Below are 72089 nucleotides of genomic sequence, written 5' to 3'. Positions count from 1 at the left end.
ATTCCGCTTCAGAAGTGAGTGACGTCGCTGTGTCCATATATGGACAGTGTAGTCACTCACTTCTCCTGTAGCGGAATCCCCAATCCCCGGCCGGGGATTGGGGATTCCGACTCCTACTGGGAGCAAAAAAAGACCCTCCTCCTCCTCACATGCACTCTGCACTGTGAGGAGGAGAGAGAGCGCGAGCGACGAAATACATGGCCATCACTCGGGACACATTCCGGTGATGGCCGTGTATTACCCGGCCCCATAGACTTCTATGGGGGCCGGGTAAATGGCCGAAAATAGGGCATGTCCCATTTTTTGATGGCCAGGTTTCCCGGGCCGTCAAAAAATCGGTCGTGTCAATAGCCCCATTAGGGGTCTATTGTTCCTACTGCAGCCGCTTGACGCCCAATTTATGAACGGCCGTCACCCGGCCGGGAAACCCTGTCGTGTGAATAAGGGCTAATAGTTTGGGTCGTCAGTGCCTATCAGTCTTTCCTTTACTTTTACTACTTTTTGGATCCACTCCTGTTTGGCTAAATAAAAACTGCATTTGCGATTCCAGCCTAAATGCATCAACGATTAAACTTTAGATAAAAAGTACATCAATTGTGCATAGTTCTTAGAACGTTTTTTCACGTCGGGGCTTCAATTTCCAGAGAGCATGTGCGCCTGTCAGAGCTCCGCAGTCCAGCGGCGAGGAATCTAGCGGGCTCACTAGTATGAGGGTTCTAGGTCTCTATAGCCCGTCACGCAATGTATCACGTACACAGAACAGTGGCTGCCCCACAACCCGGAGCTGCAGCCGGTTCTCCCAAGCAATGACGCATTCTGTAACTCCACCTGTTTGTGCTTTTACACCCGATTTCAATGACATCCACTTTAATACTCCGCCCCGGGTGCGGTCCCTTTAAGGCTGTCTCAGCCCTCGGGCGTCATCACGTGATTGGTTCTTTGTCCACACATTCGGGCGAGGAAAGCAGTTCCGCAATAAAGCGAAGGCTGAATGAGAAAACAAAAGGAGAGAAGTAGCGCCCCGTGAAGGGCGTGGCGCCAGATGAGGAGAAAGGGGAGTGACGACGCATTTTGAGAGAGGTAAAAGGAAACGCCCATTGGACGTCCGCACATTAGACACACGTTACCGTCACTGTCTGCCCGGTAAATAATACCTAGCGCAGCCAACCAGAGCCGCCCAATATCACAGCTGTTACTCTGTCAGGAATGGCATCTGGTGTAACCGCTCACAGAATTGCTCTGACACAAACCCCGCCTATGTGACAGATTATTCTCGATGACAGATTCACTTCGTTGTACGGGGACCAGCTGCAATGAATATAGTGCCACACTGCCATTGTTAGATAGGTATTTAGAAGAGGACTTCCATTTTAGTGAAGCAAATAGTACATAACTTAATAACCAGAATAAAATGTGCTTAGTCCTAGTACAATTCTAGAGTAACAGAAGCCATTAAAAACACTAATTACAATATTCTGAGGTAAATTATTGTACAAGCTGTGGTAAACTCTAGAAATGCTGAACTGTTCTGTGCCAAACAGTCATTTCAGAAAATTCACTTACTAGTATGGGAAAATAAATTAATTCATTTACTACAGCTTTCTGAGGAAGCCACGTGGTCTGCCAATTATTATAAATAATAGCCGACCTTTGTGACTACTTGGAAAAAGTCAAGTTGGCGGTACATAAGGTGGCACAATGCTTTCCTAGTGCAGCTGCCACTTTGTTTGTTTGTTTGTGGGTCGGACCTCTGCAACGTTTCGGTCCTCCAGGACATTTTCCACAAGGTATCTCTGTTATGTATGTACAGTGTGACCAGCTATGTGGCGGGAGAGCGGCTCACGTACATACGTAACACAGATACCTCTTAAAGGGTACCTGTCCCCAGAATTTCATCTATTGAACTTTACTTATCCCTCACTGGCCGCTGCTATGAAAAGTTCATTGCCGTTATCTCCTATCCTAAACGCCTCCTCCGACTAAATAACGGTCTGCAAATATTTTGCGCCTTTTATCGTAATAATCCGGTGTCCCTTTGTGCGCAAACGCCAGAAGAGGACATCAATCCACAAGCGTGTGATTTTGCGTGCTGGGGGATGGTGAGGAGCTGTCAATCAAAAGTAAGGAGGCGGGGTAAACCCGGAAAGACTTGAGGAATGACTCTTATGGCTGATTCAGACGAACGTTGCGTTTTTGCGCGCGCAAAAACCACTTGATAGCTCCGTGTGTCATCCGTGTATGATGCGCGGCTGCGTGATTTTCGCGCAGCCGCCATCATAGAGATGAGTCTAGTCGACGTCTCACTGTCCAGGGTGCTGAAAGAGTTAACTGATCGGCAGTCACTCTTTCAGCACCCTCGACAGTGAATGGCGAACACAATATCGAGAAACCTGTTAAAAAAAAAAAGAAAAAGTTCGTACTTACCGAGAACTTCCCTCCCGGCCGTTGCCTTGGTGACGCGTCCTTGGTGACGCGCCTCTCGACATCGGGCCCCACCTCCCTGGATGACGCAGCAGTCCATGTGACCGCTGCAGCCTGTGCTTGGCCTGTGATTAGCTGGAGCTGTCACTTGGACTGAATTGTCATCCCGGAGGTCAGACTGGAGGAAGAAGCCGGGAGTTCTCGGTAAGTCAGAACTTCTTTTTTTTTTTACACGTTCAAGTATATTGGGATCGGAAGTCACTGTCCAGGGTGCTGAAACAGTTTAACGCTTTCAGCACCCTGGACAGTGACTATCTCCTGACGTCGTGTAACGGAAATTTTTTTGCCGTGTTCGGCCAAAACTAGTTTGGTTGGCCGGGTTCGCTCATCTCAAAGACACTCCGTTTGGATGTTTGGAAACCGAAAAGCACGTGGTGCTTTTCTGTTTACATTCATCCTTTTGACAGCTGGTGCGCGAAACAGTCGGTTCGCACGGAAGTGCTTCCGTTCGACCTGCGTGGTTTTCACGCACCCATTGACTTCAATGGGTGCGTGATGCGCGAAATACACGGAGATATTGAGCATGTCGCGCTTTTTGCGCAGCGGACAAACGCTGCGCAAAAAGCACGGACTGTCTGTACTGCCCCATAGACTTGTATTGGTCTGTGCGTGGCGCGTGAAAACCACGCGACCCGCACGGACCCAATACACGTTCGTGTGAATCTCCCCTTAGGCTGGGTTCACACGAGCATGTTGCGTCCGTAATGGACGGAACGTATTTCGGCCGGAAGACCCGGACCGAACACTGCAGGGAGCCGGGCTCCTAGCATCATAGTTATGTACGACACTAGGAGTCCCTGCCTTGCTGCGGGACAACTGTCCCATACTGTAATCATGTTTTCAGTACGAGACAGTAGTTCCACCGAGAGGATAAATATATAAACATATATAAAAATGTATAATAAAGCATGGACAACACTGAATTGCGTTGATTTTTGAGTATTGTGTAATTATTTGTACTTGGTCGCAGTGTTGACATGTCATACTCCACACGTGACCATGGCAGCCAATCACTGGCCGAATCGGTGACGTGCCATATATACTGACCCCACCACTAGTGGCTGCTTATGCTTTGTTCATATTGCCATTGGAGGCTCTGTTGGTAGTTCAGTCACACTTGATGGCAAGAGAAGCGCTAGTTTTGCCGTCAGGATGGGACTAAAACAGACCCCATTGTAAGTCCTAATACAGTCCAGGACATGGATATGTGTGCACAATGCCCCCATTGTACATAGCTGGGTCTTATACATACTATTTATACTTTGATTTTGTATTGGAGACGGAGTGCATGGAGACATGAAACGTTTTGGTATGGCAGCATGGCCCCAACATATCTGTATGTTTTTGATCAGAGATGGTAAGCTCTAGTTTAGCAAGAACTGATGAATAACACTAATAATAGTGAATGCATTTTGCTTCCAGTTCTTTTCAGCATGGATTTCTCCTCTCATCATATTCGACTCCTGCAGCAGTTGGATGAACAGAGAAAGAAAGACCTGTTTTGTGACTGTCACATCATGGTAGAAGGCCAGATGTTCAAGGCTCATAGAAATATCCTGTTTGTCAGCAGTGGATACTTCAAAATGCTGCTGTCCCAAAGCTGCAAGGACGTAAGCAAGCCGACAACCGCCACCTTTGATGTTTTTTCTGCTGACACGTTCACTGCCATACTAGATTTTGTGTATTCTGGTAAATTACCCCTGTCTGGGCAGAATGTCATTGAAGTGATGTCAGCAGCTAGTTATTTACAAATGACTGACGTCATCAGCGTATGCAAGATGTTTATCAAATCATCTCTGGACATCAGTGAAAAGGATGTATACTCTAGCACGTCAACCAGAGACAAAAGGCATCTCCCAGGTCGCCATGGTGTTTGCAATGTGAGCTGGGGAATAGGCAGCTATCCATCAAATGAGACACAGGATGAGATTTCTGAATGCATAAAAAATGAGCATTACTGGAATTCATATAGTAGCCAAACTAGGTCTAATGGGCCACACTGTAATGAAATGGACAAGGCTGTAGCAACTACAGTCCTAGATAGACAGGATATCCCCCAGCTGCCCAGTTCAACTTGCTCTCCTGACAACTTGGACGGCTTTAATTCAGAAGCTAATGATACTATCTGTGACCCAGACATGTCTAATGGTAGATACCTAACTGAAGGGACTGAAGCCATTTTGAATTACTCAACAGTGAGTCATCACAAAGAAAGAAGGAGATCGTCATATAAAAAACGAGCAACCAGAGCTGACCAGATCTATGCCACAATGCCAACTGTTATGGGTGATAAAGGAGGCTGGGAAGGAGGTGAGCTTGGGTACAGACAGTGACCGTTACTCAATTATTTCCACTTTGTTTGGTTAAAGAACTTCAGGCAACAATTAAAATCAGAAATGTGTGCCCCACCTTTACCCGCATCACCCAATACCCTCGTTCATCAGGGAAAAATTAAAGTGCAACGGTCAACAGATTGAGTCCTTGATGTTAGGCATTTATTAGATGCCCTAAGGCTGGGTTCACACGACCATGTTCGGTCCGTAATGGACGGAACGTATTTCGGCCGCAAGTCCCGGACCGAACACAGTGCAGGGAGCCGGGCTCCTAGCATCATAGTTATGTACGACGCTAGGAGTCCCTGCCTCGCTGCCGGACAACTGTCCTGTAATGAAAAGATGAATACAGTACGGGACAGTTGTCCGGCAGCGAGGCAAGGACTCCTAGCGTCGTACATAACTATGATGCTAGGAGCCCGGCTCCCTGCAGTGTGTTCGGTCCGGGACTTGCGGCCGAAATACGTTCCGTCCTTTACGGACCGAACATGCTCGCGTGAATCCAGCCTGATAAAGGCCCCCAGGTCTGCCATCTTTGTACCCTGGCAGGGCTTAATAGGAGATTGTCAGAAACACGATATAATGCAATACATTAGAATTGCAGTATTCCGTGCAAGCAATTCAACTATCGCAATTTCAAATCCCCCACGGGGACTAATCGCAAGTTAAAAAAAATAAATCAAATAAAGTTTTGTTTTTTTATGTACAAAAAAATGTCAAAGTTAAAAAAGATACCTTTTCCTATTTCTCCCCTAAAGCAATGTAAAAAAATAAACATAAGTGGTATCGCTACGTCCGTAAAAGTCAGAACTATTAAATTATAACATTTAAACCGCATGATGAATGCCGTAAAAACAAATATGTGAATGCCAGAATCGCTGTTTTTTGGTCACCTCATGTCCCACAAAAAATGAAAACAAGCGATCAAAAAGTCTAGTGTACCCTAAAATAGTACCAATAAAAACGACTGCTCATGCCGCAAAAAATAAGTAAAAAATAAATAACCCTCACCGTATAATCGAGGGAAAACGTAATAAAAAGTCATGACCAAAACTATTTTTTATTTTTTTTAACAATTCGTTTTTTTTTGTAACCGTAGTAAAACATAAAAAAATGATATAAATTTGATATTGCCGTAATCATATTGACCTACATAATAAAGTTGTCGTTTTTACAGCACAGTGAAGGCCGTAAAAACGAAACCCCCCCAAAAAAAATAAAAAAATATGGCTTTTAAAAGGTGGGGAGGAAAAAGCGAAAATTAAAATTAAAAAAATGGCTGTGGCGGGAAGGGGTTAATATTGAAAAATAAACATATACTAATCCTGTAGGAGATCCAATGTCTGCTGCTCAAACTCATAGCTGTCTGAAAACAATACTGTTGTGTTGATGTGTTTTCCACATTGACCTACAGAGCTGTTGGATGACGAGGTCAGTATTGACAATGTCTCGATTTGCAGCATTCGCAGACCGTCACCTTTATAGAAGATGTAATCGAAGCATTATACACTTCCCATTAAAATCAGTGGCCTCACTATGATGCTGCTAGTTTAGATCTATAGACCCACAGTCGTGCTGGGATTTGGCCCATAATACAGATGGAAAAACACACCCCTATTACACATGTGAGAAACTGGCCTAACTTTTAAAAGAAAAAATATATATTTTTGGCCAGATATCTTATCCATTTTAGACGAGACTAGAAACAATGGGTTTGGATCCAGCACAGAAGATTTGATAAAATGGAAGAAAAATTTCCGAGTTTAATGGGCCAGTACGTTTGGCAAGTTAAAATCAGGAATGAGGAGCACAGCGTGACATCCTGATAGTGTAAGGAAAAAAGTGATAGTGGTAAATGAAAAGCCTACGCGTTTCAGACGCTGCGAGCGTCCTTAATCATGGCTGAAGCCATGCTGAAGCCATGATTAAGGACGCTCGCAGCGTCTGAAACGCGTAGGCTTTTCATTTACCACTATCACTTTTTTCCTTACACTATCAGGATGTCACGCTGTGCTCCTCATTCCTGATTTTAACTTGCCAAACGTACTGGCCCATTAAACGCGGAAATTTTTCTTCCATTTTATCAAATCTTCTGTGCTGGACCCAAACCCATTGTTTCTAGTCTCGTCTATCTACTGTGTGCCGACACGAGGATCCGTGCACGATCATCCCGAAAAACCACATTTGCAACGAAGGTGAGCTGGAGGTGTTTCTCTTTCTACATCTTATCCATTTTCATATTTTCCTTACAGATGTTATACCAAGCATGCGTTTCAAATGCCCGTTCTGTTCACACATGGTTAAGAGAAAGGCAGATCTGAAGCGCCATTTGCGATGCCATACAGGGGAGCGTCCGTACCCTTGCAAGACTTGTGGGAAAAGGTTTACCAGACTGGAGCATGTCCGCAATCATTTCCGAACGGTATGTTTTTTTCAGTTAGCATGAATTATTGCAGAATATCAAAAAGATGACAGTAGAACTAGTACAAAGTTTTATAGGTACAATGTATTAATCCTTATTGCCGGCTTTGAAGGTTTTAAAATCTTATAAAGTTATTAACCATTTGAGTTAACTAATACACAGGTTCACACACAACTGTCATAGCACATTGTGGTCATTTACCATCGGATATATATTTTATTTTTTATAAACGGAGCTTGAAACTGCCCTTGATTTAAAGCTGCATTGAGTGACTGGTATCACCAGAGTAAGCAGGTCACAGTTCTTCTTCGCAAACGCTACATAAATGCTGAGAAACAAAATAATCCTCTAATGTGGCTCCATGTGCAGATGGTTGCATTTGGCTACATGCATCTACTCTTTTCATTGTCAATTGCCATCTTATAACTGGTTTCTGGTGTGCTAAAGGGGATGAAACATAAGCTGGTTGTCTACCTTCTATCAATAGATCCTTAAAAACTGATTTAGGCCCTGTTCACACACAGTTTTTTTGCAGATAGAAAAATCTGCCACAAAATTCCTTCAGGAATTTTGAGTCAGATTTTGACCTGCCTGCAAATTCTTGCTGCGACTTTTGCTGCGTTTTTTTACCTGCAACCATTGAGCACCGTGGGCAAAAAAAGCAGCAAAAAATGCTTTCTCTGCCTCCCATTGATTTCAATGGGAGCTCAAAGGCGGAACTGCGGCAAGAAAGAGCATGCCGCTTTTTTTTTTTTACCACGAGAGGCTAACAAAAACTGGCTGGAGGCCATGTCTGGTAATTCTCCCAACGCTCTGGTGAAGGAACTGCGGAAATAAGTGACGGCACAGCGTGATCTCGCGAGATCACACTGTGCGGTGACTAAAGCTGGACATGATTGAAGAGAAGTGTATGACGCCGATTGGTCAGCGTCATACACTTTTCTTTACAACGCCCACTTGGTTAAAGTAAAAAAAAAAACGTTCAGTTGGGCTTTTACTAAAAATTTGCATAAGTGTTAAAATGCTCATAACTTTGTCACTAATAAACGTTTTTTTTTAAAAAAAAAACAACAGTAGTTATCTACAACTATTAGATTAGGTAGGAGATAGGGAAGTATGAAACTGGTGACCGAGCCTGTTTAAAGAGGATCTGTCACTAGTTTAGTAATGCCCAAACTCCTAGATAATCTAATAGATGCAGTCACACTGATCATGCTATGGAAAATTGTGTCCCAAAAAGTTTATTATTTTAGAAGTTATGAGCATTTTTCTAAATATGCAAATGAGGCTATACTAGACAAGTGGCTATACTAGGCAAGTGTCCAAAGCCATATATCCGGCTTTGGACAACCTACAACAGTGGTTCTGGTGACCTATGAAAAACTAGATTCTAATTTTTCATATGGCACCAGTATCGCAGTTCTAGCTGTGAAACAAGCGGAGGTATGACCAGTTGAAAACACAGGCGAGAATAGAAGCTGTATACTATATGATCACTGTGTGTTGGTGGGCTGGAAAGAGAAAAACTGCATGATGCGGATTTGACAGCGTTATACAGAAAATATTACACTGCCCAGAGAGAAAAGAAAAAGAGTATCCTTCCATTTGGCAAGTATAGCCAATATTAATCAATAAACTTTTTTTTTTTTTTTTTTTTAATCACACTGTAGTTATCAGCATCCTAGCGCCTATTAGATTAGTTAGGAGATTAATAAACTAGTGACAGATCCTCTTTAATCAAAACGCTGCTCTGTGTACAGTTCTATGTTTGTGACCCCTCAAATTCTCAGTAAAGTAGCTATTATTGCTGTGGAAATCAGAAGTATTTCTATAGTATTGCAAAAAAATAATGTATTTAGTGTTTTTCTCTACAATTGCAAAACAGACTATAATTAGGGCATTTAATGCTTTGAAGCACATTTGACATTTTCTTTTATTGACAGATTCACGAGGCTGGGAAACTTATATGCAGAAGGTGCAAGCGTCCAGTGACAGATGAATCAGGCCAGGTGGTCCAGGAGGGGACGAGGCGATTTCGGTTGTGTAGTGAATGTGTGACGGAAGTCGGAGTCAACAGTTTTTCTATGGAGTTAGATGAATATGATGACCACCCTATAATCTCGTCAGGTGATGAGGAGAAAGAGCCACCTTGGACTTTCCATGGAGAAAGAAGCTTGTCTGAACCATATATTGTAGATGATGCCTCTTCTGACATGATCATACATGAAGTTGTGGATAGTGATGAGGATATCAAACCACTTGTATGTTAGCAAGGATGAATTCTTCAGCCATGAAACATTCCAGTTTTCCCATCAATGGCTATGGACAGATATTACCAATTAGTACTTTTATTAGAATGAATATATATTTTATTCTATGTAAATAGTTTTTATTTTAGAGTTAGACCCCATGCACACGAACGTGCTTTTGCGGCCGCAATTCCCCCAAAAATCCACGGGAGAATTGCGGCCCCATTCATTTCTATGGGGCCATGCACACGACCATAGTTTTTACGGTCTGTGCATGGCCCGGGAGCCCGCACCGCAGAAAGAACGGACCAGTCTTATTAGGGAATGTTCACACGAGGGCGTCCGTAACGGCTGAAATTACGGGGATGTTTCAGCCTGAAAACATCCCCGTAATATCAGCCGTAACGGCATCTGCAGGCGCTTGAACGCCGCGTCAATTACGGGCGTAATTGGCGCTGCTATTCATTGGAGTCAATGAATAACGGCTCCAATTACGGCCAAAGAAGTGACAGGTCACTTCTTTGACGCGGGCGTCTATTTACGCGCCGTCTTTTGACAGCGGCGCGTAAATTACGCCTCGTGTGAACAGACAAACGTCTGCCCATTGCTTTCAATGGGCAGATGTTTGTCAGCGCTATTGAGGCGCTATTTTCGGACGTAATTCGGGGCAAAAACGCCCGAATTACGTCCGTAAATAGGCCGTGTGAACATACCCTTACAGCCGTCTTCTGCGGTCCGGGCTCATTTAAAATAATGGCCGTGCCCATGTGCATGTCCCGCGATTTGCGGGTGGCTCGCAGCTGACAGTCCGCAGCCGGCTGACCCGAAAATCACGGCCATGCACATGGCTACGGTCGTGTGCATGAGGCCTTATACTCATACAAGTCTGCTTGTAAAAGCGGTTGTTTTCTTAGTCTGTGCTTTTTGGGAGGGTAAATTTACAAGACTGACTTAATTTGCATCGGAGTCTAGTGCTTCTGTATGGATCAATACGTCCATATTTTGTGGTTTTTGGTCTTCTACGGTAATTTGCACTAAGATCTCATATTGTAAGCACAAGTCTGTTCACCTATTACCAGTTTAGAAGAACAGAGGAGGATTATGAGAACATACAGTGAACAATCACCCATTTAGTAATGGGTTTAAAAAGGTTTCCTTGTAACAAACACTTCTTCGATGCCATATTAAAGTATTATTTAGCTGGTAGAGGGAATTCCTGATCAAATCCTCCATGAATAGAGGGTATGTGCACATAGGGAGTATATACGCTGCTTAAAAGTACGCAGCGTATTCGACCTAGAACCCGCAGGGAATTCCGGACTAAAAACTGCACTAAATTGTCGTGCAGATTTCCAGCTGGAATCTCTGTTGCGGAAAACAGAGTAGAAAAAGAAAAAGCAAATTCTTACCTCACTTAAGTTGCCATAGTGACGCATCCCTCTGTTCTCCATGCAGCTCAGCCTCATATGATGAAGCTGCAGCCCATGTGACCACTACAGTATGTGATTGGCTGCAGCAGTCACATGGGATGAAACGAGCTGCACGTAGAACAGGGGGACGCGTCAGAGGCCCAAGGGGATAAGTATAGACTTTTTTCAATTAAATTTAAACAAGAAAAGTTCTGTTTTTTTCCTGATTTGCGGAATCACTGCTTTTCTGCAGCAAAAAGCAGAACATTTCTGTTTGTTGCAGGTTTTTACCTCCTCTGGAATTCAATGGGCAAAAACCGCAACAAAAGTGCAAGAATTCAATTTATGAATGGATTCTTGGCTGATTTTTTTCCACAGCCAGTGGGTGAGATATGTTCAAATCTCATCCACTTTCCTTCTACTGTAATACACTGCGGATTTTCCGCAATGAAATCTGTGAGCATGCACTAAAAGGGTTTTCTTGGAAAGTAATATTTTTTTTAGGAATCTTTCCGTTATCAAAGACGTCATACTGAGGCTCCCCACTTGGGTCTCGTGTCTATAAGCCAAAGGGAGAGCTAGTAAGAGCAGCTCCCATTCTGGTGGATTTAACACAGCCATGTATTAATACGTTACCTCTGTAGTGGCTGCATCCCTGGCGATGACAGCTGTTTGCCGGCGATTAGAAAAGCCGGACCTGTGGCAATGAGATGAACGGGGAAACTAAGTTTTGAGAAATGGCTTGTTCAGTTGAATCACCTCAGGATCCATGTAAAGCAAATATGTGCTCATCCTCAATCTGCATTGTAATAAAAGTTACCACCACACAGTATAATATATATACATAGTCATGTGACTACATAATTACTGACCGGCACATGCGCATATACAGTCTACTCTACACACTGGTCACAGCATGTGGGTAGCAGCAAGAGGGGTGGAGTCGGTGTGGTGATATACAGGTATTTTTTTTTTAAAGAGGACCTATAACACCTATGGGCACAGTTTATACAAGAGAAGACATAGTCCACAACATCTTTAGGCAGCGTGGGCCACCAGTAGTGACGAGAAACAAAGTCCTGAGTATTTACGGACACCAGAGTGTCCAGCCAACTTGGAATTGTTAGGAAAACACCTGCTCCTTTAAGGTCCCTAGCTTTTGTGCAGTTCTTCCGTTGCCTTGAGCCTATCTCTTTTCCCTGACCGTCTGCCAATCAGCTGTGGGGTTGTATTTATGCCTGTCTTTTCCACCTGTCCTTTGCTTGTGAATTTCCTCCTTTGGTTTCTGATCAAGCTTCTGACATCACCTGCACTTCTGATTCTGGACCTCGTGTACACTGACCTTGGCTTGTGTCCCATTTTACTCTATGCTTACCGATATTGATTATCCGCTCCCAACCGGTTTTGACCTTTTGCTATTCCTGTTATCCGCTTGCCTTCTGTTTTGAACTTTGTTTCCCTCTGGCTGTCTGGTTTCCAGCTCAAGTTTGCCTGCATTGCTCTTCTCGTCCCTGACTGCACTCTGCTAAGACAGCCTGGGTTCTGAGCAGCAAAGTCTATCCCACCTTGCGGTCGGCTCTGGCGAACACCTCAGGGTAGCCTTAGACGCTGTTGATCAAAGTGGTTGCGGATTTGGGGTTGCGGTTTACGTGCTTGCTCTCTCCCGCCAGACTCCAGCAGCCTTGATTTAATCGCTAACATTACAGGAATTATGACCCCAGAGGAGTATTTGTTTTCTGTCAGCAGGACGAACAAAAATGTTTCCAGGAAGAATGTCTTTAATCTGCAGAGAGTTAACATAAAAAAAATTATCAATGATATGTTGAGGGTCCTCCTCTGAATCATCTGTTTCAAATGATCGTGACAGGGCATTGGCCTTTATATTTTTATCAGCAGGATGGAAGTAGGAACTGGAATCTGACAAAGAACAGTGACCAACGGTCCCCAATAGAGTAGTTGCGTTCTGCAGGAGAGAAGAGATTAGAAAAGCCACAAGATAATATCTTACCCTTGGAGTTTCTTTGAAAAATAAGTGCTCCAGCACCAATGGAAGAAGCATCATCCTCCAACAAGAACTGCCGAGACACATCAGGATGGTGAAGAACGGAAGCTGAATTGAAGGCTCTCTTTGAGGATGATGACTGCCAACTCTGCCTCAGCGGTATAGAGCTTAGCGTTCACTCTCTTCTTGGTGAGAGCTGAGATTGGAGCAGTACAAGACGAGAAATTTGGGATTAATTGACAGTAGAAATTTGCGAAACCAAGAAATTTCTGTATGGCACGGAGACCTTGAGGACATGGCCACTCTAAGACGGACTTCCCTTTCTCCGGATCCACCTGGATCTGAGATTATATAGCCCAGATGCTTCCGATGCGTCGTTAGAGCTGATGAGTAAATCAAGATGTCGTCTAGATGTACCACCACACAGACATACCGTAGATCCCAGAAGATGTTGTTTACGTTCTTGAAAGTGATTTATTTTAAACCACGATAGTTGATACATGGTCAGAGAGATCCATCCTTTTTTCCTACGAAGAAGAATCTGGCTGTGGCTGGAAAAGTAGACATCCTGATAAACCCCCTATCGAGGTTCTTCTTGACATATGCTGACATTGCCTGGGTTTCAGGCAAGAAGAGAGGATAAACAAGCCATGAGGAGTTGAAGCTTCAGGGAGCAATTCAGCTGGACAATAGTAGGAACGATGGGGAGGAAGGACCTCAGACTCCTTCCTGCTGAAGACATCTGTAAAACAGGCATACTGTGGAGGCAGTCCAGAGAGTGACTGAGGCGTCGGGGACAGGACAGGACGAACCTGAGGCAGGCAGCGGTGAAAACATCTGGTACCCATTTGGCCTAATCTCTCTGGAATTCCAGTCAAGGACAGGAGCGTGTTGGCGAAGCTATGGCAGTCCCAGGAGGATTGGGGTAATAGCTTTTGGCAGGACATAAAAAACTATTTGTTCTGAGTGAAGAACTCCCACTTGCAACTTCAGAGGTTTGGTGATGGAAAGAATTGGATCAGGTAGAGGTTGACCATTCACAGAACCGACCGCCAGAGGTTTCTCCAGAGGAATTGTGGGCAAGTGGAGACGGCCTGCTAAGGCCTGTTGGATGAAATTAGCAGCTGCTCCAGAATACAGATAAGCAGGAATAGAGTGCAATTCTTCACCAGTGGAGATTGTCACAGGAATGTATAGCTTTGTAGAGAAATTTGCAGCTGGCATCGATCCACTTAGGGTAGTCTCTCCTACCAACACTAGGTGCTGGAGTTTCCCGGCTTCTGGGGGCATTGACGCACAAAATGACCCTTATAGTCACAGTACAGACATAATCCTGCTGAACGTCTGTGCTGCCACTCCTGGTCAGACAGCCTGAGTCTGTCCACCTGCATTGGCTCTTCAGGGACAACAACCGAAGGTTGTAGCTGTGGTCTCTGGAACCTAGGCGCTAGTCTGTAGGACCTTTTTTCGCTACAAACTTCCTGGGCGCATTCTTGGAACCTCATGTCTATCTGTGTAGCCAGAAGAATTAGGGCATCCAAGGAAGATCTCGGGCCGCCAGCTCATCTTTTATTTGAGGAGCTAATCCTTGCCAGAAGGTTGCCACCAAGGCCTCATTATTCCAGGCAAGCTCTGCTGCCCAAGTACGGAACTGGATAGCGTATTCTCCTACCATCGACTCCCCTTAGCCAAGAGTTAGAAGTGAAGACGTTCGGCCCGGTTCTTCAAACATAGTGCGAAAATTTTACAGGAATAACTATAGATTAGAAGATTCCGGACCCTCACGTTCCCAGATAGGGTTCGCCCATGCCACAGCTTTGCCAGAGTGGAGGGAGACAATAAAGGCAATCTTGGTAAGATCAGAGGGGAAGAGCTGTGCGTGGAACTGGAAGTGGATCTTGCACTGGTTGGCCCCTATAGGTTGTTGCATCTCCAATGTAACGAAGTGGAAGTGGCAACAAAATTCCGGACCCAGAACTGAATAGAGTGCTGGAGGGCAGTGGAGTAGGTGGGGCAGGAACAGAAGCAAGATCCAAGCATGTGGCAATAGTATTGACTGCTAGCAGAAGCTGATCCTAGCGTGCACGGAGATCTCTCATATCTGCTTGCATTGCTTGGACCGACGTCTTGAATTGACCAGCAGGTTCCATGGCCTGAGCAAATTGTCATGGCTATGGGGTATGTGGACCCACTGGGCCGCTCCGCCGTAGTGGAGTAGAAGCTGATCAAACAAAATTTCAATGACAGTCACTACAGTGAAAGTACCTGGGTTGCTGGCTTATGCCGGATAATCAGAAGCACGCTGGTGTTGGACTAATCGGAAGCTGGCTTCTGCCAGACTATTGGAAACGAGTCGTCTCAGACAATGGACTTAAACACAGAAGTTGTCTCGGACAATGAACTTGAACACAGAAGTTGTCTCGGACAATGGTCTTGAACACAGAAGTTGTCTTGGACAATGGACACAGATATTGGATACAGGATATGGCTAATGAACCATTTGAATGACAAACACTGGGAAAACACAATAATATTGCTCAGGCAAAGTGGAAGTGGGCAAGGTTCCTTTTAAAGTCCCGGGTATGCAGGGATTGGCTTGGGGTGAATTTCCTGGTGTACGCGCTGGCCCTTTAAGACTGGTGACATGCTCGCGCACCATACAGGCAACAGCAGGAGGTGAGAGCATGAGGAGAGAGCAGTGTGTGCCAGCGTCTCAGTGGGAGGCGACCCTGACCCGGATCCTGAGGATTGCGACTACCGGTAAGTGGGATAAGCCGGCGGTCAGCGACCACGGGCATAACATGCCCCCACATTATACACTCAAATACCAGCAAAACCCCAAACACACCTACTACTAAGCAAAATCTGCGCTCCAAAAGCCAAATGGTGCTCCCTCCTTTCTGAACCCTACAGCGTGCACAAACATCAGTTTACGTCCACATATATATCATTACTGTACCAGGGAGAACATGCTTAACAGTTTATGAGGTATTTGTCTTCAGTGGCACAAACTGGGCACAACATATTGTGCACTAAAATGGCATATCAGCGGAAAACTTCAATTTTTACTTTGCACCATCCGCTGCACATTAATTCCTTCTTGATAAATGCAATGAGGGGTGTAGTTTCCAAAATGGGGTCACTTCTTGGGAGTTTGTTGTACTATTTGACGGCCAATGCTGCATAAATCTCCATAATAACTTCATATGCGCATGGTGCTTTTACACTCCTGAACCCTGTCGTATGTCTGGGCAAGCAAGGAAAAATGGCATAATAAATAGGGAGCTGTCTTTTCATAGTGGCACAAGCTGGGCACCACATATTGGGCACAAATGACAATCTGTAGAAAAAAATATATATTTTTACTTTGCACCATCAACTGTGCATTAATTTCTAATAATAAAACAACTGTGGTGACAAAACCCCTTAAAAAATGCCTTGAGAGGTGTAGTTTCCACAATGGCGTCACTTCTGGCGTGTTTCTTTCACTATTTGGCCAATGCTGTGAAAAATCACCAAAATAGGACTCAAACGGGCATGGTGCTTTTTCACTTCTGAGCCCTGTCATATGTCTAAGCTCTGGTACCTCAGGGGCTTTGCAAATGTGGCATTGCGCTCGAACAGCAATCTAGCAAAATCTGAGCTCAAAATGCAAAATGGCGCTCTTTCTTTCTGAGCCCTGCCATGTGCCCAAACAGCAGTTTACAACCACATATAGGGTATTGCCATATTTGGGAGATATTGAGTAACACATTTTTTTGGGGTGGTTTTTTTCTCTGATTACCTGTTGTGAAAAGAAAAAATTTAGAGCTAAATCTACATATTTTTGGGAAAAATATAATTTTTCATTTTCACTGCCTAATTCTAATAAAATCTATGAAACACCTCTGGGGTCAAAATGCTCACTATACCCCTAGATGAATGCCCTGAGGGGTGTCTTTCCAAAATTGAGTTACTTCTCAAGGGTTTCTACTGTACTAGTCCTCAGTGGCTCTGCAAATGCGACATGGTGCCTGAAGAACAATCCTGCAAAATCAGCATGCCAATTAGCACTCCTGCCATTCGGAGCCCTGCCGTGTGTCCACAAATCAGCTTACGACCACGTATGGGGTATTGCCGTATTTGGGAGAGATTCCTTTACAAATGTTGGGGTTCTTTTTTTCCTTTATCCCTTGTAAAAATGAAAAAACATTCTAAACTGTAGTGGAAAAATTTTTTGATTTTCATGGCCTAATTCCAATAAAGTCTGCAAAAGACCTGTAGGGTCTCAATGCGCACTATACTCCTAGATAGATTCATTGAGGGTGTAGTTTCACAACTGGGGTCACTTTTAGGGGTTTTCGTTGTTTTGGTCCCTCAGGGGCTTTGCAAATGCGACATTCCACCCTAAAACCATTACAGTAAAATATCAGCTCTAAAAGCCAAATTGTTTTCCTTCCCTTCTGGGCTCTGCTGTGTGTCCAAACAGCCGTTTATGACTACGTATGGAGTATTGCCGTACTCGGGAGAAATTTCTTTACAAATGTTGAGGTGCTATTTCTCTTTTATTCCTTTTTACGGCCTAATTCCAATACATTTAGCAAAAAAGATGTGAGGTCAAAATGTTCACTATACCCCTAGATAAATTCCTTGGGGTGTGTAGTTTCTAAAATGGTCTCTTTTTGGGGGTGTTTCCTATGTTTTGGCACCACAGGACCGCTTCAAACCTGAAATATATTCTAATAAAAAGTCCTCAAAATCCTGTAGGTGCTCCTTGTCTTCTGAGGCCTGTGTTTAAGTCATGTAACACACTAGGGCAACGTGTGGGATATTTCTAAAAACTGCAGAACCTGGGCAATAAATATGAAGTTGCTTTTCTCTGGTAAAACCTTGATTCACAGAAAAAAAATGAATTTTGTAAAATAAATATTTTAGGTCATTCCTGTGAAACACCTAAAGGGTTAGGAAACTTTCTAAATGCTTTTTTAAATACTTTGAGGGGTGCAGTTTTAAAATGAGGTGGCATGGGGGGTTTCTAATACATAAGGCCCTCGAAGCCACTTCAGAACTGAACTGGTCCCCAAAAAAATAGGTTTTGGAAATTTTCTTGAAAATGTGAGAAGTTGCTGCTAAAGTTCTAAGCCTTGTAACGTCCTAGAAAAATAAAAGGATGTTCAAAAAACGATGCAAACATAAAGTAGACATATGGGACATGTTAAAGTGAACCTTTCACCTGCCCATACATGTGCAGCATGTAATAGGCCGGGCTTCACAAACCCTGTCTCACTTGAAATAATTTTTCTAAACTTCCTCCGTTATTTACATTCCGGTGCCGTTATATTTGGCGCCTGATATGTAAATAAGCCCCAGAACTGTCAATGGGGCTTTTCTATCTAACTAACTGGCAAGGGGGCATGATCTCGTCGCTCTGACACTGTCCAATCAGCTACGGACACTGTTAGGGCGGCTTGCGCTGTGTTCCCTCCCGCGAGCACACACACAGACTGAGAGCCACCAGTCTGTGTGTGTTCTTGCGGGAGTCAACACAGAACAAGCCGCTCTGACACTGTCTGTAGCTGATTGGACAGTGTCAGAGCGAAGACCTTGCCATTTAGTTAGATAGAAAGGCCCATTGACAGTTATGGGGCTTACTTACATATCGGGCGCCAAATATAACGGCACCAATATGTAAATAACGGAGGAAGATAGGAAAAAAATGTAAAGTGAGACAGGGTTTGTGAAGCCCGGCCTATTACATGCTGCACATGTATGGGCAGGTGAAAGGTTCACTTTAACGAGTAACTATTTTGTGTGGTATTACTATCTGTCTTAGGGCTCATTCAGACGAATGTAAAACTAGTCTGTGTGCTGTGCATGGAAATCACGCACAGCACACACCCATTCTTCACATCTCCATCAGGGCTCCCTTCATGGGTCCCGTCTGAGCTTTCCTTCAGGGGAACCCTGACTGAAACAAACGGAAACCATGGGTTTCCGTTCGCATTACCATTGATTTCAATGGTGACGGATCCGATGCAAATGGTTTCCGTTTGTCACTGTTGTTTAAGGGTTCCGCTGTTTTGACAGAATGAATAGCGCAGTCTACTACAGTATTGACGGAACCCTTAAACAAAGGTGACAAACGTAAACCATTTGCACTGGATCCGTCACCATTGAAATCAATGGTGATGCAAACGGAAACCTACGGTTTCTGTTTGTTTCATTTAGGGTTCCGTTCATGGGTACCCCTGACAGAAAGCTCAGTCGGAACCCATGAACGGAGCCCCGGCGCAGATGTGTACAAAGCCTTAGGAAGAGAAATGTTACATCTAATGTCGTTAGCATTTTATGGCCTCATTTAAATAGAACAGAAGGAAAGAAATACCAATCCTGGTTTTTACTACAGAAAATAAAATAAAAATTTGTACCGAAACCTAGTTAATTACGGATATGTAAAAGCAGGAGAGTTTCCACCTTAACCCCTTCAGAACGGAGCCTGTTTTGGCCTTGTGGACACAGATGATTTTTACAAATCTGACATGTCACTTTATGTGGTAATAACTTGGGAATGCTTTTACCTATCCAAGCGATTCTGAGATTGTTTTCTCGTGACATATTGTACTTTATGTTAGTGGAAAATTTTTTATCAATAAATTCAGTATTTTTTTGTGACAAACACCAAACTTTAGAGAAAATGTGCAAAAATTAGCATTTTTCTAAATTTAAATGTATTTGCTTGTAAAACAGATAGTAATACCACACAAAATAGTTAGTAATTAACATTTCCCATATGTCTACTTTATGTTTGCATCGTTTTTTGGACGTCCTTTTTTTTTTATATCTAGGACGATACAAGGCTTAGAACTTTAGCAGCAATTTCTCACATTTTCAAGAAAATTTCCAAAACCTATTTTTATAGGTACCAGTTCACTTCTGAAGTGGCTTTGAGCGCCTTATATATTAGAAACCCCCATAAGTCTCCCAATTTTAAAAACAGCATTTAGAAAGTTTCTTAACCCTTTAGGTGTTTCACAGGAATTAAAGCAAAGTAGAGGGGAAATTTACAAATTTCAGTTTTTATCAGAAAATCATTTTTAATCCATTTTTTTGTGTAACACAGAAGGTTTTAGCATAGAAATGCAACTCAATATTTATTACCCAGATTCTGCCGTTTTTAGAAATATCCCACATGTGGCTCTAGTGTGATAATGGACTGAAACACAGGCCTCAGAAGCAAAGGAGCACCTACAGGATTTTGGGGCCTCCTTTTTTAGAATATATTTTAGGCACCATGTCAGGTTTGAAGAGGTCTTTGTTTGGGGCCAAAATAGTGCAAACACCCCCAAAAAGATACCATTTGGGAAACTACACCCCTCAAGGAATTTATCAAGGGGTATAGTGAGCATTTTAACCCCACAGGTTTTTTTGCTGAATTTAGTGGAATTCATCCGTAAAAATTAAAATCTACATCTTTTCCAATAAAACTTAGAAATTATCAATTTTTACAAGGAATAAAGAAGAAAAAGCGCCCCAAGATTTGTAAAGCAATTTTTCCTGATTACGACAATACCCCATATGTGGTAATAAACGGCTGTTTGGAGACACGGCGGAGCTCAGAAGGGAAGGAGCGCTATTTGAATTTTGGAGCTCAAGTTTGCTGGATTGGTTTTTCCGGTGTCATGTCGCATTTGCAAATCCCCTGTGGGACCAAATCAGTGGACACCCCCCAGAAGTGACCCCATTTGGGAAACTACAGCCCTAAAAAGAATTTATCTAGGGGTATAGTGAGCATTTTGATCCCATAGTTTTTTTTTTGCTGAATTTAGTGCAATTAGGCTGTGAAAACTTCTATTGTTTTTTATTCTTTTATTTTACGGCGTTCACTGTGCGCTATAAATGACATATTTAATTTATTCTGTGGGTCGAAGTGATTACGGCGATACCATGTGTATATGTTTTTTACGTTTTGCAGTGTTCGCACGATAAAATCACGGTTTTAAAAAAAAAATATTTGTTTTTGTGTCAGCATATTCGAAGAGCCACAACTTTTTTTTATTTTTCCATCAAGAATGTTGTGTGAGGGCTTGTTTTTTGCGGAACTGTCGTTTTTATTGGTACCATTTTTGAGTACATGCGACTTTTTGATCCCTATTTATTCAATTTTTTGGGAGCTGAAGTGACTAAAAAACTATACTAGAATCGCTATTTTTAATTATCTTTTTTATTGTGGTCACCGTGCGGGATAAACTACATTATACTTTTATATTTCAGGCCGTTACGGACACGGGGATACTAATTATGCAGTTTATTCAATTTTTTTTCTAATAATAAAGGACTTTATAAGGGAAAAAGGGCGATTTTTTATTTTATTATTTCTAAATTTTACTTTTGTACATTTTTTCTGTAACTTTTTTTGTTTTAGTCCCACTAGGGACTTAAAGATCCAATTGTTGGATCATTGTTATAATACCCTGCAATACTTATGTATTGCAGGGTATTATACCGGTCAGTTTCACACTGACAGGGGGCATATTAGGTCCTGCCTCTGGCAGGATCTATTCGCCTTCCATAGATGGCAGACCGGAGGCCTTTGTTATGCTTCCGGTTGCCATAGCAACAATCGACAATCTCGTAGCGGGGTGCCGATATTGTTATAACCACTTAAATGCGGTGGTCGCTATTGACCGCCGCATTTAAGGGGTTAATCGGTTCGGATCACCGCTGTGATCCGACCCGATGTTTTCCCCAGTACTAAGGCTGCCAGTAACTGCCTGTACTGGGTGATGCCAGGCTGCGGGGAGAGCCTGTGTGCTCTGTTAGGAGTACACGTAGATTAACGAGCTGCAGGCACAAGGACCAGCGCTGCAGCCCATTAATCTACGTGGGGATGTTGGGAAGGGGTTAAAGGAGCACTCCACGTTTTTTAATTTTATATCCCCCTCCATTTGTACATCGGTTTTTCAGTGGGGTGCTGTGTGCAGAAATACTTATCAATCCGTGCATTACGTCGTTTTCGGGTATAGCACTGCTCACGTGATCTTCATTCTGACCTGGTCTAGAATCACTAGAACCCTCTCAATGCATTCCTATAAGAGCCAGAACGCGAACGCAGCAAAATACGCAACTCTGCGATTTAAAAAAAAATTAAAATCTTATACTTACCCAGGAGTCTGTTTCTTCCTCCAGGCCAGCCTCCTGGGGTGATGTGTCATCCCAGGAGACCGCGGCAGCCTGTGGTTGGCTGTAGCAGTGGTCACATGGGATGAAACATCATCCCAGGAGGCCGGACTCCTGGGATGACGGTTCATCCCATGTGACCGCCGCAGCAGCCAACCACAGGCTGCCGCGGTCTCCTGGGATGACACGTCATCCCCAGAGGCCAGCCTGCTAGCAGGTCTGCTAAGTGCTGCCGTTTTTCGCAGCGGACATTCTGGATGAAAAACTGCACCACAGTTTGGTGCGGTTTTTCACCCGGAATTCCCTCCGTCCCGTAGGAACCCAGCCTTACATCGTTTTTTTTTCTATTTTCCATTCAGTGTCATTTTGTACATACTTTTTTTTTCTGGCACTTTTGAAATGCTATAGAGAAGCCTATGGAAAAACGCCAGAAAAAAAACGCGACCCCTAGAGAATGCGGTGTATGGAAAATAACGCTACTGACCATACAAAAAAAAACAAACATCTAAAACGCCACAAACCAAACCACAGTTGAATATAGCCCATTTTATATTTCACTGGCCGCATTTAAAAAATGCCAAAAAAAAGCGCGCAAAAAGCTGTGTGTGAACCCCACCTAACACCAGGTATGGAATCCTTTCCTGTGGATACGGGCTAAGATGCTCCCCAATGACCAGACAACCATAACCAATCCAGACGAAGCCTCATGCCCACGGCCATATTACATCTCCTTACAAAACGGTGCACAAAACCAAATTTTTTTTTAATGTCAGATTCCATATGACTTTAATAGAATTTTTGGGGGATATGCTCCATTGCACTGCTTCTATGGGAGAATAGCTCTGTACATATGGCACCTGACGGCATGGTACAGCAGCACGCAGAGGCCATATGGCCTGTAGGTGGAGAACCTCTAGGCAAGCGGCCATCTAAATAGCTTGTACGGCATCAAAACCACACTTTGTTTTAACACTATAGTGAGTATAAGGCTGAAAGGAGTCATCCGCAACCAATGTCTCCACAGCTATTGTGAAACTACAACTCCTAGCATGCCCTGAGATCAGCTGGAGTACCACAAATCATTGGCATCTTAGTAATGAATAAGAAGTCTGTCAAATGGTGTAGAAATATTAGAAATCTGTGCACAATGTAGCCAGTGCTCGTCCATAGTGACATACCTATGCATGGCTAGCTGCCTGTGGAGATCTAGAGGAGCAGGTGAATGGGCATATGCTGATGTTTCTACTACTTACCCTCATTCCAAGCCCTATAATGTATAAGATTGCTATACATAGTGGTACCCATTTATAGCATAACATGTTACATTTCTACTGTGCCAGTACAGTACATTATCAGCATATAACTCGGGTCACCACACAAATGCATGCCACTCCTCCGGGTGTCTTGCACACCCCCTTAGGTGCGGCCCCTTTAAGACAGTCTCAGCCCTCGGGCGTCGTCACGTGACGGGTCTTTGTCCGAACATTCGGGTGACGGAAACAACACCGGAGAAATCAAAAGCGGGTGAGAAGGAAAGCAGAAGCGACAGAACACCCGAAAGGGGGTGGTGTCTTCGGTATGTATATCTGCGTGCATTTGGAACACTGCAGCCAGAACAGTGCACCGACTGAGGTGACCCGGCTCCGGGCGGGGTGTGTGAATGTCACCAAAACCTAGAGCTTGATTACCGCAGTATCACAGGTGCATTTTTTACATGCTTGGGCTTAAGAATACACCGTAAACATACGCGGGCGACTTAGGTTTTCGGGTCACTGACCGCTTGAAATGGACCGGCCCATGGGAGAAAGGTGACGAACGAATATTAGATATGGCAAACAAACGAAGGTGGGTAATATTTACAGCAATGTACCGGTACCGAATCTCCCGGTAAGGGTGTGGCATATAACAGACAGCATTGGCTACCAATTACGTTTCTACGGTGCTTAACATCCCGCCTCTACTTGAGTGACAGATAGCGAAGCGAATCGCTATTCAGGTGCTTGATCCCGCCTTTACCGGCGAGGATAGTAGCCAATAGGAACTGCAGTTATAAAGTGGGTGCTGCTTTGATGGACATGTTACTCCGCCAATCAGTGAGCTGTTTCGAGAGAGTTCATTTTGCGTGTGTGACAGCTATTGCGAAGTGTCAGTGGTGTTTATTGGAGGAAAGAGATGACTGGATCTAGTAGAACGCAATATACCTTTACATTGCCCGTCATATCCTACCACCAGGGTAATATAGCAGAAGGGATATCTGTGGGGCACATGTACCCTATTACATAAAATATAGAAAGCAAATAGCCAGAAATACACTGGAGAAACACATAGGCTCTGTTCACATCTGCGTTATGGCTACGGTTTACAATGCTGACCTATACTGGGGTCTGTCATTATGACGGCGAGAATAGCGCTGCATTATCCTTGCCGAAAGTGATAACAACTCCTGACAGAACGGCCAAACACAGATGTGCACATTTACCTTGTGAATAAATGATTATTTTTTTTTGCTGCGACTTTTACCTACATCTCTGACGCTTATTTTTCTTCTGCATAAAAAAAGGGGCGTCGTTAGATGGTTGCATGGAATATGATCAAAATGTGCTATGTATTCTGTATGTCCGGCATCATTGTGAGGAACTCATTGCCAGGCTGATTAGCGCCTGTTCACGAGTCAGGAAGAGTCCCAGCGTATAACCTTGACGGAAGGCGCCAATGTATCGCGCTGTATAGGCATACAGTGATATACGTCGCCTGAACTCCCAATACTACTACTGTGCTACTTTAAACGCTGAGCCCAGGGAAGGCCCTGATGTCACTCTATATACAGGGGCTTTGAGATGACGGACTCCCCGGCCAGAGTGTCTGAAAAACTTTGGGCAGGGATTCCTCTCCTGGAGGAGCCTCTGATGTCACTGTCCATATATGGACAGTGACGTTAGGGGCTTTGTAATGCAAGAATACCTGGCCAGAGCGTTGACAGCCTTCTGGCTGGGGATCCCGCTCCTAGAGGGATCCCCTGATGTCAGGGTCATATATGGCCAGTGATGTCAGGGATTTTTTACTACGGAGTCCCCTGCCAAAACATCGGAAGCCCTCTGGCCGGGAACCAGCCCGTTGATTCATTACTGGGAATAAACAGCCCTCTGGCCGGGGACTCCAGGACTGGAGGAGCCCCTGATGGAACTGTCCACATATGAACAGTAACAACCGGGGCTTTTCCAGTCCCGTCACCAGTCACACTGCTAGGAGTATTGTTTATTGGAAAACACTGCTGGCACTGTTTATCAGGGGCACATTCTTCTGACACTTGTTTATAGGAGTACTCTGCTAGGAACTTTATCAGCGGGCACACTGGTGGTGGCACTCTGATGACACTGCTAATGGAGGCATTCTGGCTGTTATGGGGATATGGACTGGTAGGGCTTGATAGAAAAAAAATAATTAATAACAGTAGGCAAATTACAGAGATGGGAATGCCACCTTATGTGTGCAGATAAACAAGCCTTAACCCCCTAATGGTGCAGTCAGGTGCATGGGTTTAAGTGCAAAGAACGCCTTGACGGGACCATGGACCTCCAATCTGACCGCATGCGTTAGCACTTCGCACAACTATCGTGTGACTGCACGCGTCCATCCAATTGTGTGGTACATGCACCGGCCAATCAAAATTTCAACAAGCAGATCGTACCCTATATTAATGGACAACATTGGGTTAATGTGTGAGGTACATGATGGGGTTAATTACTATTAATGTGAGGCACATGGAGGTTCAAATTCCAAAACAACACCACCACATTAATAAGTGACCCCATCATTTCCCTCACATAATGGCAACATTAGGCTTTACCCCTTAGGCCAGATACCCACTGGTCTGATACGCTGCGTAAAAATCACGCAGCGTGTCAGACCTGGAGCCCTCAGTACGTTCCGTCCGAAGAATCGCACCATTGTGGTGCGGTTTTTCTAATGCAATTTCCGCTGTGGAGGAAAGCGCTCATACTTACCCCCTCCGTCTTCACTACTCCTAGCTCGGCCTCCTATGGTGACGTTGCAGGCCATGTAATTCTGCAGTCTGTGATTGGCTGCAGCGGTCACATGGAATGAAACGTTTTCACAGGAGGCCGGATTGCAGGAAGAAGGGCATTCTGGGTAAGTGATATTTATTTATTTTTTCTTTCCGGAGTTGCGATTTCCGCAAAAGTCGCAACGCTTGGCTTTCTGTAGCAGGATTTGCATCCCATTGAATTCAATAGGGAAAACTCACAACAGAAAATCAACAAAAATTCAGCATAAATTGACATGCTGCGGCGTTAAATTCCGCACCGCAGGTCAATTAACGTTTACGCTGCGTTTTTTTATCTGCAGCGTGGGCATGACATTTTCTAAATCTCATCCGCTTTGCTGCTACTGTAAATGATGCGGAATTTCAACTCACAATTTCATTGCGGAAATTCTGCAGCGTTTACACTACGTGGGGACCCGGCCTTAGGGACACGGCCAATTTTGGCCTTGGACAGAACAATTTTTTTTAATTTTTTTTTATTCTTTGCATGGCCTAACAGATGCCTGTTAGTTTTAGGCCTCCCACACACGAGCGTGTTTGGTCTGTGATCTACGGTCCGTATGTCAGCAGCATTTCCCGGACCGTACACACTGCAGGGAGCCGGGCTCCTAGCATCGTAGTTACATAATCTGATTGTCGCTGTAATGTAGATAACAACAGTGGTTTTTATTTTGAAAAACGATCATTTTTGAGCAAGTTATGAGCTAGTTTAGATTTATGCTAATGAGTTTCTCAATGGACAACTGGGCGTGTTTTTACTTTTTACCAAAGAGGAGTGTATGACGCTGACCAATCAGTGACTAATCCGTGTCCTACACTTCTCATTGTTCCAGCCCAGCTTCTTTCACTGCACAATCACACTGTGCTGTGGATCATGCTGGAACAATGAGAAGTGTATGAGGCTGATTGGTCGCTGATTGGTCAGCGTCATACACTCCTCTTTGGTAAAAAGTAAACACACGCCCAGTTGTCCATTGAGAAACTCATTAGCATAAATCTAAACTAGCTCATAACTTGATCAAAAATGATCGTTTTTCAAAATAAAAACCACTGCTGTTATCTACATTACAGCGCCGATCATATTATGTAGGAGATAGAGCACTTATAATGTGGTGACAGAGCCTCTTTACATTTTTCACCCCCTGCATTTGGTTGGACGTGCCGTTTTTATTCCTTCATCAATGTAGCTGTGTGAGGTCTTGTTTTTTTGCAGGACGAGATATACGTTGTTTTTTTACAAACTGCTTTCAGGGAAAATGTTTGTAGCATTGACTGTATTTTATGAGGAAAGTGTTGGAAACCTTGCGTTTTTTGATTTCATGCAGACGTCTTTCTTTTCTGTCAATCGCTGATCATTACGCATGCTTCCTTTTTTTCCCAATTCAAATTTTTTTTATTGGTTTTAATACAAACAAGTACAAAAACATTTGGAGAAGGTATGTCCCCATAATAAAAAGAACATGACAATAAGGGCACAGCCCAAACAGGAGGGTGAGCATCACAACCCATGAAGAGCACACAGTATGACCGCACTCTGAGCACTCATAACGGGAAGGAGCATTGATTAAAAGTAAAAGGAAAGAAACCTACAATAATTCAGCTTCTCATACATCCTAAAATGCAGTGGCAGTAGTAGGTAAGCGCAATCACAGGAAGCAAATGACCGCTCAAAATAGACACAAGAAAGGAAGTGGGAGATAGAATGGGAAACAAACAAGGGCAAGGGAGAGACAAGGAGAGTTCATGGTGAACCTGGACTCCAGTTCCGGATAATCATGGGTAGATAAGAGAAAGCAGTGTATAGAACCAGGGGTATTGAGAAAAATCCACGGCACTCGTCATTTTCATATTTTCTTTATTTAACATAGGAAGTTTGTAGGACGTGGAATGATGGCCTATGGCCTTTTCACGTATGCCCGCGATTCGTTGAGGCCTTAACAAGGGGCTGGGTATACAAGGGGCTCTTGGGCTGGAGCCTGACACTGGCTGCAACGCCTGAAATTTTAAGATATGGGAACTCTTTGAAAACTTGTTTGATCGCTGCTGACTTCCATTTATTTTGTGGAATAACACCATAAAAGTAGTAATATGTAGCAGTCACCTCTTGCATTCATTTGTTGTAAGATTGGATTTACAGTATATACAGTGAAATTGTCAATTATTTTTACAGTGACTATTTTTGTGAACTGGACCCTAACTAAAGCTCGCCATACACATTAGATAAGTCAGCTGAACCTGCCAATTTTCGACTCTCCTCTAACCTGCAAATGTCAGGGGAAAGGGGGATCGGTTATGTTGGATTTCAACGTGCCTGAATCATTTGTTCCAGCTGGAGATAAGTGACTGCTAGAGGCGCCCTACTGCATCTTATTCTCATCTCCCCATTAAAAAAAAACTATGCATGTACAGGTGAACTCGGGAAGAAAAATTGTCAACTGAACGAGCATTTGGGCCCATAGCTATCTCAAGTGAATGGCCAGCTTAAAGCGTACCTAACTTTTTTTCAAATGACTTTTCAGAATAAGCTGATATATTTGTGTACATATGGAATTATACTATTTCTGGCCATTATATGACTTGTATTCTGCATTTTTTAGAGGTTTTCCACTCTGCAGGCTCTATACCTAATTCTCAGTTGTCTATAAGATAGTGGGCTGAGCCAAACAATTATCATGACTTCTATACACTGCACACATAGAGCAGGATTCTGCTCTATATATAGCAGAGGCAGTGTTTGGGTGCAAGCCCTAGGGAACTGACCCAAGTCCCAGGTATACAAATCAAGGGTACTTTATTGACCTCAGTGCAACGTTTCAACTCTGTCCCCCAGAGCCTTTCTCAAGCATCAGGGTGTATGAGCAGCGTTAGGGACCCACCTTATAGAGAGCACCCTGTAGTGGCAGGTGGGCTCACACAATTTGATCAAAATGTGCGCTAAGAACCTCACTTTTGTAAGTAGATTCAGCAGTTATGTATTTATATTTAGTGGTTTAGGTGGCATTGGTGTTTGCAGTGTTCTGTCGCCAGTTTTTTGTGTGATAGATATATATATATATATATATATATCTCTGCATCAGCATTGAGATTATACAGCAGTATAGCGGAGAATCCAGTGCTGACGTAACATCAGCACGTCTGTCTGTCTTTTCACTCTGCTCCTGCCACTCCTTCCATTCTCCATAGACTTGTATGAGCAGGGTGTCTGTGTCTCTTTCCCTCTTTGCTCTCTCCTCCTGCTCCCCCTCCCCTCTCCGTAGACTAGTATAGAGAGGCAGTGAAGACACATCCCCACCTTCTGCAGTCCATCAAATCTGCTCTATAACTAGGGACGGGTTTTGCTTGACAACGGGGTGAACAGCAGATTACAGGAAGTGAGACACCTAGTGGCAGTAACTTCACACAGAATTTACATGGATAAAACAACAAAATGTTAACAGGAAGTACATTTTCAAAGTTGATGTATATCAGGTATACTTTTAGATTAGCATAAATTGTTTGAAAACTTAGCGACCATTTAAAGGGGTTTTGCCACCACAAACCTTTTTGGCATATCCACCAGATATGCCATATATGTCTGATAGATGAGTCTCACCTCTTGGGACCCACACCTATCTCCCGAACGAGGGTCTCCTGACTTCATCCAGCCTGGCGAGGCGGCTGATAATCACCACATCCAGGTGGAGCATAGGTACATGACAAGACTGGAAGCTGAGCTACACTGTTTCCATAACGTACATTCACTTCTAAGACGGGACGGGAGTTACTGGTCCTCAATTTGGATCCGCATCAGATATTTATGGCGTATTTTGTAGATATTCAATAAATGTTTGTGTTGAAACAACCCCTTTAAGTTCTATACCTTTTCCTAATCCTTTCTAATTCCTAAAGTCTTTATTTCCTCCTAGTTATTTTTATCTCACCCGCCTTTTCCTCTGCTACACAGTGTACTGGGAAGGATGGATTTCTCCTCTCATCATATTCGACTCCTGCAGCAGTTGGATGAACAGAGAAAGAAAGACCTGTTTTGTGACTGTCACATCATGGTAGAAGGCCAGATGTTCAAGGCTCATAGAAATATCCTGTTTGCCAGCAGTGGATACTTCAAAATGCTGCTGTCCCAAAGCTGCAAGGACGTAAGCAAGCCGACAACCGCCACCTTTGATGTTTTTTCTGCTGACACGTTCACTGCCATACTAGATTTTGTGTATTCTGGTAAATTACCCCTGTCTGGGCAGAATGTCATTGAAGTGATGTCAGCAGCTAGTTATTTACAAATGACTGATGTCATCAGCGTATGCAAGATGTTTATCAAATCCTCCCTTGATATCAATGAAAAGGAGAGGGATGGCTTCTTTAGCTTGTCAGACAAAGACAATGGCAGCAATGGTACTGGACTTTATGCAGCTGGGTGGAGGACTCAAAATAGCCCGACACACACTCATGAAACAGCAGAGCATAGTGGTTTCATTGCTGGATACAATTATCCCCCTCCCATCAACCCCCGGTTGCAGCGTCCTTTCTCTAAACATTCCCGTAAACCAGAGCATGTCCGCAAGCACCGTAGACGGTTAATGCCTGAAGCCTTAACCCCTGCTTGCGTTACACCAGTACCGTTAGGTGACCTTGTGGGTGGTTCTGCAGAATGTATGGTCCATGATGAAGATAATACAATGCCGGATGAAGAACCACAATCGAATGAAGAATTAGTGTGTCCAAAGCCTGAAGAAGAAGAGGAGGAAGAAGGTGATACTGCTCAAAGCTGGCCAGAGTCACCACAGCATGTAGATTCTGGAGATCAGGACATAGCTCCTCATATCTCCAAGGCTGATGAGCTGTACAAAGCAATGCCTACCATCTTAGGTGTTATGTCTGGTTGGAGCGAAGGTGAGAGTTATGTCACTGATCATGAACATAAAAATCTATATTTGATTACCAATCTATTCACCGACTACTCCCAGTGTTACAGTATCTTACAAATACAAACATAACTGGTATGACATGAAACATTACGCAAGTTAAAAGTGTTTTCCAGTCATAAGAAATTGATGACCTATCCTCAGGATAGGCCATAAAGATCTGATCGGTGGTGGCCCGACTATCGGCACCCCCACCGATCAGCTGTACGAGCGCTTCTTCGCCTTCATTACGGTCACTGCTGGTAGTGTGAATCGCCAACACACTTGTAGCGGCGGTACACAATATTATAGCCTTCTCCCACTCACTTGAATTAGAAAAGACTAAGGCCTGATTTACACGAGCGTGTGCGTTTTGCGCACGCATAAAACGCGGCGTTTTAAATGCGCAAAATGCACTTAACAGCTGTGTCATCAGTGTATGATGCGCGGCTGCGAGATTTTCGCGCAGCCGCCATCATTATGACACTCCGTTTGAATGGAAACAGAAACGCACCACGTGCTTTTCTGTTTACAAACATCCAGAGTTTGACAGCTGTTGCGCGAATCACGCAGTTCGCACGGAAGTGCTTCCGTGCGACCTGCGTGGTTTTCACGCACCCATTGACTTCAATGGGTGCGTGATGCGCAAAAAACGCTGAAATATAGAACATGTCGTAAGTTTTACGCAGCGCACTCATGCTGCGCAAAACCCACGGACTGTCTGCACTGCCCCATAGAGTAATATAGGTGCGTACGACACGCGTGAAAAGCACGCGCGTATATTACACTCGAGTAAATGATGCCTAATACTGTGAACCACCGCTACAAGGGTTTTCAGTGATTTACAGTACATGCAGATAAGAAATGAAGGGGAAGCAGCGCTCGTACGAGCGCCACTGCCCCTTCAAAACAACTGACCGGCGGGGGTGCTGAGAGTTGAACTCCCAACGATCAGATGTTAATGGCCTATTCTGAGGATAGGCCATCAATTTCTTAGCACTGGACAACCCCTTAAACATCAGGAACCTATGAAATGGTCATAGTATAATAGGAATGCCTGCTTTATAAACTAATATTTGGAGGCCATTTAAGAACATAAATATACAAAGGAGAAATACATTAACTGGTTCCCGGGTTCCTGGTCCTTAAAACTCGAGCCATAGACTTTTTACGGCTCGGGTTTTAACTTGCTGCCCGAGCGATCGGGCAGATGAAAGTCGGGACTCCGGCTGTCAGTGACTGCCGGGGACCCTGAGGAGAAGATAGAAGCAGCTGTCTCTATTCCTCCCGGTGATCATGTGACTGGTCACATGATCGCCAGGTGCTGTTACTGACAGACTGCTGCTGGGTCTTACTAGACCCAGCACAGCCCAGTTAGTGCCAATCGTCACTATGAGAGGGCTGATTTCCCCTGTAACTGGGGCTGCTGTGCAGCCCCAGTTAGTGGAAAAACATGGTGTAAAAGAAATAAAAAAAATATAGGTCTTTTTTGACCCTTGAGGGACAGACCATAGTAAAGTGCAAAAAAATTAAATACACAAAATACCCACCCCAAAAAAAACGTTCACCCCCCCCCCCCCGCCAATCATTGTCATAACACTAGCGCTGACCCAATTACCCTAATATAGACATGTAATATATAAAAATTTAAGGTAGACAATGGCGATCACAAATAAAAGGTCTATTTTAGGGTAAAACTATGTTATTACCAAAAATAAATAAATAGCTGAATCGTAAAAAAGCTTCTTTTTTTACTATTATTTTCAAACTTTATGAATAAAAATTCTAAAATAGCAAAAAAGGTGTGTATAGAAACGATAAAAAAAGAAACCTGCATTGTCTACGGAAAAAACTTCACAAAAATCACGTCGTTAGCCCAACAAATAAAAAAGTTATAGCAATTTAACTAACACATGCTAAAAAGGGCTAAATGGTGTCTGGTCCTGAAGGCGCAAAATAGCCTGGTCCTGAACTGGTTAATGGGGTATTTCCAACTCAGACATTTATGGCATATCTGCATCCCGCCTGGTGAGCCAGCTGCTGCATCCAGCCAGAGAATACATGGAGAAGTGGCTGCAAATTTGCAGGGAGGAGGAGTGCATCTATTATGGCCAAAACGACATTTTTATACAAGCTTAGGTTTACTGAAGGAGAACCTAGTCTAGAACAACAATTATGGTTTTTAAAGATAGTTTTATGTAAAAAAAAACAAAAAAAAAAAAACCGGCAGATAGCGTTGAGGCAGATTTAGGCTTCTTATCTGCATCAAGACTTCTATTTCTGACATATCCCGAACAGATCTGTTTTTATTGGATTTAAATGGAAGTCTCATGAATCCCAATTACTTTAAAGGGATCTGTCAGATTATTGGATGTAATAAAGTATGAGACTACACAGTTCTGCCCATTTTATGCGTTCCCCTCTGCAACATATAAAATGCACACGACATGTCCCAAAAAATATTGAATTGTTACTCAATCTGTATTCATGCACATACTGGGAAACTCCTGGATGAACTTTTACCTTGAATTCTCATTTTATACATTTTCTGTTTTCAGATGATCTGAGTCCTGTGAGGTATAAATGTCCGTTTTGTACCCACACCGTCAAACGCAAAGCTGACCTCAAGCGTCATCTGCGCTGTCACACTGGAGAGCGGCCATATCCTTGTGAGGCCTGTGGGAAGAGGTTCACACGTTTGGAGCACCTCCGCAACCATTTTCAAACTGTATGTAATAAAAATTGCTGCACTTATACTTATTTATATTGGCCATATCCTGTTAAAGGCTTGCTGCACTTTTGCAACAAATGTCTGGTCTAAAATGAAAAATTGCAAATGGTCTCTGAGCACAGCGGATGCACAAGAGAACTTGCCAGTATTCTTCACACACAGCAGGTTATCAATCCCTGTGGCGAACTCTCAGCTGAATTGTAGCTCTAAGCTCTGAACTTGCAGATCCACAATCAGGCCTCTCTTAGGGTACGAACACGCACAGTGTAAACACTGTGGATTTTCTGCAACTGTTTAATTGCGGAAAATCCACAGTGTATTACAGTAGCACGAGTGTGGGTGAGATTTCAATAAACCTCGTCCCCACACAAAGAAAAAAAGCCCCCGAAAAAAAAATGCACATAAATTGACCTGCGATGCGGTTTCCTCAACCACAGCATGTCAATTAATGCTGCGGAATCGCAGCGTTTCTGTTGTGGGTTTTCCCCATTGGATTCAATGGGGTGCTTAAATCTGCAACAAAATGGTGTGTGTTGCGACATTTGCAGCAGAGTCACAGCAATTCCACCGCAAAAATCACAAGCAAGAAAAAAAAAACTATACTTACCCAGCGTTCCTGGCTTCTTCTCCAGTCCAGACTCCTAGGATGACCTTTCATCCCATGTGACTGCTGCAGCGGTCACATGGCCTGTAACATCATCCCAGGAGGCTGGACTACGCGCAGAGGAGAGGGAGGGGGTAAGTATGAACTTTTTTTTTTTGTTGTTAAATCTCTGGTGCGGCTTCTTTACGTAGCGGAAACTGCCGGAAAAACGCACCACAACGTGGTGCGATTTTCCGGACTACATTCCCTGCGATGTTCAGGGCGGATACACTGCAACAGCTTGACACAGCGTATGCGCCCTGAACGCTCTGTGTGTGTTTGTATCCTTATAAACAAAAATCAACACGGAAATCCGCCAACAACATACTGCAACTTGAATCTCTCAAAATACTCAGATCCATATGTAAAGAATAAAATTCCTCCCATGACGCAGGTACACATATGCTGTAAAGGTATTTCTGTCAGCAGGAAAAAAATGGTCTGTTATGCTTTTGTAGTGTAGCAGTGAAGATATGTATTACAAACACGTGCTGTAATAGCATAGAGTGCACAGAAACATCTCAGTCCAATTCCTAAGGGATGCAAATTCAGAATGAAAAAAGCAGGTATATCAGAACAGGATCACACAGAGTTTTGATGCAGTTTTTGAGCCAAAGCCGGAAGTTCAAAAGGCATGGAAGGTATAAAAAAAAGGGACTGATGCATCGCCTTTATTTTGTGCCTGCTCTTGTGTAAGGCCGGGTTCCCATGTAGCGTAACCGCTGCAGAATTTCTGCAATGGAATTCTATGCGGAAATTCCACAGCATTTACAGTAGCATCAAAATGAATGAGGTTTAGAAAATCTCATGCCCACGCTGCGGAAAAAAAATACAGCGTAAACGTTAATTAATTGACATGCGGTGCGGAATGTAAATGTCAATTTATGCTGTATTTTCGTTGATTTTCTGTTGCGAAAGTGTTTTAGGACTTTTGCAGTGGAATCACAGCGATTCCACCACAAAAATCGCAACTCAGGGAATTTTTTTTTGAAAATCATACTTAGCCAGAACGCCTTCCTTCTTCCTGCAGTCCGGCCTCCTAGGATGACGTTTCATCCCATGTGACCACTGCAGCCAATCACAGGCTGCAGTGTCTTGTAGGAGGATTGACTACACGCAGAGAAGAGGGAGGTGGTAAGTATGGAAGTTCTCCCAGTGCTTCAGTCCGCAGCGGAAATGGTCCGCACCACATTTTGGGACAGAAGGTGCTGCAGGTTCCAAGTCTGATACGCTGCACAGCTTTTGCACAGTGTATCCGGCCCGTGGGAACCCGGCCTAAGGCTAAAAAAAACACAACCAAAAACTGCATCAAAACTGTGCGTTCTTGGCCTAAGGCGAGGTTCCCGACATTGTGGAAAAAAAGAAAAAAATTACTCTGTGGAACCAGCCTAAAAATCTGTACCAAAATCCGCAATGAAATATGACTGTAACTCGTTCTTCTGGTGTGGACATCAGCCATGGATTTAATTCCTAGCATTGCAATGAATGAAATCCGCAGCATTTCCTCAACAGATAGGGCATGCTGTGGGTTTGAAAATCCACTGGTGATTTTTACACTGAGTGAATGGAGTCTGTTAACCCTATTCACTAACATTGTACTGTACTTTGGTGCAGATTTCAGTGTGTAAATCCACCTGCATCAGTATCCTTTCTACTGCGTTATTAAGCATCGGAGACCTTTTTCCCTGCAGAGATTTTATAGAACTACCAAGACCGATCCATGACCTATTGGAGTCAGTTTAAACCTAGGTTTACACTCTGCATTTTTCCGCAACATGCCTAGATTTTACAGTACAATTTGTGAAATCCATAAGAAATCCACAAGTAGAGCATTAACCCATTCAGGATAGTTATTTTGGGGACAAAGCGATTTATTTATTTTCATCATTGCGTTCCATGAGCCATACGTTTAATTCTTCCGTCTATGTAGCGGCATGAGGGCTTGTTTTTGGGAATGGAAAAAGAAACCAATTTAGCCATTGTTTTGGGTCTCCTTTTTACTGCATTCACCATTGAAGCGGGATGTCGGCTGTATATTACAGTTGGCAATCGCTGCTGATGCGTTTGTGCCCTTTCCCTAAACTGAATATACCACTATGTCCTATTGCAGTAAAAAAACCAAAAAACACAATTAGATAATTTTCATTCATTTGCGGGAAGGAGTTAAGCAGATTTCCATTTCTGCACTATGCCCTCAAGTCCATGCTGATATTTTCTGCAGCACGTAACGGAACTATGCAACAAATCCGTCATGTGTGAACATGGCCTGAATGCTTTTGTTGTTAATCTGTAGCTCTGTTGTATGCTGTATTTCAGTTTTTTCTGCATATTAATTATAAATTCACCATATTTAGAATTCTGGTCACAAAGTATTAATGACCTAATTTCTATTACGTGTTGAGAGCAAAAGTCAGGCATTGCGCCTGTTTTAACAGTTCATGTGAGAGCTGTATATTTTGAGTCAAAAACAGCATTGGGTCCTATGGGTAGGCAGTGTTTCTCAAAGAAAAGGATTTCCTCTGATCGGATTTGACCCCATTTTTGGCACAAAATATATGGCGCTTACGCGGACCATTCAAAGAGGTGTACATGAAGCGTTCAACTAAACTTGCCAGACCCCCATATTATGTGCATGTAGTATTCACTGAATTTCTTATGCCCTCGACCTAGATCCACGAAGCTGGCAAGCTCATCTGCAGGCGCTGCAAATTACCAGTTACAGAGGTCACAGGTCGAGTAATTCAAGATGGGACAAGAAGATACCGTTTATGTCATCCATGTTTGACAGAAGCTGGTTTGGATAATGTCAACTTTGATTTTGGGGATGACCAGCCCCTGGTGCTGCCACCTGAAAATGAACGAGAGCAGCGTTGGAACTTCAAGGACGATCCCAAGGAGGAGAATAGTAGAGATCGCCCAGAATCAGAACTTGTGATCCAAGAAGTAGAAGACAGTGAAGAGGAAGATTCAAAATCCCGAATAAAGTGAATTTTAACAGGCACAAAAATAAAGACTTATATAAGCGTCCTCCTCCAGCCACCCACCCCCGCTTCACAAAACCGGGAGTTATGATGTGTGCACATGCTCAGTGTTGTAATTTTATCTGTCCCTAGATGTTTTTATTGATTTAGAGTAATTGTGCGCCACTCTTTAGTAGCAGCGGCATCATATCTTGGAGAATTACACCATCACTATAGCTGGATCCCAGTTTTCCTCATGGGATGTTGCAGTTGGTGGTAAAAGCCTTTACAACATTTCCGTTTATGTAAATATCGGGCACTTAGTCATAAAACACTAAGAAACCCCACCTGGCACTATGTGAAATATTCCTCTGTATGTTAAATATGATAAATATTTCTGAAAGTTTCACTGTAATGAAGCTTTATAATTTTTTTTACGGATACCCCTTGTGTTGTTTCCTCACTATAGCAGAACTGAATGCTGCCACAAATGTACCACGCTCGTATTAACATGAATACTACATTAATAACCGCTGCTAACAGGATACAAAATAATGTAAATTAAAAATAGGTTTATTTACGGTCTTCAGTGCAAACACTTGCTACAAATAAAGTCCACTTTCCAGAGCAGGCCAATTTACCACGCCATGCAAACACAACACCCCGTTTTCTTAATATATATATTTTTTAAAAGTGCAGAAGGTAAGGCATCTCCGTCGTCATTCGGTAGAAGCTCAGTTGTCTCCTCTCTACTTCAGAGATTGAGGAAAATTCTAGTAAATGTCAAATATCAATAATAACAAAAACCTCAGGCTTCTCTTCTTCCCATATCTGCATGGCTGAATATGTAATAGCTTTTACTTCTGTACCCTGGAAAAAAAATAGCACACAATAAGGGCATAGGCTTTGCTTTAAACAAAGTTATTTCTTATGACCAAACCAGCACCTGCGTATTACACGTGAATAGTAACGACTGTTCATACCATCAAGATTGAAAGCATTGAATTAGTAACAAGTGGTATAGCTGCATGTGAAACAAACCCAATGCTTACCATGGCTGCTCAGAAATACAAATAACTAAGACCTTCAGCTGACTCTTCTGGTACTGTATTGGATGTCTTGTAAATAAATAAAACACTAACTAGTAACTACCATGACTATACATAAACCCTTTCACAGTCAAGAACGTATCACATACATGGCAGGGAAGCACTTCCGTAGCGAATGACATATCGGATATATAGATCGCTGCAAGAGCCGCAATCCTGGTCTTATTTTAAAGCCAAGCATCTAGATCTTTGAGAGGAGGCAACTGCACACAGATTTATACAGCTCCTATTCAGCTCTGTTCGATATACAGTGATCTCCCCCCTTAGTGGTGGCTGCAAGCAGCTAGAATTTTATAATTTAACTCTGTGTGAAGGTAAACAGCAAATTCTGTATAAGAAAAATGAAGCTCCAACTCCTATATAGATATTTTATGAAACTTATCACAGAATTTTGAAGCACTATTAGACACGGGCTACCGTGCAGCTGCAATTGAACATGAAAGTACTCAACGTACTACATATTTGTGGTTTGTGTACCAGAATTGCAGCAATAATGAGAGGGAATGTATGAACTCACACTTGCGATTTTCAAAAAGGACAGTTTTAAAGGGGTTGTCCTGAGATTAACAATGTCCGATTGCTTGAGGACCCCCACGGTTACTAGAATGGGGAGGTCCTGATTGCAGTGAGGAGGAGCTTGAATGGCAAAGGACAAGCATGTGCCCTGCTTCTCCATTCAAAATCTATGGGACTAATGGAGACGGCAGAGTACAGCGCTCGGCTGTTTCAGTCAGCCCCACAGACATTGGTTCATGGTTGGTCTGCGAAGGTTGTTGCTGTTTTAGACAACAATTCCACGATCATTATCTGCCTTGATAAAACGGATGTAGATCTTTTGCTTGGCATGAACGACTTTCCAAGGACTGAACCCAACAACGATGAAAAAAATCCACCACTCCAGATAAATCTTTCCCATAGATATCTTCCCTCGATCTGCATCTGTCACGCTCGTTCGAGTCACAAAAAGGCACCAACAGTCGGCAAAAAAAGGTCTAAATCAGCCTTTCCCACCATCCAAAATCTATACTGTATGGCCAGCTTTAGTTCCATCTTACATGGTCCAATTAAAGTAAAAGTGTGTGTGGGGGGGGCGTGGCTTGGATGCTGACTGTGGCAGACGCTTGCGGAGCTCCGTCGTGAGACCTCAAAGCGACTAGGAAAAAAGCATACCTGGTGTTCATGATTTTGCCATTCTTCGGTGCCTTGTCCAGTGGTCGAGATGATGGTCTGACTGACTACTTCTCCACCCGCAGCATGCGGAAAGACGGGATCCAAGATGGCGCCGGCTTCAGCTCCTCCGGTAACTCCTGTGCCAGTGGCAGGGATTCAGGGCCGGCTTCCCCCTCTGCCTTTCTTCATGCGGCATCTGTTCGCCACATGCTCATGGTGGATGAGCGACAGCAGGACACTATGGATGATCTCCTCACTGGTAGCCATGTCAAGCAGAAGGCAAAACTCTTCTCTTTAGAGGACTTGCATGCGGAGCAGTTTCTGTCTGATGGCAACCCGATCTTTAATCTCCCCACCACGGATCAGATGGCCTCGGAAACGTTCATTAAAAGGCCTGGTAATGGCGCTTAGAGGTTCCCTGCAAAAGGACCTGGCAAAGCTTAATGCCACACTTCATACCCCCATAGAGGACCTGGGCTCCAAAGTGGACCATGTGGAAACCAAGATGGGAGATTTCACTCAAGCTCATAATGACCTGGTTGATGCGCATTATGCTTTGCAAGTCGAGATGGAGGCTATGAAATTCAAAATGGCGGATATGGAGGACAGAAATAGACGGAACAATGTTAACTTTCGGGGCATACCTGAATCAGTCTCACCAACTGACCTTCCATTGTATCTGCAAACTGATCTAAAACTCTACTCCCTGACTCTCAGCCTCAAGATTGGATTATCGACCGAGCACATCGCTTACCTAAACCAGAGGTTTTAGCGGCGGACGTCCCGCGTGACGTGATATCCCGCATCTATTTCTTCCAGGTCAAGGAATCATTGAGGTTTGCTGCAAGGAGGGCTAAGAAATTGCCTGATCCATATGGCGGAGTCCATCTTTACACGGATCTTTCACAAGCTATGCTTCATGCTAGGAGGAATTTCATCCTCGTTACCTTATCGCTTCGCAACAACACGATCCCATATAAATGGAAGTTCCCTACAAAGCTCTTGATTCGTAAGGATGACCATACGCATGTCCTTCTTAAGCCTGCTGATGGCATCAAATTATTTAAAGAGTGGGGTGTTCCGTTATCCGACCCCTTGCCGAAACCCTTTCCCAAAGGACCGGCAAGACTTTCTCCAGACTGGTCGAAGAACGCTGATTCTCGCTAAGGTACTTATATTTCTTTTGAGATTCATGAGGTCGAGTGTCATCTGGTTGAACGTCCGTCCCCAGAGCTCTTTACAAGATCGTTGAGTTCTTCTGGATCCTGCTGGAACTTTCCCGGTCATCAGGAAATGTTGTATTCCCGTTGCCTGTGTTTGTCACGATGGTTCAATTCTTGCCTGTTTTACTGCCTCACATGCTTCACCAAGAGTATGTTTTCCTGTAAATCCAAAGATGTCAGTATGGAGTTGATAATGTATATTGTATGCTTTCCAATGCAGCTAGGTATTTTCAATAATGTCAGTTAAGATTGTCTCGCTTAATGTCAAAGGTTTAAATAGCCCATTTAAGAGATCATCTGCCAGGAAGGAGGCCCGGATTTCTGCTGCGTATGTCCTGTGTTTACAGGAGACTCATTTTCAGCAATCTCAGTGTCCTACCTTTGTGAATGCTAAATTTCCTCACATATTTATGGCTAATTCGGACCGTAAAAAAGCTGGGGTCTTCGTGGCTTTAGGGACACACTAGATTTTAAACTTTATTTCTTGCTCTGGTTTGTTCGATCAATGATTCCTTGCATACCTTAGTCAATGTATATGCTCCCAATGCTTCTCAGATTAGATTTCTAAACAAAACCATGAGGAAAATTCGTAAAATTCAACAAGGCCAACTCGTTTTATGTGGGGACTTTAATATCATTCCGGATAGGGGTATGGACACTACTAGTCGGAGCAAGAGGTCTTTCCCTACGCTCTCACCGTGGGCTCAGAGGGAGGATCTTTAGGATGTATTTAGATGCCATAATGTTTTGTCCAAGGAATTTACCTTTTATTCCTCCTGTCACCACACCTTTTCTAGGATAGACTTATTCCTGGTGGATAAGTGGTTACTTCAGGCGGTAGTCAAAGCTGAGATAGGGGTGATCACTTGGTCAGATCATGCCCCGATTTCCATACAAATAGCGCTGTCACCCTGGCCTCGGCCTTAAAGGACTTGGCGTAATAATACATTCCTAATGGCCCTCGCCAGATAGAAATTGTGTATTTCCTTTCCATTGCAGGAATATTTTGATCTTAACGACTCCCCAGACATAGACCCCTTAGTGTTGTGGAATGCCCATAAGGCGGTGCTGCGAGGCCTTCTGATTCAACAAAGTTCTCATTATAAAAAACAAGAGCAGGCTGATCTGGACAGAGTTCTGGCCCAGATTAGGGTCCTGGAGTCCCAGCAACAAACCTCCCCTTCAGACACTCTAAACGATACTTTGCGCAAACTTAGACAGGAGTTGAGAGCGTTGTTAATAGCGGACTTTGACAAAACCTTAACCTCGCTTCGCATGACCGGTTACACTTTGCATAACAAAGCTTGTAGGTTTATGGTGGCACGGGTTAAGCAGAAACAGCAAAAATCCAAGATACCGTTTTTGCTAGCAGAGGGTAGGGATCCAAAAATTTTGAATCCCCGGGACATTGCAGACAGATTTAGCCTGTTTTATTCCAAACTTTATCATTTAAAAGGATGACCCTACTACACCTCACCCTGAATCTGGTCTAGAAACACTTTCTATGGCCTCCGAAGTAGTTGCCTAAAATATCCCCTCTTCAACTTGACCAACTAAATGCTCCTATCCTGCCTGAGGAGGTGATTAAAGTTATTAGAATGGGCAAACCACATAAAGCTCCTGGGCCGGATGGGTTCTCCTCCGAATACTATAAACTTAATGAAACTATTTTAGCCCCTTATCTGGCTCGTGTTTTTAGTGCTGCAATGTCCAGGGGCAGCCTTCCCGCTGAGATGCTTCAGGCTACCATTGTAACTATTCCTAAACAGGGGAAGTCTCCTACTCTTCCAGCTAATTTTCGGCCCATATCATTGCTGAATTGTGACACAAAACTCTATGCAAAAATATTAGCCCAACGCCTTTTGACGATACTTCCTACTGTTATACATAATGAACAGGTGGGTTTACTCAAGGGCGACAGGCCCCAGATGGTACTAGACGCATTATTAACTTGATTTCCAAAGCAGAGACTAGTCGGACACCTTCTCTCCTCCTTACCCTGGATGCGGAGAAGGCGTTCGACAGGATACACTGGGATTTTGCTTTTTTGACTATGAAGAGCTTTTGGTTTCTCTGTGTCTATACTTAAGGCGATTGGGGCCCTTTATTCCTCCCCTCCCACTCGGGTATTAGCGAATGGTATGATGTCTAAACCATTTTGTATCACCAATGGTACCAGGCAAGGATGTCCTCTATCCCCCTTGTTTTTCACTATGGTAATGGAACCTATGGCAGAGATGATACGCATGGATTTGGAAGTGCGTGGTATTTCAGTAGGGCATAGACAACATAAAATTGGCTTATTTGCTGACGATGTTATACTGACTCTTACGAACCTGCTGGCATCCCTCAGAAGGGTTTCAGAGATTGTCGCAATTTGGTACGGTTTCAGATTATAAAATGAATGCCTCCAAGTCTCAGATACTGGGCCTATCGATTCCCACAACACTGCGCCAAGACATTCAAAGGGAGTTCCCGTTTGGATGGGAGGAGGTATCGATTCCATACTTCGGTATCAACTTGTGTTCTACAACTTCTAAGCTGGCTCATATCAACATTCTCCCCTTACATGCTAAATTGCAAGTCGAACTGCAAACGCCTATCAGACACTGAGCCTTCCTGGATGGGTCGAATGGTACTATATAAAATGCTTATCCTCCCTAAGATACTTTACATTTTTAGGACGGTTATGGTCCCTATACCTGGATTCCTACTCCGGAAGTTACAAGACCAATTGATGAAATTTGTATCCATCGGCAGAGGGGGGGTATGGGTGTCCCAAACCTTGAAGCATATCACAAGGCTATAGTGGTTCATCAATTGAGACACTGGTGCCTCCCATTCTCTAGTTGGCCTACGATTGAACGTCATTTTATGGGAGATACCTCTCTCCCCTCGTTACTTTTGACCCATGCGAAATTTCCTAATAGCTCGGTCCCAAACTTTCTTACAGTGAAAATCTCGATTCAGGCGTGGAGAGCGACTTTAAAACAGATTCCCTCCTCAGCTTCTACCAGCACGCTCCCTTTGCCGGTTGATGCTCTTGAGCTTCTGATTCCTAATTTTAAGATGAGGGCTTGGTCTACCTTAGGCATTGCGACACTGACCGACCTTTTCCGGAATGATTCTATTAAATCCTTCTCGGAATTGAGATCGGGGTTCGCAATTTCACATTCTGATTTTTTTCAAGTACCTACAGGCTCGACACCTTCTCCCTTCTAGATCACACGCACAAGTTCACGTCCCCTCTAGATTGTACGACATGGTCTTCACGTCCTGCACGGGGGATTCGACGTTAACTCGATCTTTCTATGATATAATCTTGGGGGATGTGGTGGCTTCTAAGATCCCACAAATGATAAAATGGGAAGGAGATTTGGGGTTTACGTACAGTATTGATGAATGGTCTAACTCTATTAAGTGGACCCCGAGGTCTACTATGAACTCAAATCTCCTGGAAGTTTACCACAACATCCTTTTAAAGAGGCTCTGTCACCAGATTTTCAAACCCCTATCTCGTATTGCAGCAGATCGGCGCTGCAATATAGATTACAGTAACGTTTTTTTGTTTTTGTTTTTAAAACGAGAATTTTTGGCTAAGTTATGAGCATTTTTATATTTATGCAAATGAGCCTTTCTTAAGTACAACTGGGACGTGTTTAAAGTTAAGTACAAGTGGGCGTGTATTGTGTGTGTACATCTGGGCGTTTTTACTTGTTTTACTAGCTGGGCGTTGTGAATAGAAGTGTATGATGCTGACGAATCAGCATCATCCACTTCTCTTCGTTACCACCCAGCTTCTGGCAGTGCACAGACACACAGCGTGTTCTCCAGAGATCACGCTGTGACGTCACTTCCTGCCCCAGGTCCTGCATCGTGTCGGACGAGCGAGGACACATCGGCACCAGGTGACAGAGGCTACATCGACTTACCTGCAAACGCCGATGCTGCTGCAGAATCAACTGTAGCCTCTGTCTCCTGGTGCCGATGTGTCCTCGCTCGTCCGACACGATGCAGGACCTGGGGCAGGCAGTGACGTCACAGCGTGATCTCTCGAGAACACGCTATGTGTCTGTGCACTGCCAGAAGCTGGGTGTTAACGAAGAGAAGTGGATGATGCCGATTCGTCAGCATCATACACTTCCATTCACAACGCCCAGCTAGTAAAACAAGTAAAAACGCCCAGTTGTACTTAAGAAAGGCTCATTTGCATAAATATAAAAATGCTCATAACTTGGCCAAAAATGCTCGTTTTTGAAAAAAAACAAAACGTTACTGTAATCTACATTGCGGCGCCGATCTGCTGCAATACGAGATAGGGGTTTGAAAACCTGGTGACAGAGCCTCTTTAAGGTGGTATTATACTCCATCTAAATTGTCCAAGATCTTTACGACTTCTAGTCCCTTGTGTTGGCGGGGATGCGGGGGGGGGGGGGGGTGTTCCTTATATCACATCTTCTGGGATTGGCCGGTTAGTGCTCCATTATGGGTAGCGGTATTTGATATTTTCTCCAAACTATTAGGTCCTCAGTTGGTACTGAACGCAACTTTGGTCTTCCGGTCTTTAGATATGCTCTCTGTTTTGCCATCCCATAGGGTTTTAGTGTGTCATATCTGCCTATCGGTTAAACTTTTGTTAGCTAAACGGTGAAAGTCTGCCGTTGCGCCTTCTCTGAAGGAGGTTATTGATAGTGTTTCGTCACATTGTGTGTATGAGAGACTTTTTGCACTCCGCCAGAACAGGGTGGTACGTTTTACTGTCCAGTGGGATTGTGGACAACCATGTTCCCTTGTGGAGAGGTCTACTCTTGGGACTTTGATATATGCAGGCAGGAGGATGGGACTTTCCTCCCGGACAAGCTCATATTCTCTTTGTGCCTATGTTACATATGCAATTGGATGTATTAATATATACTTGGTGTTTATCCTTGTTTTCCCTCCCTTCCCTTCCTGACTTCGCCCCCTCCCCTCCTCAGGTCACTTCTCAATTGATTGATTTAATTTCCTTGATTGTACTGGTAGTACTTTTGTACGCGCGATTTTGTATCCTTTGTAACCTGTGGAATTATTTGATAAATCAATAAAAACCAATGATTATAAAAAGTAAAAGTGTGTGTTCACATGTTGAGAAGCTCAAATTGTAAAATGTTCTAATAAATATTCAAATCTGGTGGAATAAATAAAAATTTACCTGGGGGTGCTTGGATAAGTTAAATTCTTCTCCCCACCTGTAAAAAATACAAACAAAAACACAAAATGACAGGTATTTAAAATGTAAAACAGTAAGAAAAAAAAAAAGCTATTTTCTCTCAGAGCTCCACATTTGGGCACCTTTAAATGGGTTATCCAGTATGTAAATAAAGCTAAAAGGAAGCCAGCTGGGATCATCCTCGATCACCCTGTCTATAGACATTTTATGAGCTAAAATAAAAAGGATTTTTACGCAGGATGGCGAGTGGCCGCTTTTTCTTTTATGCTTTTCTTTGGATTGATGGAAAGCTAAAAGGAACCCTCCAGGCAAAACTGATACAGTGGGGTAGATTCTCTAATCAAAGCACGCCAGTATTCTGGCTCAAATTGGGTGCCACATTTGAAAAACCTTTTTATACACTTTTTGCAACTCACCGAACAAGGGGGCATGGCTTAGTTGAAATGGTTACCTCATAAAAAGGTGGCATAAAGTTATAAGTGTCTACTGATGAGCCATATTTATTTTTTTATTATGCATTAGCCACTGTGATAAATTTAAGCATTTCGTCTAACTATAAGCGGTCTAAATTTAACACAGTATTAGTAAATTTGCCCCACTATGCTATATCTTGTGCAGTGCCTGAGGGCCTTTATTACAGGTTTTTTTTTTTGTTTCCCTGTGTCACGCACAACTCCCTTAGGCCTCATGAACACGACAGTGTTCGGTCCATGATATACGGACCGCATGTCGGCTGCATTTCCCAGACCGAACACAGTTCTGGGAGCCGGGCTCCTAGCATCATAGTTATGTATGATGCTGTGAGTCAATGCTCCCTGCGGGACTACTGTTCCGTAATGAAAACATGTTTCAGTACGGGACAGTATTCCTGTGGGGAGGCAGGGACACTTAGCGTCATACATAGCGATGATGCTAGGAGCCCGGCTAGCTGAACTGTGTTCAGTCCGGGAAACGCGGCCGACATGCGGTCCGTAAATCATGGACCGAACACGGTCGTGTGCATGAGTCCTCAGGCCCAGCACTAATCAAAGCTCAGTTTATAAGTTTTATAATGAAATATTTCCAACTATGTGTTTCAATTCCTCACCACTATCAAGACGATGGTTTGCTATAAGTAAATGTGACATTTAGGGTATGTTCACACAGCCTATTTTCGGCCGTTTTTCGGGCCAAAAACTTCTGAAAAATCGGAAGCAGAACGCCTCCAAACATCTGCCCAAGTGTAGGTCACTACTTGGGCCGTTTTTGGAGCCGTTTTTCATTGACTATAGAAAACAGCTCCAAAAACGGCCTTAAAAAAGGCAGTGAAAATCGCGAGTGGCTTAAAAAACGTCTGAAAATCGGGAGCTGTTTTCTCTTGAAAAAAACGCATGTGAACATACCCTTCTGTTAACATTGAGGATGGAAACCTAAACCAACAGTGGGTAGTAGATTACGGTTATCCTGCTGGCTTCAACACAGGAGTGGGTAAGCTGAGGCTCTTTCGACTGCTTCACACATACATTCTAACCCAGAGCAGTGAAGGAACAGCAGAGTCGTGAATAAGGCATGGCTGTTGAGCAAAAGCAATATGTAACTGTGCCTAGAACCACCATTATGGGGGCACTGGACCATCTGAAAAAAGGGCACGCAAAAAAATAAATGTTCGTGCCACATGTAGTTCTCCCTAGCCTCCTGGAAGATCATCTAACTCCGACGCCACAAAATGTAGATCCAATTCTAAAAATGTTTGGCCACTCCGTTCCTATAGCGACCTAATACTTTTCACAGCTCAGGGTTTGCTACAATGTATCCAGTCTAGGCATTCCTCTATAAGCTAAACATATTAGACTACTTGCTGATACATTTTACTTGCACTAAGGCTATATTCACACGAACGTATCAGATTCACGTGTTTGAAAAACAAGCGTGAATCTGGTCCGTGTGTGCTGCGTTATTTATGCATCAGTGTGCTTTGCGAGTGGCATGCATTATTCACTCACTAGCAAAGCACATCTTTTTTTTTTCCAATCGAATTGATGTGCAAAATTGCGCACGGATGTGCATCCGTGTGCAGTGCATGGTTTTCATGCAACCATTGACTTCAATGGGTGCGTAGGTGCGTGAAAACGCACCAATATAGGACATGCAGTGAGTTTCACGCAGCGGATTCTCGCTGCGTGAAATTGCACGCATGTGTGAATGCCCAGCACACGGACGTTATTCAAATTTGTGTGAATTAGCCCCAACACATTGTAGCAGATTAACAGAACTCAAGAGATTTATGTTGGTCATGTAATTAGATTTGCCTACAATAGCCTATATATTATAGCAAATCATGAACTGTGAGAAAGTATTAACCTCTTCCTGCACCTTGACCGCACATCACGGAGAGAAGTTAGTTAGCGCACTTTGATGTGCAGTTACGTCTGGAGTTTAACCGCCGTACGGCGCTACACCACAGCGGCGGTTAACTGTGCAGGGTGTCTGCCCTGTTCTCCTGGTTGCCGAACAGTGGCCCATCGCTGCTGATTTTGGCAATTAACCCCTTAGATGCGTCGACCGATTGCGATCGCCGCCTTTAGGGGGTTTGTAGCACATGGCACCCGAAAACCTTTCCAGCTAATTCTGCACTCAAACTCAAATGGCGCTCCTTTCTTTCGGAGCCCTGCCGTGGTTCCAAATAGTTTATTACCACATATGGGGTATTGCCGTATTTGGGAATAATTTCTTTACAAATTTTCGGGTGCTTTTTATTCTTTAGTCCTTGTAAAAATTTAAAAAAAAGTTACATTTTTTCAGAAAAAAAAAAAAAAAGTCGATTTTCATTTTCACAGACGAACTACAATAAATATAGCAAAAGACCTGTGGGGTCAAGATGCTAACTATACACCTACATAAATTCCTTGAGGAGTGTAGTTTCCAAAACGGGGTCACTATTGGGGGGTTTCCACTGTTTTGGCACCACAAGACCTCTTCAAACTCGACATAGTGCCTAAAATATATTCTAAAAAAAGGAGGCCCCAAAATCCATTAGGCGCTGCTTTGCTTCTGAGGCCTGTGTTTCAGTCAATTAACACACTAAATATTGAGTGGTGTTTCTCTAGTAAAACTTTGTGTTACAAGAGAAAAAAAAAATTACAAATTAATTTCAGCAAAAAAATAAATGTGGAAAATTTTCCCTCTACTTTGCTTTAATTCCTGTGAAACGCCTAAAGGGTTAAGAAACTTTATGAATGCGGTTTTGAATACTTTGAGGGGTACAGTTTTTAAAATGGTGATTTATGGGGACTTTCTAATATATAAGGCCCTCAAAGCCACCCACAGAACTGAACTGGTTCCTAAAAAATTGCCTTTTGAAAGTTTCTTGAAAATGTGAGCAATTGCTGCTAAAGTTCTAAGCCTTGTAACGTCCTAGAAAAATAAAAGAATGTTCAAAAAAATTATGCAAACAAAGTAGACAAATGGGAAATGTTAACTAGTAACTATTTTGTGTGGTATTACTACCTATTTTACAAGCAGATACATTTAAATTTAGAAAAATGCTCATTTTTGCACATTTTCGCAAAATAGTGTTTTTCACAAATAAAAACTGAATTTATCGACCAAATTTAATAACAAAGTGCAATGTGTCACGAGAAAACGATCTCAGAATGATTTGGATAGGTAAAAGCATTCCAAAGTTATTAGCACATAAAGTGTCACGTGTCAGATTTGAAAAAAAATCGGCTTCGTCCTCAAGGCCAAAACAGGCTCAGTCCTTAAGTAGTTAAGGGCTTATTCAGACGAACGTTGAGACGGTCTGTATGACGGTGTTTTAACGGACCGTGTGAAGGACCCATGAAAAAATAGGATGTCCTATTTTTGTCCGTTTTCACAAATCCCTTAATAGACACAAGTCTACGAAGGATCCGTAAAAACGGGTGCAAATCGGCAAGGTCAGCTGCATGTGACCAATCATTTCTCTGCAGGGAATATGTAGTATTACACAACATTCATTCAAATAATATGCACATAGAAAGCTTCTTCTTTTTTTTATATAACACTGTGGACAGACCCTTTAACCCCTTAGGGATACAGTGAGAACTTTGACCAGACAGTTGTTTTATAGAATTTACTAGAATTGAATTATGAAAATAAAAAAATATATTTTTTTCCCAATTATATGTGGATGAACTAAAAGTTTTCATTTTCAAAAGGACTTTAACCCCTTAATGACCGCCGATACGTCTTTTTACGGCGGTCATTAGTGGGCTTTATTCTAGAGCGCCGCCAAACTACGTCGCTGCTGTAGAATAAAGTAAACAGAGCAGGGAGCCGTGAAATCTCCCTGCTCTCAGCTGCCAGAAGCAGCTGAGGGCTGGGGGCGTCCCTGCTCTGCCGGGTGAGATCGATATTAGTATCGATCTCACCTGTTTAACCCTTCAGATGCGGTGCACAATAGCGAGCACCGCATCTGAATGGTTTTGGAGAGAGGGAGGGAGCTCCCTCTGATCTCACTGACACCCGGCGATAAAATCGCCGAGTGTCTGTGTCTTCTATGGCAGCCGGGGGTCTAATAAAGACCCCCAGGTCTGCCTGCAGCGAATGCCTGCTAGATCATGCCGCAGGCATGACCTAGCAGATGCCTGTCCGTTTTAAACGGACAGGCAGTAATACACTGCAATACAAAAGTATTGCAGTGTATTATAATAGCGATCGGAGGATAGTGAAGTCCCCTAGTGGGACTAGTAAAAAAGTTTAATAAAGTTAATAAAAAAAAAAAGTGAAAAAAAAAAAATGAAAAACCCAGCTTTTCCCCTTACAAAATGCTTTACTATTAAAAAAAACTACAATAAAGCAAAAAAGTTACACATATTTGGTATCGCCGCGTCCGTAACGACCCCGACTATAAAGCTGTTACATTATTTAACCCGCACTGTGAACGCCGTAAAAAATAAAATAAAAAACAATGGAAAAATTGCTGTTTTCTGTTAATCCTGACTTAAAAAAAATGTGATAGAAAGTGATCAAAAAGTCGCATCTACTCTCAAATGGTACCAATAAAAACTGCAAGTCGTCCCGCAAAAAACAAGACCTTATACAGCTATGCCGACGCAAAAATAAAAAAGTTACAGCTCTTCGAATGTGACAATGGAAAAATCTAAAAAATGGCTTGGACATTAGGGCCCAGAATGCCAGCAGGGGGAAGGGGTTAAAAGAAAATACACACCAACATTTGTTAAGTAATTTCTCCCGATCATGGAAGTACCCCATTTGTGGTCATAAACTGCTGTTTGGGCGCACAGTAGGGCTCAAGATGTAAGGAGCATAATTCTGTTTTTGGAGCACAGATTTTGCTGAATTGGTTTCTGGGCACCATGTCTCAATTGCAAAGCCCCTGAGGTACCAGTACAGTGGAAACCCCATTTAGCAAGCTACACCTCTCAAAGAATTAATCTAGGGGTGTAGGGAGTATTTTATTTAAATTGGGCCGTAAAAATAGAAAATTATTTTCCCAATAATCTGTAGTTTTAGCTCAAATGTTTTGTTTTTTTACAAGAAATACAGTAGAAAAGGCACCCCAACATTTGCTATGCAATTTCTCCCAAGTAAGGCAATAACCCATATGTGGGTGTAAACTGCCGTTTGGACACACATTAGTGCTCTATAGGGAAGAAAGAACGCTATATGGCATTTGGAGCGCAGATTTTACTGGAATGGTTTTAAGATGCCATGTTGCATTGCCCAGTAGTTACAGCACAATGAAAAACCCAGAGAAGTGACCCCCTTTTAGAAACTACACCCCTCAAGAAATTCATCTAGAGGTGTAGTAATCATCTTGACCCCACAGGTGTTTTTCAAAAATTAGTACGCAGTGGATGTTGTAGACAGAAAATTTAAATTTTTCCATATATAATTCTCTAATTATTAAGCCGTGTTTCCTGGTTTAAACACCTTACGTGTGGCCCTAATCTTTGGTCATACGACAGGGCTCAGGAGTGAAAGAGTACTGTGCGCATTTAAGGCCTATTTTGGTGATTTACACAGTAATGGTTCACAAATCGCAGAGGCTCTGATGTAACATAATAAAAGAAACCCCTGAGAAGTGACCCCATTTTAAAGACTAGAAATTAGTGCTCCATAGATTATGCAGATTGCCATTTTTCCATGCCATTTCAATGGGGTACAGAGGGTGCCCCTCCCTCTCTAAACCACTTAAATGCCACGGTCATTATTGAGGGGGTTAAACGGCAGGGATCAGAACTAGCTCTAATCCCGGCCATTGGCATGAGAGCCCGGCTGTATGTTACAGCCGGGCTCTCACTATGAATAGCCCGGGCAAGTCCTGAGTGCAGTTGTGCAGCCCTTGTGCAGTTAATGTATGGCATTTCGCAGGAACCACTTCCCTCCCATGACGTACCTGTGGGTAGGCAGGGGTTAAACCATACATCAGTGGTATGTATCACCAGCAATTTCGTATTCTACTCCTTTTACATTGATTGCACTTCTCTATTACATGGTTTGAGCTTTACTTTATTACAAACTACATAGTATAATAGTATGAATTTGTTATGTATGCTCTGAAGCTTAGCAGATCATTAGTCTCCTTTAGGTCAAGAGAGATCTTACCCAATAGAACGGATCTTGAAATTCATTCGGTCTATATGTAGCACTTTCACCTCCTGAATAAGGAGAAAAAGTTACTTACTGGTACAAACTACAGAGTGGCTAGTTTTTTATATCATCATGAAATACTCACCCGAGGTACGAAGTACTGATCAGCACTGAACTTATAGAGCCACTCATCTAGGAAGTTATATAGTAAGGAGAGCATATCATTCCCTAGGAAAAAGAGAGACACTGAAAATCAGACATCTGTAGTATAGTTTTCTTAACACAGGTGTACGAGAAGATGGATACCTGAGGATCCATTATAAGTCAATAGGACTTGTCAGGATAATGGATACGTTGTGCCTTCTGGCCACGGCTTCTGGTGGATTTGTTGTGCCTTCTGGTGGCAGAGCATCTTTAACTTTAGGATTCTCATCTTAAAAGGGAACATGTCTTGTTGAAAATGCAATCTGATCTGCAGTCCGCATGTTATAGAGCAGGAGGAGTGGAGCAGATTGCTATATCGATGCGTGGTAAAATATTTAGTATAACTTGTAATTTACTGATCTAAACCTCTGCTCAATCTGGGCTTAGGAATCTAGTGGGCGGTCCTAAATTGTGACTGACAGCCTTCCCTGTAAAAGTGTGCATACAAAATAGGCTGTCAATCAGCGATTAGGACTCCCAAGCCCAGAACGAGCAGAGGTCTAGATCAGTAAATTATACAAAGTATTTTCCCACAAAACAATATATCAATATGCTCAGCTCCTCCTGCTCTATAACATGCTGACCACAGATAGGACTGATTTATCAATGTGACAAGTTCCCTTTAAACTTTATTCTCTAGAACCTAAATAACCTCTACATATACGAGGAACAGATTAAAATATAGAGGGAGATTAATGAAAATCAAACAGAAGGTCTTTGTTGTCCATAGCAACCAGTCACAGCGCAGCTTTAATTTGTTTTATAGTGCTTTTGAGGTTTGTTTCTATAGGCAACAAAGACAGTTTAACCCCTAGGCGCACCACAACGCAACTGTAAGTCCTGGTGGCCAGTGTCTTAGCGCACGAGGAAGTACAGTTACTGCAACATTGGGAACCGGGAGGCCAGTTGTCCCCGACAGCGGACACTCCACTGTTGCCGACCAGTGGGTAATTTCTGCTGATTTCAGCAATTAAGCCCATAAATGCGGGGATCGATTGCAATCGCCGCATTTTATGGGTTTCTAGCACATCGGCAGACCTCACAATGAAATCGTGAGGTTTGCCGATGACTAACATGGCGACCGGAGGCCAAGCAATGGCCTACATGTCTGCCATGTACGGAAGCCTATCAGGACCAGCCTCCTGATAGGAAGCCACTTTGTCGTTCCCGATGCACTCTGTCGGTGACAGTGTGCATTGGGAACCGGGAGGTCAACTGTCCCCGACAGCTGACATTCCACTGTTGCCGATCAGTGGCTTATCGGCGCTTATTTCAGCAATTAACCCCTTAAATGCAGCACTCGATTGCGATCGCCGCATTCAGGGTGTTTGTAGCACATCAGCAGCCCCCATGGGGGTTGCTGATGCTTGTGATGGCATCCGGAGGCCAGACAACGGCCTCCGTGTCTGCCATGTATGGAAACCTATGAGGACCAGCCTCAGAGTGGTCCTCGTAGACTTACTGTCAGAGTGACGTCACGCTGACAGTTGGAATACATTACACTACTATGTTGTGTAATGTATTCTAGCAACGATCAGTGCTGCAGGTCAAAAAAAAAAAAAAATGTTTTACAAAAGTGTAAAAATAAAAGGTTACTTATTACAGGAAAACTAAAACGTAAAAACCAGTACACATATTTGGTGTCACCACGTTCGTTACGCCCCAACCTATAATGTTATTTTTTCCGCATGTGAATACCGCAAAATAAATAAACAAAAAACAATGCCAGAATCACTATTTTTTGGTCACCACCCCTCCCAAAATATAGAATAAAAAGTGATCAAAAAGTCGCATGTACGCCAAAATATTACCAATAAAAACTACAACCCGTCTCGAAAAAACAAGCCCTTACACCACTTTGACTGAAAAATAATGAACGCCGTTAGAAATAAAGAATTTAAAACGCCCAAATCAGTGTTTTTTGTTCACCTTAGCTCTAAATAAAATGCAATACAAGTTGTATGCACCAAAAAAATGGTACCAATAAAATCTACAGCTCGTCCCGCCCAAAAAAAAAAAAAAGGCCCTCACACCGCTCAATCGACCAAAAAAAAAAAAAAAGTTATGGCTCTCAGAATGTGCTGATACGAAACAATTTATTTTTTTTAACAAATAGCAGTAAACTATATACATTAGGTATCACCGTAATCATATTGACCCGCAGAAAAACCAGGGTCAATAAAAAGGACCAGTGTCACAAAAAAAATTTTTTTTTAGATCAATTTGACTTTAGTGTGTTATTAAACATTTTTTTTATTTATTTGTGTGTTTGTGTTTTACTTTTTTTTATTTTTTCACTTTTTCTTCCCTATGGGGGCTGCCATTTTTTTTCCCATCTCTGTATGTGTCGATTAACGACACATACAGACATGGAATACGGCACATACAGTCCCATAGTGAATGCAAACGGGGCCCGTTCCATCCACTATGCTGTACGCCGTCTGTGTGGGAACGGCGCATGCGCCGCTCCCACACAGTCCACGTTGAACTGTGCGACTGTCGCGGCCGGACAGTAATATTACTACTTCCGGTCGCTGCTTCCGGACTTGTGCACTTGGAGCGGAGGTAGCAGACGGAGCGGACGGACCGGAGGGAGCGGCGGCGGCAGGAGCAGGCAAGTTATTTCTGTGTATGTTCGTGTTTTAGTGTGTGTTTACTACTGTATGTTAACCTACTACACTGTGTGTTAGCTCAAAAAATGGTGACACACAGTGTAGGAGGTTTGACCGTTCAATCCCCTCGTTTCTCCCGGCACTAGCCAGGAAAAAGGAGGGGGGGGGGAATTCTGAGAGCTCACTAGAGCGAGTGTGTTTTCTCAAATTTTGCAGCATAAAGCAATGTGGTTGCTTTACCACATGCAATGCTGCAATTTTGGGAATTGCTCCATCTAGTGACCAGCGCTGGGAAATATTATAAATTAGAATCTAATTTATAATATTTCCTGACTCATGAAAAATAAAAATTAGAACAATGTTTAATCACCTATACACGAATTGTTTAACTAAAAAAAAAAAAAAGAGCGGTGAGAGCGGTAAAAACGAAACCCAAAAAACAATGGAGGAATCGCAGTTTTTTCAAACTTCTCCCCGCAAAGAATTTTATTTTCCGTTTTCCAGTACATTATATGGTACTTTAAATGGTGTCAATAGAAACTACAGCTCTTCGCGCAAAAAACCCTCATACCACTCTATTGACGGAAAAATAAAAAAAGTTATGGCGTTTGGAAGGCGGGGAATGAAAAACTAAAATGGAAAAGCAAAAAAGGATCAGTCCTGCAAAGGTCAATTCATTTCTATTTAAAAAAAACGAATTATTACCACATGTGGGGTATTGTCATACTCGGGAGAGATTGCGTTACAAATTTTGGGTGGCTTTTTCTCCTTTATCCCTTGTGAAAATGAAAAAAATTCAACGTCTTAGTGGACAAAAATGATATTCATTTTCACGGCCTAATTCCACTAGATTCTGCAAAAAACCTGTGGGGTCAAAATGTGCACTACACCCCTAGAAAAATTCCTTGAGGGGTGTAGTTTCCCAAATGGGGTCACTTTTGGGGTATTTCCACTGTTTTGGTCCCTCCAGGGCGCTGCAAACACGACATGGCACTGAAAACCAATCCAGCAAAATCTGCGCTTCAAAATCCAAATGGCGCTCCTTCCCTTCTGAGCCCTGCTGTCGGCCCAAACATCAGTCATATGGGGTATTTCCGTAATCGGGACAAGATGCTTTACAAATGTTGGTGTGCATTTTCTTCTTTATTCCTTGTAAATATTACACATTTCTAGGTTTTTCATACATGGACAGTGTTGTCAGGGGCTTTCCCAGAGCAGAGCGTGCTAGCATCAGGTACCGCTCTGGGATTGCCCCTGACATCACTGTGAGCTCACTAGCAGAACTCTGCCTGGGACTCCGGCTCTGGGGTCGCCCTGAGATCACTATTCAAATTTGGACAGGGATGTCAAGAGCAGAGCTGGAGTGCCAGGATGAGCGCTACTAGCGCTCTGGCCGGGACTCCAGCACTGGGGTTGCCCCTGACATCTCAGTCCATATATGGACAATGATGTCAGGAAAAGAGCTGCAATCCCAGGCAAAGTGCTAGAAGCGGCTCTGCTCCAGCACTCCAGCTCTGGGCAAGCCCCTGACATCACTGTCCACATATGAACACGGATGTCAGTGGCTTCCCCAGAGTTCCAGAGCAGAGCCTATACTGGTGCTCTGCGACACCGGATCTGGGGTTGCCCCTGACATCACATTCCGGTCCAGGAAGATCCTCCGACGTAAAAATCTATGGACAGTGACGTCAGAAGCTCCTCCAACATAAAGCGTCGGCAACTCTCTGGCTGGGGATTCTACTCCTAGAGGGAGCCCCAATGGAGCCATCTACTGGGTGTGTGGCAGTATCTACAGAGGGCACTGCGGCAGTATCTACAGAGGGCACTGCGGCAGTATCTACAGAGGGCACTGCGGCAGTATCTACAGAGGGCACTGCGGCAGTATCTACAGAGGGCACTGCGGCAGTATCTACAGAGGGCACTGCGGCAGTATCTACAGAGGGCACTGCCCAATCTTGACATTCGTATGTCTGCCAAAACGAACCGAGCCGCCGGACTGCATTTAGCGACACCGGACTGTTAAAATAAGCACGTGGAGAAAACGCGCAAATTTACGTTAAGCTTAAACCTAGCGGTATTATTACAGTAATGTAGTATTATTATAATAGTAATGTAGTATTTTTATAGTAGTTCAAATAACTAATTGAAAATTAAGGCGGCCCGTCAACGTCACATTTTTTTCTATATGTGGTCCACTTACCCGGCCGAGTTTGAGAACCCTGGAGTAGAATGTTGGGGAAAAAAATTGATTTTTTTTAAAATAAAGATTGTTCATAAAGGGTCTTCAAATTATTTAGATGAGAGCAAGTAGAGAGAGCAGTAAAAATTGAAGTGTCATGTAAAAAAAAAAGTACAGTATGTATATATAAATGTAGATATAAATATATACATCTGTACAGTGAATAAAGATTATATCCCCCCCCCCCCAACAAAAAAAAAACCTGTGATCTCTAGCTCTCTGTCTACACACGTGTGCGATATATATACATATATATATATATATATATACACACACAAACACACACCCACACATATGCATAGATTTAAACACAGATATAGATATACTGTTGGGCTTTACAGTGAGGTACACTTTATTAACCCCTTCCCCCTGCTTGCATTCTGGGCCCTAATGACCAAGCAATTTTTATAGTTTTTCCATCGTCACATTCGAAGAGCTATAACTTTTCACGTTGACATGGCTGAAGGAGGACTTATTTTTGCGGGATGAGTTGTATTTTTTCAATGGCACTCTTTTGGGGTATGTCACATTTTTTAATTTTAATTATTTTTTTTGGGGGGGGGGGGAATATAAAAAAAAACCAGCAATTTAGTCATTGTTCTATGCGTTTTACATTTATGCCGATTACTGTGCGGCATAAGTAACATGCTACCTTTATTCTATGGGTTGGTACGATTACATCGATACCAAATATGTATATATTTTTTTATGTTTTACTACTTTTGCAGAATAAAAACACTTTTGAACTAAAATAATTTTCTTTTGCATCGTCGCTTTCCAAGAGCCATAACTTTTTTCTTTTTCTGTCAATGTCGCCATATGAGGGCTTGTTTTTTGTGGGACTTCATTGCTACCATTTTGGGGTACATGGAACTTATTGATTAATTTTTTATCATTATTATTGTGGGGGAAAATGGGAAAAGAAATAGCAATTTTACCGTTGTTTTTTGCGTTTTTCTTTTATGGGGTTCACCTTGCGGTTTAAATAATATGATAACTATTTTTTGGGTCATTACGATTGCGGGGATACCATATATGTGTAGTTTTTATTTGATTTTTACACTTACTAAATAAAACCATTTTTATGGCAAAAAATATGGTTTTATTTTTTTTAATGTGTACCTTATTTATTTTTATTTCACATTAATTACTTTTCCAGTATCACTAGACTTCACTATGCGATCTTCAGATCGCTGCTATAATGCTTTGGTATACTTCGTATACCAGAGCATTATTGCCTGTCAGTAAGGGGGGATTCACACGAGCGTGTATTCGGTCCGTGCGGGCCGCGTGGTTTTCACGCGCCACGCATCGACCAATACAAGTCTATGGGGCAGTACAGACAGTCCGTGCTTTTTGCGCGTTTGTTCGCTGCGTACAAAACGCGACAGGTTCAATAACTCTGCGTATTTTGCGCGTCACGCACCCATTGAAGTCAATGGGTGCGTGAAAACCACGCAGGTTGCACGGAAGCACTTCCGTGCGAACCTACTGAAACAGCGCACCAGCTGTCAAAAGGATGAATGTAAACAGAAAAGCACCACGTGCTTTTCTGTTTCCGAACATCCAAACGGAGTGTCTTTGAGATGAGCGAACTCGGACAAGCGAACCGAACTTCACCGGGTTCGGCCGAACTCGTTTTGGCCGAACTCGGCAAAAAAATGTCCGGTACGCGACGTCAGGACATAGTCACTGTCCAGGGTGCTGAAAGAGTTAAACTGTTTCAGCACCATGGACAGTGACTACCGATCCCAATAAACATGAACCTGTAAAAAAGTTCTGACTTACCGATAACTCCCGGCATCTTCCTCCAGTCTGACCTCCCGGGATGACAATTCAGTCCAAGTGACAGCTGCAGCCAATCACAGGCCAAGCACAGGCTGCAGCGGTCACATGGACTGCCGCGTCATCCAGGGAGGTGGGGCCCGATGTCAAGAGAGGCGCGTCACCAAGGACGCGTCACCAAGGCAACGGCCGGGAAGTTCTCGGTAAGTACGAACTTTTTCTTTTTTTTTAACAGGTTGCTGTATATTGTGTTCGGCATTCACTGTCGAGGGTGCTGAAAGAGTTACTGCCGATCAGTTAGCTCTTTCAGCACCTTGGACAGTGACGGGCGTCGACTAGCCTCATCTCTATGATGGCGGCTGCGCGAAAATCACGCAGCCGTGCATCATACACGGATGACACACGCAGCTGTCAAATGGTTTTTGCGCGCGCAAAAACACAACGTCCGTCTGTATCTGCCCTAAAGAACGGACAGGCATCTATTAGGACATGCCTCTGGCACATCCTAATAGGTATATAGCCAGGGAAGGCATGGGGGCCTTTGCCTGCGGGCCGTCGATGGGTGACAGAGGGAGCTCACTCCCTCTGTAAACAACTCAAATGCAGCGATCGCTAATGACTGCGGCATTTGAAGAGTTAAACAGCCACGATCGAAGTAAACTTCGATCGCTACCGTTGGAGCAGGAGCCTGGCTGACATCAGACAGCCGAGCCCCGGCTCCAGCCAGCACGGGACACCTGTGCAGGACGTTGATTAGTCCGCCGTGAAAAGGTGGCGGGCTAGAATAAAGCCCATTAATGACCGCCGTGAAAAGGCGTATCGGCGGTCATTAATCAAGGGGTTATAGGTGAAGCAGCCGCTGACTGAGGTGTTGTCATAAGATGACAGGCAGAGAAGGATATGCTGTGCTGGGATTTTTAATATGTCCCTCCCACACCAGCCTGCGGAGAGAGCTCTGCTACTGCAGCATAGCAAGGTGGAGAGGCTACATAAATCATATATGATTTACTTTATTTGCCCTCATAGCAATTCATTAGGGCTTTCTTTATTGTCTGGGGCACTTTTGAAATTGTATGCAGATAGTGACCAACCCCTTTAAAGAGGCTCTGTCACCACATTATAAGTGCCCTATATTGTACATAATGTGATCAGCGCTGTAATGTAGATTACAGCAGTGTTTTTTATTTAGAAAAACAATCATTTTTGACGGAGGTATGACCTATTTTAGCTTTATGCGAAGGAGTTTCTTAATGACAAACTGGGCGTGTTTTACTTTTTGACCAAGTGTGCGTTGTGGAGAGAAGTGTATGACGCTGACCAATCAGTGACCAATCAGCATCATACACTTCTCTCCATTCATTTACACGGCATATAGTTATCTTATTAGATCACTATGTGCAGTCACATACACTAACGTTACTCAAGTGTACTGAGACTTAATATACCTCACTGCCAACCAGGACGTGATGTCTATTCAGAATCCTGACACTTCGCTAACGTTTGTGTGTCATTTACAGCACAGCAAGCGTAATCGCGAGATAACGCTTTAAATGACAGCCCAGCGTGATCTCGATGTGCTGTGCTGTAAATGACACACAAACGTTAGCGAAGTGTCAAGATTCTGAATAGACATCACGTCCTGGTTGGCAGTGAGGTCTATTAAGTCTCAGTACACTTGAGTAACGTTAGTTTGTGTGTATGTGGCTGCACATAGTGATCTAATAAGATCACTATATGCCGTGTAAATGAATGGAGAGAAGTGTATGACGCTGATTGGTCAGCGTCATACACTTCTCTTTACAACGCCCACTTGGTCAAAAAGTAAAACACGCCCAGTTGGTCATTAAGAAAGTCATTAGCATAAAGCGAATATAGGTCATAACTCCGTCAAAAATGATTGTTTTTCTAAATAAAAAACACTGCTGTTATCTGCATTACAGCGCCGATCACATTATGTACAATATAGGCCACTTATAATGTGGTGACAGAGCCTCTTTAAAGGGAAACTGTCACCAGCATTTCACCTATTAAACCAGCAATACCTGGTGGTAGTGGGTGACAAATCAATTCTATATAACCTATAATTGTCTTCTTAGTCGGCTCTGTAGCTTTAGTATTCAGTTTTTAGTGTTCCTGCACTGTATGCTAATGAGCAGAAATATCTTCGTTTGAAGAGTCATATCTTCATTCCTCAAGTCTTTCCGAGTTTACCCCGCCTCCTTACTTTTGATTGACGACAACTCACCACACAAAATCCTGAGGTTGCGCATGGATGTCCTATTCTGGTATGTGCGTACAACGGGACACCTGATTATTACGATAAAAGGCACTAAATGTTTGCAGACCGTTATTTACAGTCGGAGGAGGAGTTTAGGAGAGGAGATAACGGCAAAGAACTTTTGATAGCAGCGGCCAGTGAGGGATAAGTAAAGTTCAATAGGTGAAATGCTGGTGACAGGTTCCCTTTAAAGCAAAAATCTTTCAATTTTATAATGCTGCAATTTGTAGTATGCATATACAGATAATGTGCAACACAATTCTTGCCTTCAATTTGCACCTCTACTGTATCTGTAGGCTCCACAGTCTCTATATCAGTCATGTAACCGAACATGGCCATGGCACATTGTTCAAAAGCTTCCTCCAGTGTTTCACCCCAAGCATGTAACCTGTAGAAAAAGCAGAATGAGCCACCCATTAGTCAATTCAAGTGCTCTAGAATAAAACATTATTGCGCTACAAGTTTATTAATGTCGGTGTACACTTTTGTGAAATTTTTTTTTTTTTTAATAAATCAATGTTTTATCGAATAGTAAACATTTTTTAAATAGATTTTTTATTGAAAAAAGTTTTTTTTACTTTTTAAAGTTACATTTCTATGTATCCTGTAAACATAGAAGCTGCATCCTTCCATCAAAGCCAATTCCATCAGGTCAGCCAATGGGGGGGGGGGGGGGGGATCATCATAGGGCGCTATGGGCGGACGCCCGGGGCCCAAGGCTCCCGGGGGGCCATCGCAGCAAAACCGCGACAAAACTGCATTGTGTATGTCCTGCAAAAGGTCCTTTAGACATAAGGTCACATGACCTTATCTCTGAAGTTCTTACTACTGTTTAGTGACCTGCTGGTCACATGACCGCAGGTCCTTGAACAGCAGCAAGACTCCACAGATAAGACTGAGGTGAGCTGCTATGCAAGTATAAGGGGATGGATTTGTTTAAGGGGTCTGTATTTAGAGTGTCTGGTGTCTGTATACTTAGGGGTCTGGTCTATTAGTTTATGGGGTCTGGTCTAGGGTCTATTAGTTTAGGGGTCTGTATTTAGGGGTCAGGTCTGGGCTAATTATTACTGTAGGGGTCAGGTCTGGGGTCTGTATTAAAGGGTCTGGTCTGAGGTCTATTTATTTAGGGTGCTTGTTCTGGGGTCTGTATTTGTTTAGGGGGGTATGGGGACTGCAATAGTTTAGAAGGTCTGGGTCTGTATGTATTCTAGGATCTGGTCTGGGGTCCGAATTTATTAGTCTGAGTAAAAGGGGTTGTCCGGGCACATCGATAGGTCATCAGTATAAAAAACGGTCCGTGTCCGGACAGCCCCTTTAATGTATGGGCCTAGGTGTCTGAATTTGTGTGTTTCTAGAGGCTGGAAATGGCTGCAGAACCGATAGGCAAAAATGTCTCATCAGGAGAAGATGCCATAACGGCCTGTGTCACATGGAGAAGAAAAGAGAATGACTCCCATCAGAGAAGACATCACTTGTGAGTCACTGGATCTATAGACTATCTGTCCCTTCTCCTGACATGTGTGTTGCAGGTAATCCTTGTATTCTACATATCTTTGTGTACCCAGGTAATAGACAAATGCGTGTCACCATTCCCATTGTCAAGAGGATGTGTCCCTGAACAGTGTAATACTGTCAGCGATGGTTGGAGACTGTCAGTATGTATGGAAACAGCCCTTTGACAAAGGGAATCGTAACAATCATTTGTCAATGCTCGCACAGAAAGGTGGTGTTCACTATAGACAAGGCAGAGCGGCGGTGGGGAGGGGAGGTCCAAGTTCATGGAACAGCCCAGGGCCTATGGTCTACTTAATCCGCGACTGGGTTCAGCTACACTGACGGCTCTTGTAAAAACTGGTCCCGAGTGTCTCGAACATGCAGGATCCAGCTAATTACGATCACAACTTCATTAACTTAGATGTGATCTATATTAGCCGGGATCCCGGATTAGCTGTATTTCCAACATCATATTTATTAAAAAGGCCATATATACTAGCCACACTCCACTTCCATTATGTTACAATTAGTCTTCGTGGCAGCAGGGTGAGTGTATCCAAAGCGAATATGTAGTCTTCACCAAATTTGTCATGCCAATGCCAAAGGGGAGTGCTGGCCTTCATAAATTCCTATAAAAACGAAACGATCACTCTTGCAAAAAAAAACAAACAATGGCTTATATGGCTACGTCAACGGAAAAATAAAAGTTACGTCTGTTAGTATAACGATATCAATTACCAGACTTGCTAATATAATTACTGTATTTTATGTATTTATATTATAATCAACATGGAACAAACTTGTATTCAGTGGCTGTGCTTTACTTCTTTAAAAACTTACAGCATGATTCACTCCCATTATATTACAAAATCCCCCCCCGCCAAAAAAAACAGTCATATTTTGAAGTAAACCTGTCATGAGATAAGATGCCATGATACCCCTTACCCATTGTTTTTAGGGGACAATACAGTGCCTCATGCATACACATGCAGCACCTATTGGTCATGACCTGTAAAGAATTCTTGTGCTCTCATACAGTGTCTGTGCAAATTGCTTTGTACCATTCAGGCTACGTTCACACCATGTTTGGTATGTGTGTGCATTTTGCTGAAGGTGTCTATAGGCCCCTATAGACCTGACTAGGGATGTCACGATACCAGAATTTGGACTTCGATACCGATACTTCGTTTAGTATTGCGATTTCGATACCAATTTCGATACTTCGCCAACAGTAATAAAAAAAAAAGTTCTTCCGTTTTCTGATGTGAGGCGTGAGGTGTGATGAATTTTGAATGTGCCTCACATTAATAGTAATTAATCCCATCATGTTTCTCAGTCATAATGGGTTAATGTGTAAGGTACATGAAGGGGTTAATTACTATTAATGTGAGGAACATGGAGGTTAAATTCATCGCACCTCGCGCCTCACATTAATAAGTCATAGAAAGCAGAACATCTACCGCTTCACATAGTGCAGGTTTATGCCCCTCATTTGTCTCTGCTCCCATGGATAAAGGCGGGGATAGTGAGTATTTCTGATTTTTATGAAGGAGAAAGTATGAGATCATTTGAGAACTTAACATTCAGGTTTGATATTCCCAGCAAGTTATTTTATCAATATCTTCAAATCAGACACTTACTACAATCTATAGAGTTACCAACTCGGCCAGACCATCTGTCAGCATTCCATAAGTATTTTTATCAGTGGCAAGGATATGATAAGGGACTCTCCTGTAGCTATAATCTTCTTCTAAATAATACGGTTATAAGTAAATCATCAAACGAGTTGAGATGGGAGTGTGAGTTGGGAGAGGAGTTTTCTGGGGAAGAATGGGCAAAGGCGTCAGGGTGGATTCTACGTCATTCTAGATGTATTAATCATGTGGAACTCTCACGGAAAATCCACCTCAGATGGTATATGACACCAGCAAGATGTGCTCATTTAATGATTGGTTCAACTAATAAATGTTGGAGAGGGTGTGGATTGATAGGATCGACCATTCACATGTGGTGGTATTGCCCGAGGATTAGGGGTTTGTGGAAAGAGGTGTATAAATTGATGAAAGAGATTACTGGGAGAATTATTCCTTTTAAACCAGAATTGGCAGTTCTGGATATTGGGCTGGGTGATATCCCACATGAAGACCGAGTAGTGACACATCACATATTCATAGCCACTAGGATAACCATTGCTAAATCCTGGAAGGCGAATATATCGCCATCAATAACAGAAGTAATCAGTAGAATAAATAATACCTGCCATTATGAATCGATTTTATTGCATACCCCTGCCAGTCATGAAAAATGCTTGAAAAATTGGGAGATATGGAAAGACTCGAGATACTATACATAATGGTATAAAGATTGACATGTATGTAACTGAAAATATGATACTGCACTATGTGTTTGTTTTTGTTTGTTTATTTTTGCTTATTTTTACTATTATAAGTTGGTGCTAACGGACTGATTCAACCTGGTATATATTCAATGTATTGAAGCACTATTGTTGTTGGCCCGTGTCTTGGGCATATTTTGATGTTTTCTTGTTTAAAAAAGAAGTAAAATTTCAATAAAAACTATTGATTTAAAAAAAATATAAAAAAAAATAAGTCATAGAAAGCGGTGTTTATTTTATTTTTTTACAGCGTACACATCATAAATGATGCTAAAAAATTGTTGTGCAGTTATTACGGCCACGCCAATACCGAATGTGTATATTTTATGTATTGAGACTTATTTTAATGTTTATTGTAAAAAAGGTGAATGTGTATTTTTTTTTTTTATTTAACATTACTTTGTTTTTACTTTATTTTTGAACTTTAATGTACTGACATATATCAGATATGGGCCAGTACATTAGCCTGTGGACGGATAGTACACAGGCAGTTATTAGGACATACCTAAGTATGCCCTAACAACATGAAATATGGTCAGACAGCCCTGGGCTCCGTCAATAGACCCTGGGCTGTCTGCCCATATATGGTATGGCCCTCGATCGCGTCACAGGAATTCCCTGTGATGTGATCCATGGGCATCCCCCTTCTCATTTTCTCCTGAATGCTGCAGTCAGCTTTGATGGCAGCATTCAGGGGAATAGCGGCGGAGATGAGAGGTTTCTCTGATCTCTGCCGTTATAGAGTGGGGCTGCAGCTGTGTAATACAGCCATTGCCCCGCTCCTGACAGGAAGTGCGCGCGCGGTCAGCATGAGGTGATGCGGCCAGCGCTGCACTAATGAGCGGCGGTTCAGGCACTTAGGACAGAACATGGGGGTGTTTTGCAGTGCGCCCGCCATGTTCTGTCTTCAGTGCCACCGCTCATTAGTGCAGCACCGACCGCATCTCATGATCCTGACAGCGCTCACTTCAGGACTCAGGAGCGGGGCAATGGCTGAATTACACAGCCGCTGCCCCGCTCTCATACATTCATGTATTACTATACTTAGCTGTGCGGCTGCGCAGCCAAGTATCGAAATACATGAAATAACGGTATCGAACCTTTTGGGGATGCAGAGTATCGAAACCGTATCGAAGTTTCGATGCATCATGCATCCCTAGTCCTGATAGATTTATTTTTAGCATCTGCTTGGCAGGTACATTTTTCTTCTTCTACTACTGAATAGCCCGCAGCGCTTTCCTAAACAGGAAATTCGTAATATACATTTTTTTTTTTTTAACATGGGATCCTATAGATAACATATGCATTTGTATTATATACAATTGCATACATGGTTTACGTTCGCATATCGGGAGATTTTGCAGGCAAATGCACAAAACATAAGCCAGAAACGTGCTGTAAACAGATACTAATAGATCCAGATTAACACTATCCTTCTACCTCAACAAACCTTTAGCACTGGGGACTGGTGGGCATCTTCCCCTGTAGGGCTAATTCACACACTGTAGGTTTGGTAAAGCTTTTTTTATGCAGTTTTTGAAGCCACAACAAGGAGTGGATCGTAAAAGGAGGGAGAAGTATAAAGGAAAGATTCTACTTCTCTTTTTTTTTTACTCCACTCCTGGTTTTGGCTTTAAAAAAACTGCACTTTGAGAATATACTCATACAGTATAATGCTCATTCTGCTCTATACTCTATAAAATGACATATACATATGAGAATGTGAACACTTGGAAGCGTGTTTCTAGGCATTTAGGATATCTGAAGGACCCTTTTCGAAATAATTACAATGGGAAGCTAAGCAGAGTTTCCAACAGAAGGGAAACAGGCGAACACTAGAGGACCGCAGGCAAAATCCTTATCAGATGATGGAAGTGGCATTTTTTTATGCTTCTTAAATATTAAAGAGAATCCAGAATTAAATTGGGCAGTAGCATAGTAACCACCCAGAAATGAACTGGGTGACAACGACTGACCTCCTTGGTTGTGTGTCACTTAGTCTGGGCATAGTGGATGCCCTGTGACTGGTACCATAGAGTGATCTTGATCTTTCCTGCACAATGACAGGTCCGCTGCTTCTGCCTAGTGGATCTTCATCAAAACAAGATAGCAAGCCGGTGTAAGAGCAGCATATGAAAACCAAAAGGCTAGAAGACAAGCCAGAGCTTCCCTTTATTACTTATCACTGAATGATCATATGTATAAATAGAACTGCTCTTATAAAAGGAACGTTCTGCTGTCAGTCTATGGAAATATCTTTACATTACAATTACCAGACAAACAAACAGTAATTCAATTCCGTCACCAAACACCAGAATTTCTACTAGTCCTAAATGGAAACATACTGTACGTCCGCAGTGTGATCCAAATCTGAAAGACACAAGGTTGGGGACATTAGAAGTACAAAACTGCATAGCAACATACAATACACATGTAGTAATGTAGAAACATAGACACACGCGGACACTGCATAACATACAGTACACACGTAGTTACACAGATACAAGGACACACGGCATAGCAACTTGCAGTAAACAATTAGTTACATAGACACACACAGACAGTGCATATCATACAGTACACACATAGTTACAGAGACTGCATAGCAACATACAGTACACACACTGCATAGCAACATAAAGTACACATGTAATTACATACACACGCAGGCATTGCAACGTACAGTACACGTAGTTCAAGACACTGCATAACAACATATAATACACAAGTAGTTATATATAGACACACACTGCATAGCAACATACAGTACACACGTAATTACATAGACACATGCAGACACTGCAAAACACAGTACACACGCGGACACTGCATTTTAACATACAATACAAATGTAGTTACAGACACTGCATAGCAACATACAGAACACACGTAGTTATGTAGACACACACACTGAATAGCAACATACAGACACATGTAAGCAACATACAGAACACACGTAGTTATATACACACACACACACACACACACAGACACTGCATAGCAACATACAGAACACACGTAGTTATATAGACACACACGGACACTGCATTGTAACATACAATACAAATGTAGTTACACAGACACTGCATAGCAACATACAGAACACACGTAGTTATATAGACACACACACTGCATTGTAACATACAATACACATGTAAGCAACATACAGTACACACGTAGTTACACAGACACTGCATAGCAACATACAGTACACACGTAGTTACACAGACACTGCATAGCAACATACAGTACATACGTAGTTACACAGACACTGCATAGCAACATACAGTACATACGTAGTTACACAGACACTGCATAGCAACATACAGTACACATGTAGTTACGCGGACACTGCATAGCAACATACAATACACACGTAGTTACACATCACATACTGCATAGAAACATACGCAGCTATAGAGACACTCGGACAGTAAACGCTGCGCTCATGTTGACAATGCGAGGGGAACGCTGAGAGAAACCCCCGACTGTAAGTACGAGCACAGCGCACCATGTTATACCCTCAGTGCCAGCCCCCGCACGTACATTCATGCTTCTTCACCACAGCTGGGTACTTGGCTTTCACGGCAGCTTGCTCCTTCGTCACGTCGTAGTAGCGCTCATCCATTGCTCACAAGCACAGGTAACAATCTTCCGGGTTGCGCTGTCATTTCCTGTCATGTGACCGGATTTCCGCGTCAGCAAGTTCACTTCCATGGTACAGGTGGTTGTGTTGTTAGGATGTCCAGAGACAGATGTGATCGCACAGGGCAATGCCAGAGCCCCCATAACTTTCATCTACTGTCCCTTTAAAAGCCAGTCACTGAATCCTCACAAATGGCAGCAAGTTTTACTATAATCGGCATCTGTACTGACCCCCATAAGTGTCCGGCACCAGTGCCTTCCTTATACGTGCCATACCCTTTGACAACAAGAACAAGTTTCTAACTTTTTTTATGCCTTAGAACGGTGATACATAAAACACAGTTGATTGGCTGAATTGAAGAAAGGGGGTGAAACATATCATAGTGGGCCCCCCAACTCATGTTTACAACTACAGAGACGCATCCGGTGGGAGCTGGCTTACGTAAACAGCGTAGTTTCTGTAAACTACCATAGCATGCCTCCCAACTTTCAAGTATCACAAAGAGGGACACGAGATGTGGCGCGAGCATCGCGTCGTGGCAATTTTTTTTCTTTTAAGACACGCCTCTAATCCCACCCAATCCCCGGCCATACACACCCGGTTCAGCCCACACAGTATCATGCTCCCATAGTGCCTCCCACACAGTATAATATCAAATACGTAGATGCCCCCACACAGTATAATATCAAATACGTAGATGCCCCCACACATTATATTGCCCTCTAGCTGCTGTCATAGAGTATAATGCCCCCATAGCTGCCACCATATATTATACTGCCCCATACAGTATAATACCCACACAGGTGCCCCATACAGTATAAAGCCAACACAGATGCCCCCATACAGTATAATGCCCACACATATTCTCCCATACAGTATAATGCCCATACAAATTCCCCCATACAGCATAATGCCCCCATAGAGTATAATGCCCACTTTGCTGCCCCTAGTGCCAGTGCCCTTATAGATAGTGACACAGTGCCCATGTACATAGTGCCCATGTACATAGTTCCAGTGTCCCCTGTAGATAGTGCCCATGTAGATAGCACCACAGTGTCCCCTGTAGATAGTGCCCCCATATAGTACCACAGTGTTCATGTAAATAGTGCCACACCCCCCCCTTTAAGATAGCGCCACCCCACCCTGTAGATAGTGCCATTGGGACTCCCTCTAGGAGCGGAAACCCCAGCCAGAGCATAGGCCGGGAATTCTGCTCCTAGAGGGAGGCTCTGATGTCACTGTCCATATATGGACAGTTGTACAAAGAAGAAGCTGATGGTTCCCTGCTTTGGAATTGGGTTCAACTTTATGTGAGGACGCAGATACAGTTGACAGCAGGACATACCCCCGGCCACCCGGGACACTGCCCGGAATCCGGGACTGTCCCGCTGAATCTGGGACAGTTGGGAGGTATGCCATAGAAGTAAATGGGTGTTACTAAAACAGCATAGCATAGCGAGCTACACTGTTTACGTAACTTCCATTCATAGTATAGTGTCTCCCCACGGCCTGCACCGACGCAATTCACGGTCGTGTGAATCCGCCCTCACGCTGAGTAAAAATCACGCACATGTCCGCACGGCCCCATAGACTAATATAGGTCCATGCGACGCGCGTGAAAATCACGCGCGTTGCACGGACGTAATTCCCGTTCGTCTGAATAAAGCCTTACTGTGACGTCACTAAAGAGCCTAGTCTATGAATACACAATTGTTTTATTGATGTCACTAAAGAGCCTAGTCTATGAATACACAATTGTTTTATTGATGTCACTAAAGAGCCTAGTCTATGAATACACAATTGTTTTATTGTTGCACCTTACTGTTACGTCTCTAAGGAGCCGAGTCTATGAATACACAATTGTTTTATTGATGTCACTAAAGAGCCTAGTCTATGAATACACAATTGTTTTATTGATCCACTTTACTGTTACGTCACTAAGGAGCCGAGTCTATGAATACACAATTGTTTTATTGATGTCACTAAAGAGCCTAGTCTATGAATACACAATTGTTTTATTGATGTCACTAAAGAGCCTAGTCTATGAATACACAATTGTTTTATTGTTGCACCTTACTGTTACGTCTCTAAGGAGCCGAGTCTATGAATACACAATTGTTTTATTGATGTCACTAAAGAGCCTAGTCTATGAATACACAATTGTTTTATTGATCCACTTTACTGTTACGTCACTAAAGATCTTAGTCTATAAATACCTAATCATTTTAATGATACATTAAATTGTGACTTCACTAAATAGACTAGTCTATAAATACACAATTATTTTATTGAAACACCTTAGGGCTCATTCAGACGTGTGCTGTGCGTTGCAATCACTCACAGCACACGGACCCATGCAATTCAAAGGGGCCATTCAGACATGCATTGTTTTTCACGCAGCGTGTGTCCGTTGCGTGAAACTTACTGCATGTCCTATAATGGTGCATTTTCACCTAGTCGCCCATTGTGGTCTATGGGTGCGTGGAAACCGCGGACAGCACACGGACGACATCCGTGTGCTTTCCGTGTTTCATGCATCAAATACATTGAAAATCAGAGAAATACATTTTTTTTTAAAAATAAAGTGGTTGCACAGACTTGAAAAACGCATGCCACATGCATAGCACACTGATGCCATTACACAATGCACACGGACAAGAAATGTAGGATGTAATCGGACACGCTCGTCTGAATGTAGCCTTACTGTTTCCTCACTAAGGAGCCTAGTCTATAACTACACAATTGTATTATTGATGCATTCTACTGTGATATCACTAATCTAATCTATAAATACACGATTGTTTT

General features: G+C 43.0%; 3 protein-coding genes across 8 annotated transcripts; 2 read left to right on the top strand and 1 right to left on the bottom strand.

Moving 5' to 3' along the window:
- The first annotated feature begins 837 nt into the window (after positions 1-837).
- Positions 838-9716, top strand: LOC142742902 (zinc finger and BTB domain-containing protein 8A.2-like). 2 transcript variants are annotated; one of them, XM_075853122.1, is made up of 4 exons: positions 838-1080; positions 3904-4791; positions 7067-7236; positions 9180-9716. In XM_075853122.1, the coding sequence occupies exons 2-4, from the start codon at positions 3915-3917 to the stop codon at positions 9504-9506; spliced, it is 1374 nt and encodes a 457-aa protein (XP_075709237.1). In that variant the 5' UTR covers positions 838-1080; positions 3904-3914; the 3' UTR covers positions 9507-9716. The 2 variants fall into 2 exon arrangements, with proteins under 2 accessions (XP_075709237.1, XP_075709238.1); XM_075853123.1 differs by lacking the exon at positions 838-1080 and adding an exon at positions 1118-1347.
- Positions 9717-23452: 13736 nt separating this feature from the next.
- LOC142742901 (zinc finger and BTB domain-containing protein 8A-like) lies at positions 23453-44327 on the top strand. Of its 3 annotated transcripts, none has more exons than XM_075853119.1 (4): positions 23453-23628; positions 30059-30999; positions 33569-33738; positions 37055-44327. In XM_075853119.1, the coding sequence occupies exons 2-4, from the start codon at positions 30072-30074 to the stop codon at positions 37370-37372; spliced, it is 1416 nt and encodes a 471-aa protein (XP_075709234.1). In that variant the 5' UTR covers positions 23453-23628; positions 30059-30071; the 3' UTR covers positions 37373-44327. The 3 variants fall into 3 exon arrangements, with proteins under 3 accessions (XP_075709234.1, XP_075709235.1, XP_075709236.1); XM_075853120.1 differs by lacking the exon at positions 23453-23628 and adding an exon at positions 23663-23897; XM_075853121.1 differs by lacking the exon at positions 23453-23628 and adding an exon at positions 24190-24285.
- Positions 37902-69340, bottom strand: ZBTB8OS (zinc finger and BTB domain containing 8 opposite strand). 3 transcript variants are annotated; one of them, XM_075853124.1, is made up of 7 exons: positions 69185-69340; positions 67984-68008; positions 62016-62137; positions 52777-52859; positions 52647-52699; positions 46038-46074; positions 37902-38214 (listed from the first exon to the last, which is right to left on the bottom strand). In XM_075853124.1, the coding sequence occupies exons 1-7, from the start codon at positions 69264-69266 to the stop codon at positions 38128-38130; spliced, it is 489 nt and encodes a 162-aa protein (XP_075709239.1). In that variant the 5' UTR covers positions 69267-69340; the 3' UTR covers positions 37902-38127. The 3 variants fall into 3 exon arrangements, with proteins under 3 accessions (XP_075709239.1, XP_075709241.1, XP_075709240.1); XM_075853126.1 differs by lacking the exon at positions 69185-69340 and having other exon boundaries at positions 67912-67985; XM_075853125.1 differs by lacking the exons at positions 67984-68008; positions 69185-69340 and adding an exon at positions 63768-63859.
- Between the last annotated feature and the right edge of the window lie 2749 nt (positions 69341-72089).

Source organism: Rhinoderma darwinii, chromosome 2, assembly GCF_050947455.1.
Source record: "Rhinoderma darwinii isolate aRhiDar2 chromosome 2, aRhiDar2.hap1, whole genome shotgun sequence".
Taxonomy (NCBI): Eukaryota; Metazoa; Chordata; class Amphibia; order Anura; family Rhinodermatidae; genus Rhinoderma; species Rhinoderma darwinii.
This window is presented reverse-complemented; position numbering and strand designations above follow the sequence as displayed.

Bases quoted from the DNA above. Each gene is read 5' to 3' on its own strand.
- LOC142742901 (XM_075853120.1), top strand. The intron at 31,000-33,568 runs GTGAGAGTTATG...TTCTGTTTTCAG, and splicing joins TATGTCTGGTTGGAGCGAAG to ATGATCTGAGTCCTGTGAGG. The intron at 33,739-37,054 runs GTATGTAATAAA...CCCTCGACCTAG, and splicing joins TCCGCAACCATTTTCAAACT to ATCCACGAAGCTGGCAAGCT.
- ZBTB8OS (XM_075853124.1), bottom strand. From the start codon at position 69,266: ATGGATGAGCGCTACTACGACGTGACGAAGGAGCAAGCTGCCGTGAAA. The intron at 68,009-69,184 runs GTACGTGCGGGG...TGTGTCTTTCAG, and splicing joins TGTGGTGAAGAAGCATGAAT to ATTTGGATCACACTGCGGAC. The intron at 52,860-62,015 runs GCAAGAATTGTG...TCTTTTTCCTAG, and splicing joins AGTAGAGGTGCAAATTGAAG to GGAATGATATGCTCTCCTTA.
- LOC142742902 (XM_075853122.1), top strand. From the start codon at position 3,915: ATGGATTTCTCCTCTCATCATATTCGACTCCTGCAGCAGTTGGATGAA. The intron at 4,792-7,066 runs GTGAGCTTGGGT...TTTTCCTTACAG, and splicing joins TAAAGGAGGCTGGGAAGGAG to ATGTTATACCAAGCATGCGT. The intron at 7,237-9,179 runs GTATGTTTTTTT...TTTTATTGACAG, and splicing joins TCCGCAATCATTTCCGAACG to ATTCACGAGGCTGGGAAACT.